Source organism: Triturus cristatus, chromosome 8, assembly GCF_964204655.1.
Source record: "Triturus cristatus chromosome 8, aTriCri1.1, whole genome shotgun sequence".
NCBI classification, from domain to species: Eukaryota; Metazoa; Chordata; class Amphibia; order Caudata; family Salamandridae; genus Triturus; species Triturus cristatus.
Window position 1 is genome coordinate 1,412,355,579 of NC_140591.1, and position 72,089 is coordinate 1,412,427,667.

At 42.3% G+C, this 72,089-nt stretch overlaps 1 protein-coding gene across 1 annotated transcript; it reads right to left on the minus strand.

The window, feature by feature from the left end:
- Positions 1-41,231: 41,231 nt before the first annotated feature.
- LOC146805842 (uncharacterized protein F54H12.2-like) lies at positions 41,232-42,538 on the minus strand. Its single transcript, XM_085623826.1, has 2 exons — positions 41,778-42,538; positions 41,232-41,610 (listed from the first exon to the last, which is right to left on the minus strand). Exons 1-2 carry the CDS (start codon positions 42,536-42,538, stop codon positions 41,232-41,234), a joined length of 1,140 nt encoding a protein of 379 aa, XP_085479952.1.
- Positions 42,539-72,089: the final 29,551 nt, after the last annotated feature.

A 72,089-nucleotide genomic window follows, 5' to 3' on the forward strand; every position in this document is an offset into this window, starting at 1 on the left:
AAAAAAATTTAAGTATTTTGCAAGGGAACAGAATTTTATTTTTATTTTTTCTTTCCAGTTCTGCAAAAAAAGAAAAAAGTATTAATATTCAATCATACATTACAAAAAGCATTACATGTTTTTACATATTTTACAAAGCAATTTTTTGCCCTTTTTTTGCTGTTTTCAGAATTTTTTATTTTTCACTTAAAATAGTGAAAACAATTGTATTCATCATTTAACAGCGGGCAAAAAAAAACAATCTGAAAGATTGTTTAAAAAAAGCCCTAAAACTTTCCTCACTAAAATATACCTTGTTAGAAATATTACATATATATTACAAGTACTTCTCTAGATGAATAAAAAATTTCTAGACAAACCGTCTTTAAACCTTGTCGCAAAAGCACACATGCCAAAATAATTTCTGTCAAAGGAGTCCACAATTGTTTTTATTACTTTTCCTTTAGGCCAAATAGTAATTTCAAAATCCTTTTTAAGTGATATCTTCAATTATAATCCTTTAAAATTACAAAAAATGCTTTCTTCAGATGCAGTTTTTAGTTTTCAAAATTTAGGTTTCAGAAAAATTAAGTAAGAATTGGGTAAATCATAAGGCAAACGTTGCTTGAAAATCAATTGGGAATCATTACACAGTGTCCAGCCTTTTTCACATTTAAGATAAACTGTGTAATGCCCAGAAGTTACAGTAGGTCCTTCATGAAAAATTATTGCAACTGTAACAAAAGTTTTTCCAGAAATTGATAATTGCTGTCCTGTAAACTTCTTTATTAAAGTGTCCAATTTTGAACCATCAGCTCTACATCGTTGCATCATTAAAATTACATACTGACCATATTTCTGTAAAAATAATGTGGAAAACATGTCTGATTTACATCCAGAACATTCCATGTTGTGATTGGCATCTTTAACTAATTTACTAAAAGTCACTGATTTACTTTCTGGTAATGGTAAAAATATGAACCTTTCTGAATCAACATTACTACTGCATGTGTTCATACAGTTTTCACAGCAATGTTCCCATTTGTAAGAGACACCAAATAAGTTTTCTACTTCTACTCCTTCATCTTCTAGTACACTCAAAATATATATTAAGAATAGGGGTGGGCGGAATTTGCGTAATCGCGTTACGCAAATCTCCGCGAAACGGTAAAAATCTCCGCGAACACGCAGAAATTCCGCGAACACGCGGAATTGCTTGTTCGCGATGCTTTTTTCCTGTTCACAATTGCTGTGTGCGTGCTCGGGGAGAAATATCTCGCAAACACGCATTTTGAGAACGCAAACAAGCAAATAATTTCGCGAAGTCGCGGAAAGCAGAATTTTGGGCAATTTTGCGTTCTCCGCGGAACGCGAAATTACCCAAATTCCGCAAATTCCACGAGCGGAACGGAATTTACCGCCCAGGCCTAATTAAGAATTCCTGAGCATCTTGCTGGACATTTTCTTTAAACTGTGTAGAACCAGAACATACATCTAAAAGATTTCTAACATCAGTAGCACTTTCTATTTCAGTTTTATCATTACTCAGCTTCTCATAAAGGAGACTCAGCAGAGAACACAATCTTTTTCCATGATTTACTATTATCTGTTCTAGCAACTTTTCAAGATAAAATACAACATTCAGCACTACATTTGCATAGCAGTTGACACCAGAGCTATTTTCAAAATGGCAACCAACAACCTCTTCAACACTGTCCTTTTTCTTTTTCCTTGCTATCACATCACTGTCCTTTTTTTTTTGTTCTGTTCATCCACATTACAGATATTCTCAAATCTCCTTTTCCGACAAACAACATGTTTTTCAATCACAGGATACTGACCTAAATGAGGAGCATAGGTTCTTCTTAATCTATTATACTCCTTTACACAGTTTGTATCAGCACTAACTTTTGAGTCATCAAAGTCTATCATAAATAAACCAGATAATGTTTTCACTCGTGACAAAGCAACATATGCCATACCTTCTTTGAACACAGTAGAACCAATGTTTACAAAAGCACTATCTACAGTCAATCCTTGAGACTTGTGAATAGTTACAGCATATGCTAGAGAAAATGGAAACTGCTTCCTACGCACATATAAGTCTTTCACAAGCATGAAACGAACTGAACAACGACAAATGTCTTTAACTTCTTCTATCTGATCAAATTTTATTTTTAAACATTCAATTCCTTCTTTTTTCTGATAATTAATAAAACCCACAACTCTTCCCATAGCTCCATTCACTAAACCTTTTTCTACATCCAAATTTCTCCTTAAAATCACTCGACAATTCATGCAAACATATAGATTTTTTTCTAATCCAGCTGTTTTGGAAATGTTCTTCTCTAGTGAATCCAATTTATTTTTCAGTTTGCCTGTTAATGTAAAAGTAATTCTTTCATGCTGAATTTTGTCCTCTGCTTCAATTTTCTTAATCTCTTCCTTTTCCAATATCAAAAGTTCCTCATTGAATATTGAGCACTCACGTAGTGTTGGCATTAAGCAGATTACAGTATTTTTTTCTGCAATGTTCTGGTATATTTTCTCTGCAACTATTTCTTCATTTGGAAAATGTATTTATGTAGCAACCGACTCTGTAATGCTTTTTTGCCAACTTCTGTGAGTAGTCCAATTCTAATATCTTTCAGAATATTTGCATAATCTTCGTCGTTTGCTTGTCTCATATTGGTAGTGAGTTCTTTGTACTCAAAGAATGACCAAATATTCGCATTACCAATGCTTCCTAATGACTTCTTCGTGTCTTCGTGTGTCACAGTATTAAACACTGGTTGTCCTTTAACTGGAGTGAGCTGTAAAAGATCTCCAAAAACTATGACGTGTTTACCTGCAAATAACACGTCATAGTCTCTCTTAAGAATTTGTTGCATTCTTAAATGCACAAAGGCAAGCGTTAAATTTGAAACCATGCTCACCTCATCAATAATGAGAACTTGCATCTTCTTCAACACTCTTGAAACTTCGAGGCATGCTTCGCCAGTTAGCTTGTGGTATTCTATTTTGTTCTCATGCTCCACTGGTAACATTAGCAAGCGATGTAAGGTAATTCCTTTTATGTTATAGGCTGCTAACCCAGTTGGAGCAGTTACCACACAAGACAAATTTGAAGCTGTTTTTTGCTGTAGGTAGCTTCTGATGACTTTTATTAAGAAACTTTTACCAGTTCCAGCTTGTCCACTCACATACATCCTGATTGGTTCAAATGATGTGCATGAGCACTCTTTCTTTTCATGTAGTAATCCATGATCAATTTTTTTGATGACTTCTTCATAAATTTCTTTTTGTTCTTCATTCAGTTGTTGTTCCAGATTTAGTAAGTCGATTGAATCTTCCTGTGCTTGATTCATAGCCGTTTCTACTTCAGTCATGGCTACTGCAGCTTCATTTTCTATGATTGGTTGTCCTAGGGGATCTTGACTAAGTGTTCCTGAACTTTGGCTGTCTTGAGAACTGTCTCTAGCTACTTCAGCTGCAATTTTTGCTTCCTGTTCATTTTCTTCATTTAACATTTGGACATAAGTTGTGAAAGTACTGCATTCTATACTGTCTTTGCTAGCATTAAAAGAATCTTCATAGCTTTGAAATTCTCCCAGTAGTTCGTCCTCTGAATGCCATGGTTTAAACAGCTGTAAAAGAGCCAAATAGTAAAATTCCTTTTTGTCAGGAGTGTCGCAACTCAGCTTCCTGTGATTTATCAAACTTCCTTTTGTTTGCTTCACCAAACATCCTTCCTCACCAATGACTTTATATTTTCCATTGTTGATGTCTTCTGTGGCTTTCCGTCAAAAAATGTAGTTCTGCAGCACTTCATAGAGACACATGTTCTCAAGATGATGACTTCTCTTTGGGTAATATGTGTCCAACATGTTTGATTTCAAAATATCTGTACTTTCTGGGTCATTCTCGGCCAAATATTCAATTTCTCCAACAGATTTCAGTACCCGATTTCTCACTCCTGCAAGGCCTAAGCTTACCCAAATTATTCTTCTGGATTTCGGGTAAAGACTTGCAGATGATAACCTATCTGAGCATTCGTAGGATCCAATTTCTCGATGCGATAACATCTTTAAACTGAAACTGTACAGCTTCTTATTGACAGTCTTCTCGTGAGAAATCTCTTCCCACATTTCCTTCAATTCTGTTTTCTCAGATTTAGTGATGTAAGATGTCACATACCGAGCAACAGCAATAGAATTATCTGCCACATACTGAATATCCATGTTAGCATTCCACATGGATAAAATGACTGGGTTGTAGTCATTTATTAATTTTGACTCTTCATTTCTTTTTAGGTTGTAGGTATTTTTGGGAGATTTTCTGGTTATAGTATGTCGCACAGCTGACATAAAACTGTTGACTCTTCCTTTTGAAAGAACAGGTCTAGGAAATCCAAATCGACACTTTGTGTAGAATTTATCTTTCGTCTTGTACTTCCGTCGACAGTATTTTCCACACCGATGACTTTGGAAACGTAAAACTTGTTCTTTTAACTTTTTCTCTTCTGTGCTTTTAGGTATAGCACATGTTGCATATTCATCAATGAAAGATAACACTGCTTCATCAGTATCTGTTCCAAACTTTGGGGCATCCTTGATCCACAACAGCATATGACTATGAGGAGCACCTCTTGCCTGGTACTCTTTTCTCCAAAAGAAATCCACTACTTCTCCAAGAGGTGGATTTTTTTTATTGCAGATGAAGGACATCATAGCCTCAAATCTATGATTGAAATATCTGCAAACATTAACTGGATCCAATGAGCACAGTTCTCCAGCTGTCTTGTATTCAATGTTTTTAATGTTTGAATTTGCCTCTCGTAGAAAATCCAGTAAATCATCCCAAGCGTACTCGGCACAGCTTAGGGTTAGAAACCATGTAGGAGTTCCTAAATTCCGTAACATGCATTTTAATTCACCATGGCGTCGGTACCAATATTTATTTGTCCCACGCTGACAAGCCATCAGATTGATCAGTTGTGTTTCCAAATGATCATCTCGGTGCTGCACTTTCTCCATAAAATCCTTAGCAGACACATTTTGTAAATGTACTCCACTTTTTAAAATGTGATTTACTGCACAAGATAATGCAGAAAAGTCGCTTTCAAATAAAAGATGGAACAAATAAGGAATACTTTGACGAAATCTTGGATCTTCTGCATATAGTCTTGTAGTCCGATACTCAGAAGCTGGAATCTGTTCTGGACGTTCATCGTATCGTCCTCCTTTTCCTGTAGGAAACAGCTGGGGAAAACATCGAGCTTCCAAGCTCTCCTCCCATACACTCACGGGAGTTGCTTTTGCTTTCTTCATCTGAAACAGATCAATAGTGTCTCCCATAACTTCTTTTGAATGAAGAGGATGTATGCTAAAATGTTCATAAATTTCTTCTTCCTTTGACTTGTCCACTTTTTCAATTTGACCAGTTGGTGTTTCTGTGTCTTCTTGTAAATCTTCTTCTTCTTTCTATATAAATTGATTCATACCATTTATTATTTTTTTTCAAATACAAATTTGCTCTTTGTACTTTTCGTACATCCACCAGCTCCTGCCAAATCTTCTTATTCTTTGTAGGTACACCATTAACCAGAATTACTAATGGTTCAGTTTCCAAAGTATCTGCATCAATAGTTTCCATATTTTTTTTCAAATCCAAGGGCAAATACACCACTCTTCCTTTTAAACCTCTCAGTAAATCAGAAGGAGGTAATTTACTAGTTTTGGGCTCCATACGTACTATGGTCTGGAACGGATGAACACATTGAATGAGTATAGACTCATATGTATTTAATTCAGAAAGTTCGGCAGGAATAGCATCCAATTCTAAATTATTATGTACAGCTCTGGTCGGCATTCTATTTTCTTCTAACTTATTATAACAGTATTCACAAATACGCTGATCTTCACCCAATTCAAAACAATTTTCAAGAAATATATATGTTGCAAAATCCTTCCACTTATAATTATCTTCATTTTCACTTTTTTTATACAGATCAACATTCCTTGTTTGAATTTTATAATGACTTCTGCGGCAACAAATACAAGTAATATTTGGTCTTTCATTAGAGGTGATAGTAAATTGTGTCATTTCATCCTCAAAATTTTTAGTAATAATGAGTTCTACATTCTGTTCCTCATTTTCCTCATTTACTGTGTCTTTTTCTGCACTTTCTTGTTCTGGACCAAAGTAACAAAACTGAATCTCATCAGTAACCTTCACTACATCTGATACAGATCCACGGAACAGAGCATTATTCAACCCATTCAACTTTACTGCTGGACTTTTAGCAAAATACAATGTTCTCACAAACTTTCTGATTTCAGTATGATGAACAGCCAGCATCCTAAAATGATGAAAAACACTTTTACACACTTTTCTAGATAGACAAGCCAGAGAATGTCCCTGCAAACCAGTATTTTCTCTCACTCTGCATGGATCTAGTGTTTGAAGCACCTTCATCTTCTGTTTTACACTCTTTTTACTATATTCTCTTAGAAAGTCACGTAATTTATCAATAGATTCCTGACGCACAGTACAAATACTACTACAGTTCCAAGTGTACACTGGGGCTTTTGGACGTCTCCCCATAGCCTCAGCAGCCATTACTTCTTCCTCATTGCTTGGGACCATTTTCTCTTTTTGCATCACACAACCATCCTTAACTTCATATGCTCTACCTTTGGTGTCAACTGCATGCAACAAACTATTACTTTGAAGATAACTCTCTTCATTAAAAAATGGTTCAGTACTTGAACTGTGTTTCCATTCTCCCAAGAACACTTTACAAAAGTTACTTTTTTTCACTTCTCTTTTCCTTTTGCTTTGTGACTTCATTGCATTCACTAATTTATCTAATCTACGCATCCTATTCAAAATTAGAATAAAAAGTTTTCTTTTTATTTCCAAAGCCTTACTTACAATATTTTCTATAAAAAAAAATTTCTTAATAAATTTTGTTTTTTTCTTATATTTTTTCACATCCATTAGCAAATTTAACATCACTCTTCTATGAAACATTTTTCGACTAATGTTTTTAAAATCTAATTTTCGTGTTAAATCAGTTTGACATACTTCTGATCGTACATTAGCTTTTTTTTTTGCTGTTGACTGTGTTGTTGCTTTGTACATAAAACTCTGTTTGTTTTACAGTTATTTTTGTCATTTTTTTGTTTTTTGAAAATCTTTTTAAAGAAATCTCTGCTCTGCTTACCAGTAGACTTTTTCTTTCTACCATCACCAGCTTCTCCTGCTATTTTTTTTTCCCAGTTTTGTCCAGATATACTTGTTGTTGCTTTTCTTTCCTCTTTCTTGTCCTTAAAGGCATTTTTTTTTTCACTGTTGCTCAGCAATACCTGCAAGGAACTAAAAAAAAATCCTTTTTGTAATTATAATTCATTAAAATATTTTTTTTTACTTTTCATTTATTTCAAATGTTTTTCCATTTGTCTCTCATTTGTGATTTACTAATTTGTGCCCAGTGCTAACCACCACAGTTGAAAAAAAACAAGCTGCCCCTTTCCTGCAAGTGCATTTTTTAACAGAACAACTGCAACACAAATTATATCTGTGGCCACAATTCCTGTGCGCACACAGCCTCATGGTGTGCTTCTAAGCAGAAAACAGAATTTGATTTGCAAATTCAAAGCACATTTACTACTCTGATAGATCAAGTGATAATTGCTGTTACAGCCTTACACATTTTACCTGGAAAATCACAGAGGCAGAAAAGAGCACATTTCCTAACAGCTACTTCATACCATAAGTATCTGCAACCTGGGTGAGTGTTTAGAGTAGAGCAAAGAAAATGAGGCCTTGATGACGTTGAATGTGTTTGCATTACACACAGTCCTGAGTAGTACGCATGGGAGTGTTGGAGAAGCTGCTGCGTGTGTCCCAAGAGTGTGTTTCTGCAGACTATGTATTGTCAGCTGCAAGAGACATGAGCAAGGAGATTTCCACAACTGCATGAACACTGCAGGGATGTACGGAACAGTGCATGTGTGCTAAGGGATAATTTGTGTAAACACAACAGGCTGCCCCTTTCCTGGGACTGCATTTCTTACTGAACAACAACTTCACAAACTAAATCTCTGCCCACAATTCCTGTGCGCACACAGACTCATGCTATGTTTTTTGGAACAAAACAGTGTCCCTGAATAGTACCAAATTACTGTTACAGCCTGACACATTTCCCTTATCATTTACAGAAGCAAAAAACAGCACATGTCCTAACAGCTCCTTAAGACCATGACCATGTGTTACAGGGTGAGTGATTAGACTAGATCAATTTAAATGAGGCCTTGGTGACGTTGAATGTGTTTGCATTACACAGTGCTATCTGAAACAGCACACAGAGCTGAATACTACACATGAGAGTGTTGGAGAAGCTGCTGCGTGTGTGCCAAGAGTGTGTTTCTGAAGACTGTGTATTGTCTTGTGCAAGACAGATGAGCAAAGAGACTTCCAGAACTGCATGAAGACTGCAGGGATATATGTAACAGTGCATGTTTGCTAAGGCATCATTTGTGTAAACACAACAGGCTGCCCCTTTCCTTGGACTGCATTTCTTACTGAACAACATCTTCACAAATTAAATCTCTGCCCACAATTCCTGTGCGCACACAGACTCATGCCATCATTTTACACACATAACACAGGCTGCCCCTTTCCTGGGACTGCATTTCTTACTGAACAACAAATTCATAAATTAAATCTCTGCCCACAATTCCTGTGCGCACACAGACTCATGCCATCATTTTACGGACATAACACAGGCTGCCCCTTTCCTGGGACTGCATTTCTTACTGAACAACATCTTCACAAATTAAATCTCTGCCCACAATTCCTGTGCGCACACAGACTCATGCTATGTTTTTTGGAACAAAACAGTGTCCCTGAATAGTACCAAATTACTGTTACTGCCTGACACATTTCCCATATCATTTACAGAAGCAGAAAACAGCACATGTCCTAACAGCTCCTTAAGACCATGACCATGTGTTACAGGGTGAGTGATTAGACTAGATCAATTTAAATGAGGCCTTGGTGACGTTGAATGTGTTTGCATTACACATTGCTATCTGAAACAGCACACAGAGCTGAGTACTACACATGAGAGTGTTGGAGAAGCTGCTGCGTGTGTGCCAAGAGTGTGTTTCTGAAGACCGTGTATTGTCTGGTGCAAGACAGATGAGCAAAGAGACTTCCAGAACTGCATGAAGACTGCAGGGATGTATGTAACAGTGCATGTGTGCTAAGGGATAATTTGTGTAAACACAACAGGCTGCCCCTTTCCTGGGACTGCATTTCTTACTGAACAACATCTTCACAAATTAAATCTCTGCCCACAATTCCTGTGCGCACACAGACTCATGCCATCATTTTACACACATAACACAGGCTGCCCCTTTCCTGGGACTGCATTTCTTACTGAACAACAACTTCATATATTAAATCTCTGCCCACATGTCCTGTGTGCACACAGAGTCATGCCATCATTTTAGGCACATAACACAGGCTGCCCCTTTCCTGGGACTGCATTTCTTACTGAACAACATCTTCACAAATTTAATCTCTGCCCACAATTCCTGTGCGCACACAGACTCATGCCATCATTTTAAGCACATAACACAGGCTGCCCCTTTCCTGGGACTGCATTTCTTACTGAACAACATCTTCACAAATTAAATCTCTGCCCACAATTCCTACATACACAGAGTCTCATGCTGTGTTGGTAGGCACAAAACACAGGCTGCCCCTTTCCTGGGTTATCAATTCTAACAGAACTAATGCTTTTTTCAAATGTGCTGCCATTTTCCTCTCTTTTCTTTCAAAGTGATTTCTGCTAAATGCTAACCATCACAATTAAAAAGAAGCTGTCCTTTTCTTTCAACTGCAAGTCTTACTTTTCAACAGCAACACAAATTAAATCTCTGTCAACAATTCTTCTCTGCACACAGACTCATGGTTTGATGGTAGGCACAAAACAGTATTCCTCATTGTTACCAGTACACATTAACTTATGGTGAAAACATACTCCATAATATTTTACATATTCAAAACAGTTAAATATCTCCCAAAACAGAAAATGTAAATCACAACTTTAAACAAATAATCACAATTCTTTTTTTTATATCTAAATTAACCACAAACACCCCCTCTCAAACTCATAACTCACCTTTAAAATTAGTTAGTTGTGAAAGAAATGTGGCAGTCACACAGCAGTTTATCAGACCAGAATCTCTGAGCTGAACACCTCTCTCCTCTCAGCAGAACCAGTTAATGGCACAGTTTCCCTCTCTTTTTTCACACATATACATGTTAATTTCAAATCTCAGTGCTTCCCACATTTTTTCAAATGAAATCACACATTTCTTTTGGTTGAAAACTTCAACCCCTTTCCAAATGTACCCTTCCCCCAACTTGACTTCTGCCTGCTACCATAGCAACAGGTCATGGAACACAGGTGTGAGCAGAGAGGTCAGAAGTTCAGCAGACAATGTTTCATTTCCAAAGAGCAAGAGTGCTTGACTTTTCAAACCTAACAGCAAATCCAAACTAATGTTCTTTGTTCACACATTTTTCTGAACCAATACAATACATGCTTTTTAAAATTTAAACATACAGCCTAGTTTTTAGTGTAGAATGGTTTGAAACAGCCAATGAGTTCTTTTTAAAAAAAAAAAGTATGTGTACCCCCATTTTTCAACTGTCTTTCATTTCTTTCTGCCTTTCTACTGAAAGACACCTCCTGAGTGCATCCAGATCTCCTTTGAAGATGTTCACAGTGTGGATTGTAGGTCACAGCTATGTCTTCTGGAGTGAAAAATTTGCAGAAAAAAGAGGTATGGTGAGAGACCTTGCTTTGCCAAATGTAGACATTAAATGGATTGGTCAGAGAGGGTTAAAGTGGCACCAATTAATGCCTTTGGTGAAAACCTTTCTACATCTCCCACAGCCTAACCTTATTATTGTGCACTGTGGTGGAAATGACCTAGGCACTTTAACTGGGGTAGGTCTGGAAATGCTTATTAAGGACACCTTTGTGCAATTGATGTCACTTTTTCCACAAACTGCCTTTGTATACTCTAACATATGCCAAAGGCAAAAGTGGAACTGGTCCAACCAATTTTGTCCGCAGATTGACAAAGCAAGGAAGCACGTCAACAACTCTATTTCTGCTTTCCTCAGAGACTATGGTATGGGTTCTATATACCACAACAACTTGCGTTACAACATGCAAGACATTTATAGAGGAGATGGTGTACACTTCACTGATGAAGGCAACAGAGTCTTCCTCATGAACTTTAGACTCTGCATCGGTACTTACTTGTAGGTCCAAAAAACACACAATAAACACAAGGGCTCTTTTTAGAGCCACCTTATATCTAAACACTTAAATGCGATTTTTTATTATTTTTTTTAAAAAGTTTTTTTTCGGGTGTGCGCTGGGTGCGTGCACTCGGCGATATTTTTTTTCCCTACAAGGTCCTACTGTGACCCCCTTACAATGCCTAGTGGGTCAATATCTCCCCACTCTGCCCCCTTTTCAAGTTCTCCCCCTTTGTTTATCACCCCCTCTTTATGCGAGAGACAAAATGGCGGCCGCCGCTTCCTGATTTCCACCGATTCGAATGTTTACTGACATCTAACAACCAATCAGAAGTGCGCTCGCGATCGGCAAGGTGCGCGCACAGGACTTGCTCAGTGCGCGCACGGTACGCGCGTACATATATATATATTGATTTAAATGCTAATTTCTCAGGAAATACTGAACAGATTTACACCAAACCTGCAAAAGGCACTTCATGGACCTTATGGCTACCTCTCTGCCAAATTTCACATAATTCTGGTTAGCCGTTCGGGCTGTAGCTGCGACTAAAGTCCCTATGGAAAAATGCATGGGGAAAACGCGTTTTGGGACCCCCCTTTTTTCTCGGCCCCCGCTTGACGAATCACCCCGAAACTTTCAGGGTAGGAGCGGAGCAGAGCGCCCCATTAGTTTTGAAAATTTCGCGAGGATTCGTCAACCGGCGCCAAAGTTATTCAAAATAGAATTTTGAGATTTCCTATGGAAACACGGTCCTAACTATAACTACCTGCTGGCGACCGCCAGTAGGTAATATATATATATATATATATTTATATATATGTTCCAAGAAAAGCTCCATTTTACCGGGGGCCCCCGACCCTGCAGGGCGGGCTCTGTAAACTGGAACGGAGAATCCTGTTGCTGAAGATTGTACCAAGAAAAATGTAGAGCCCAACTCCGACTTCTTTTCAAGCCTGACATTTATTTGTCTGCATAACAGCATTAAAAACCACTCATTTACCTTACGCGTTTCAGCGCTTGCCGCCTTGCTCACAGGTGAGTGTCATTAAGTCCCAGTGGTCACATGGCCTTGAGAACAACTACAGGCCCCATGATGCACCAACATCAAGCTTCATGGTATGACAAGGTAATAGCATTTTCATTTAAGGTGCATACGTGAATTAGTTTCTTTAGCAAAGTGCATATTGCTGCTGTCATGCTCTTGATACTTGCTTGAATTGCGGTGTTTCCAAAGAAAGGCATCTCCTCTTGATACTTGCTTAATATGCGGTTTTTCAAAAGAGAGGGATCTCCTTTCTCATCTCCCTTTCTCACTCACGTTTACCCAATAGCTGTGGTAATCCGATGGCAGGTACACTCGTACAGCGGGTCATGCCCCCTCCATTTAATGTTCCAAGAAAAGCTCCATTTTACCGGGGGCCCCCGACCCTGCAGGGCGGGCTCTGTAAACAGGAACGGAGAATCCTGTTGCTGCAGATTGTGCCAAGAAAAATGTAGAGCCCAACTCCGACTTCTTTTCAAGCCTGACATTTATTTGTCTGTATAACAGCATTAAAAACCACTCATTTTCCTTACGCGTTTCAGCGTTTGCCGCCTTACTCACAGGTGAGTGTCATTAAGTCCCAGTGGTCACATGGCCTTGAGAACAACTACAGGCCCCATGATGCACCAACATCCAGCTTCATGGTATGACAAGGTAAAGTAATTTCATTTTGCTGAATAGCGTTTTTTACTTGCCAAATGTCATGAAATATAATGTCATCATTTCATTATGCTTAATAGCATTTTCATTTAAGGTGCATACGTGAATTAGTTTCTTTAGCAAAGTGCATATTGCTGCTGACATGCTCTTGATACTTGCTTGAATTGCGGTGTTTCCAAAGAAAGGCATCTCCTCTTGATACTTGCTTAAAATGCGGTTTTTCAAAAGAGAGGGATCTCCTTTCTCATCTCCCTTTCTCACTCACGTTTACCCAATAGCCGTGGTAATCCGATGGCAGGTACGCTCGTATATATATTATATATATATATATATATATATATATATATATATATATATATATATATATCCAAGTACCACTCCAAAGCGCTTCTCGGCACCATGAACAGAGAGACGGACACCTTCTTCCTTGTAGAAAACTGCAGCCGCAGTATCGTCTTTATTTAAATCATATAATCAGTGCAAATGAAACGGGAAGACGCGTTTCGGCCAACTGTGTGGCCTTGCTCACATGATTGCGTTGCAAATAGGTAACGTTTTTATACATAACAGAAAGAAAGGGGAGGTAACATAGCTTTCCTCGCTATTGGTTAACTACCAACTGCACAATCATAAACATAGAAAAAATACATAAATGCCTCATAAATCAAGAGGTGGTCATTGGCTTATTACGTAAACAGAAATGTTAACTACAATCCAAATTAATGTGTTAACAAATACGTAACATCAATGAATTCATGAATAATACATCTATTTCGGTTTTTAAGGTCGGAAGAACAAAAAAAGTGCCGTAACCGATTGAAAGCACTGTAGAGCCATAGGGTTCATATTAGAAAAATACATCCTAAGACAATGCTCGACAGGTATCACTGAGAATATATAACGAAAATTACCACATTGTCAATTAACAGTGTGCATATGTGTGTTATGTTCTCTAATGTGATATTAGTGTTTTATAAAAGGTACAAATACTTGGAGGCAACAGGTAGTAATCTACGACCATTGAATAAAATTCATGTAATTCATAGGTAGCTCGCTAATAGCCAAACACAACAAAATATGTGTGTAAAATAAGAGGTCTAGTCTATGTTGTGTGATGCGTGGGGATACCAAACAAAATTTAATAAAACTAGCCATATAAAGTGCAAAGTGTTAAATTAAATCCTAAGTCAAAAATAGGGCATGTATTAATCCCAATCCCCTAACTTGGTAATGTGACCCGTGAATAGGTATTAATTAGGTAGTTAATGAGAAAAAGTGAGTTGATTAATCTATTGCAAAAAAACCCTAAAAATGCAATCACTATGTTTAAGGTTATTTGAATAAATACAAGAAGGAAGAAACAACGAATGCCTGGTATGAACCTAGATACTCAAACAAACCACAAAAAAACCACAAAAACATAGTACTCGCTAATATTTACAGGTCATTGTCCTCAGACGAACTACATCCAAATATAGAGAATATTAACAGTCAAAGTTTTCAGTTGAGACATAACAATTATAGATAGTAGAACAGATCTTCACATAAATTTAACCCTCTCGGAGCCTTAGAATCTAGTTCCATTATATATTTTGTTTCCAATTGTCTGAGTTGTTTTTCACGGTTGCCCCCCCGTTTGTTAAGTGGGACATTGTCTATCACAAAGTATTGCAAGACATTGAGATTGTTACCATGTTCTGTTTTTATATGACGGGCCACCGGGTAGGAAGGGTCGGAGTTAACTATGGCTCGTAAGTGCTGCAATATGCGCACATAAACCTGTAACTTCGTGCTGCCGACGTAGCGGAGGCCGCAAACACATTGCAGAATGTATACCGCGTGATCTGTCCGGCATGTAAAGTGTCCTCTGATATTGATGGATTCATCAGAAAATGGAGTGCAATAGGATTTGGTGTTAATCCCAAATTTGCATGCCCTACATGTGCTGCATTTAAAAAAAACCTTTTTGGGAGATAACCAAATGCTCTTAGGGTCTAGTTCCGGACTAGTTTTAACCAGATCACTTCTCATGGAATGTGCCCTGCGGTAGGTGAAATTAGGCTGTGTGGGCAGAGTTTGAGAAAGCACCATGTCAGTTAAGACAATAGGCCATTGGGTTTTGATGATAGAGCGAATAGTGTTGGCCTGTCTGCTATAGGTTGAAACAAAACGACAGACTGTTTTGTCTTGATTGACATTGCTGTTGTTGTTGCAATTGTCAATAGGGGGATCCGAGATGTTAGTATTATGTCTAGGTGTGGTAACTAGTAGAGTTTGTCTATCTTTACTGTTTGCTTTGCTCAGGGCTTTTTGTAGTTTATTGGCTTGATACCCTCTCTGTAGAAACCTGATTTTTGCTGCTTCCTGAGCTATGCGAAGTTGTTCTTCATTACTACAGGCTCTACGTATTCTCAAAAATTCCCCGTAGGGGAGACTGGATATAGTATGTTGCGGGTGAAAACTACTGGCGTGAAGTAGGGTGTTGCCTGCTGTGGGCTTCCTGTATAGGCAAGTCTGAATGGTGTTATTTTGAATGTAAACAGAAACATCCAAAAAATTAATAGATGTAGAATCAATATGGGAGGTGAAGTTAAGGTTTAACTTGTTGCAGTTAATAGCTCTTACAAAATCTTCAGCTTGTTGTACTGTGCCATCCCAAATGATGAATATATCATCTATATATCTCCACATTGTGATGATATGTTGATCACACAGATCCCTGTGTTCGCCCATGAGGACATGCTCCTCCCACCAGCCCACATGTAAACATGCGTAGCTGGGAGAGAAGCATGCCCCCATAGCCACTCCTTGTTTTTGTCTGTATATAAGCCCATCAAACATAAACATGTTATTGTGTAAACACCAATGTATCATTTTTAGAAGGATTTCATTGTGTCTGTACATGGAAATATTACGTTTCTTCAAGAAATAATCTACAGCAAACAGTCCATCATGATGCCTAATGCTGGTATACAGAGATGAGATGTCTAAGGTCATCAACAAATAATATATATATATATATATATATATATATATATATATATATATATATATTCACTGAAAAAACCATAGGTTTCACACATGTTATAGTTAGCTGGACATTTTACTGATAAAAAACCAATGAAATTCCCCCGTTATAGTTACTGCAGGCAACTATAACTCACGCGACCGCAATCCTCTGCTGATGCTAATACTGTATTTAGACACTTATTTGCCCATGTCTTCTTCCATTAAATTTTAGCTTTACATATATTACAAATATTTTTTTTTCATAAAGACACATATGTCATCAGCAGAAGATTGCGGTCGCGTGAGTTATAGTTGCCTGCAGTAACTATAACGGGGGAATTTCATTGGTTTTTTATCAGTAAAATGTCCAGCTAACTATAACATGTGTGAAACCTATGGTTTTTTCAGTGAATTTGCAAGGTTTTTTAAATGCTAAGTTACTTTACGCCATTCGTGGCGTGCGCGCCCAGTTAACGCAGTTCGTTCCGTGCGCGCACGGTGCGCTTCGCGCACCGCGCGCCCACTTTACGCATTTAGTGCCGTGCACGCACAGTGGTCACGCGCGCGCACCGCGTGCCCACGTTAAGCGGGATGGGCCGCGGAGCTTGCACCACCCCGCAATGTTACGGGGGCCACCTGACATGGTAACCATCATGTCAGTAATGTGGGCCAGCAGCGGCAAACAGGATTGAGGACGAGTCCACTTGCAGGGTCCATACAGGACAAGATTTGTGTGCTATCCGGACCATATTTCCCACAATGCACAGTCTCATTTGAGCTTCCCATTGGTGGGAGTGCAATATGAAAATGGCGAAGTAGGTTCAGCGCTTGCACACACCGTCTCCGTTAAAGCCTCTGAAGAGAAGCATATGGAGATTCGAAACGCGTCAGGCAATTCCACTACGGAGCGGCTCCTACAAGCGGATCCTCGTCCATGCCTATCATAAACAAAGCTGCGGATCGAGTGCTGCTCACCTGGTGGACAACCTTTGGAGCAGAATGTAACACGCGGCCGTCCTGCCGCGGAGCTTGCACCACCCCGCAATGTTACGGGGGCCACCTGACATGGTAACCATCATGTCAGTAATGTGGGCCAGCAGCGGCAAACAGGATTGAGGACGAGTCCACTTGCAGGGTCCATACAGGACAAGATTTGTGTGCTATCCGGACCATATTTCCCACAATGCACAGTCTCATTTGAGCTTCCCATTGGTGGGAGTGCAATATGAAAATGGCGAAGTAGGTTCAGCGCTTGCACACACCGTCTCCGTTAAAGCCTCTGAAGAGAAGCATATGGAGCTTCGAAACGCGTCAGGCAATTCCACTACGGAGCGGCTCCTACAAGCGGATCCTCGTCCATGCCTATCATAAACAAAGCTGCGGATCGAGTGCTGCTCACCTGGTGGACAACCTTTGGAGCAGAATATATATATATATATATATATATATATATATATATATATATATATATATATATATAGATATATATATATTACCTACCGGCGGTCGCCAGTAGGTAGATATAGTTAGGACCTATTTTCCATAGGAAATCCGCAACATTCTATTTGGTATAACGTTGGCGCCGATTGACGAATCTTCACTAAATTATCCAAACTTTTGGCCAGCTCCGGTTCGCTCCCATTCTGAAAATTTCACAGTGATTCGTGAAGCGGGGGCCGAGAAAAAAGGGGGGTCCCAAAACACGTTTTCCCCATGCATTTTCCCATATGACCTTTTGACGCAGCTACAGCCCGAACTGCTGAACGGAATTACACCAAATTTGGCAAAGAGGTAGTCCTCAGATCAGACTCGTGCCTTTTGCTTAAAGGGTGTAAATCTGTTCAGTAGTTCCTGAGAAAATTACAGGTAAAAGAACGTATATAGCTATGGCCTCGGAGGATCCGCGCACCCTCCCCGCACCCTCCCGAGCACGAGCTGTATGCTAATTGGCTGCCAACACTCTGAATCAGGAAGTGTTGGCAGCCATCTTGTGAGAACCGAGGCACAAGAAACTTAAAAAACAAATGCGAAAAATGCAAAAAGGGGGCAGGGTAGAAACACCCTGACCCCATAGGCCTGCTCAGGGGGTCCCACATGGACCCCCAGGGCCAAAAAAAGTATTTAAATCTGGCACTCTGTATTTTACAGTCAATGATGAAAGGGTATACTAGTGTATGATGAGGTGTATTTGATTGTCACGTGGATGATGTCATCAGTGATGTCATCAGTGATGTAATTTGAGATGTCGTAAGTGATGTCACTGACCATGTCATGAATGATGTAATATGTGACATCATCAGCAGTGGATTGCGGGCGTGCGAGATGTAGTTAGTACAACTAACTATATCGGAGGAATTTCAATGGTTTTGTTCGAGTGAAATGTCCAGCTAACTATAGCACCCCTAAAACCTATTGTTTTTTCAGTGAATTTCTAAGGTTTATTAAATGCTAATTCCTAACTATATCAGGCCTGAAACCTATGGTTTTTTCAGTGAATATGTATATATATATATACGTATATATCCATGCCCCGTTACACCTCAGCTTCCGCACTCGGGGCGGGTGCCAGGTCCTGCAAGGGTTTACTCGCGCTTCTATTCTCGCTCCAAAAGAATTTACAACAGGAACTCACGGAAAATGGATAACCTTTTATGAGATAACTCGTGCACTTTCTCACAACAGACGCGTTTCGGCAGAATCCCTTTCTCGATGTTGGCGGCCGCTATTTTTCACTTTTTTTTATATATATATCCAGCTTGATTATGTTATATTAACGGCGGTGAAAATGGACTTTGTCATCAAAAACAAACATCAGCACCATCTTATCACATGCAAATTCATATATGTTACATCAGAATGAGAGAATATTTTCATTTCATATTCTATTTAATGACCTAACCACTTTCTTTCCTTCACATTGTATTTTCTTTAAATTCTTATTCACAAATAGTCCCTTCCTTTATGGACTTTTTTTTGCTTCCCACATTAGCAAGTAGTCTGGAGATCTATCTGGTAAACTGATCACACCCTAAAGGGGTAATCCTTCCAATAACTCATATATTTAAGATCCCGCAGATACCAACTCCCCCTGTCCGAAGGGAAGTCTCTGATATATATATTTATATATATATATGCTCACACTCCAAAAGGAAGCAAAGGGCACTGCTGGGGCCCCTCCAATGGGAATTCTTCGTAAGAGCTTTAAAAGAAATTGCTGAATCATGTTTATTTCACCCAGTACAAGCATTGATAAAGGCATGTGCCTGAAATGTGCAGTGCAAGAATCGTCTTGCTAGAGCTGAAACGCATAGGTCCATGGCGGCCTGCCATTTGCTCTTATGTATAAATAAAAACTTTGATGCTGCATCGGATTGGGAATATGCCGTCTTCTTCTTTCATGGAGTAGGATAGTGTAGTAATTGCAGTGTCAGCTGGTGACCTTTGAAAGTGGTGAGGCGTAAAAGTTGTTAATGTGTGTTGCATTGTGAGTGAGTGAAGCATGTCAGCGAGACTGTCATCACTTATCAGGGGGTTCAAAGGGGTTCTTCCCCCGAAAAGATTTTTAAAAAGCAGTGTAGACTTGAAATATTTAAACACATGAAAAATACTCCATATTTTACAGAATTAAAATTGTTTAGTTACTGTAGTATTCAAATGGGACAGTGCAGCAAGCAAGGTTTGTAATTATTTTACCTGCACACACGGTTGTCTGGTCTTTCTACCTGGTCTTTCTACCGTATGCAGTGCAGCTGTCTGTCTGACAGGTTCTTCTTACAGTCTTGTTATGACTTTAATAAAGGCATTTAATGATAATGACAGAGCTGTCCCATTCTTTAACTAGATAACTGTATAATGGACATGAGCTAACAGTGCAAGTAGATTCTCACAGATTTCTTCATTTAAGCAACTTTAGAAATCTACTAAGAAGATATGAGCTACTGTGATTTGTCAGACTAGATGCAATGAGGAAGACATAAACCTTGAAGGGCACCCTCCAAGACGTTTTACCTAAGCAGAATCCTCAGGATACTATAAATTGGCTGTAAACGTACCCCACACATTATACAGACATGGTCTTCGATATCTGATTGTGTGCTGCAGATCAAGCTGCCCATCTGAATTGTTAACCCCCTGGTCACACAACAACAGTAGCCGACTGACTAGGGTGCCTTCACTCCATTTGTTCTCTGCCAGAGCTCGGACTCAGGGCTGTAAATTACTTTGATCAAAGAAATCCCAGGCTAGAAGCACCCAAATGGTGCCAACATCAAAGCAGGAAACTAAAGATCCCCTCTTGTTTACATTTGAAAACAACATGTTTTGGAGGAATCTTCAACCCCTCCTATTGGTGAAACAGCAGTGCTAACATTGTGTGACTAGTATTCTGTGACTGCTGACGCAGTAGGTGCGAATTTGAATGAACACAGATCACGACGTCATCAAGAGAAGTTTCAATGGTGCATATCACACAGACAAGAGAAACAACGTAGTTTAGCCCACTTAACTACAAAAAATCAATGTTAACTTAAAGACTGTCTTAAGGGAAGGCACTGTGTGGTTTTCTTTTGAACACAACAATAAACATGCCACATTCCACCTGCAATGCATGCCATTCCATCTTCAAAACAAACAACTTCACAGTTTCCAATTTTAATTGAGTTAAGAGAGGTCTTTCAGAATTAGTGCTCTGTGCTATAACTAAACAAGCCCTTTGAATGGCCCCGATTAGGAGAGCAAGAGAGGCCAGCCACCACACTCACATATTGATTCAGAGGCACTACTAGTCTAGTCTGAGGCACATCACGCCAGTGGATGCCCGTGGAAACAGGACAGCAGTAAATAACAACGTAGCCAGCGGCACAGCGCTGAACACAAAATACATTTGAAGTGAGTGTCACCGGCAAACAATATTCTCAGCTGTCAACAGTGCTGAGCACAATACTTGTGAAAAGGGGGCGGGCCTCTTAGAAAGTGGTGCCCTGGGCAACTACACACTTTTCCCACAAGCTTTAAAACTACCCTGTGTTTCATACAGTGCTTTAAGTGCAGGTACTCATTGAGCTAGGGGCATGGTAGTGGGCAGGGTTAGAAGTGGGGTAAGACATGATACAAAAACACTTCTGTTGAGTATTCATTTTGCCCTTGATAGTTGTCTCAACTTTTTCATATGTACAGAGAAGGGCATTTACACCAGTTGCAGGACATACCAAAACATGTGAGAAATGTATCAATCTAAACAAAATGTACTAACTTGTTAAACAAAATGAATGTCAAACACCACTTGTAGATTTTTCCTTGTTTTGTAATATTTGCATCTTCTTAATGTCATACTGTTCCTACTTACTTGCATTTGGCGCAATCCTTTTATATTCAAGAGTGCACACACATACACACAAACAAGTATTCCACGCATTTCTTTTCAAATACCTCCTGAGTGTCTCAATTTTCTCTGCTCTGATTTTGTTTCACTCTCACACACAAACATACACACAAACAAGCAGACAAACACTCTCTATCAATCTTCACATCTCTAACCTCTTGATCCCCTCTCACTTCTCTCCCATTTGTATCTAACTCTGTCCCTCTCTCCTTACCCCAATTGTATCCTATCATTCTCTACCATCATTCTCTCTTTTTTCTGTACCTCTCTTAGGGGCATATGTATCAAACTCCCGTTTAGCGAATCCTAATTTGCGATATTTTGCGATTCGCAAATTGAGATTCGCTAAGCGGGATGTAAAAAATTAATCGCAAATATATTGCGATTTCTTAAAAATCGCAAATTATTCTCAGACACCCGTTTTGCGATTTCTTAAAAGCGAAATTCGCTAATTAAGAAATCGCAAAAACGGGAATCTGCAATCTAGGTGCAGCCTGATGACATCACAAACAGGAAACTGGAGTGATTTCCTGCACCTTCTCACCTGAGCCACACCCAGAGGCTGCTTGGGGAGTGTGAGGAGGCATCCCAGGAGAGTGCAACCAGCAATGGATTCCACCAAACAACAGCAGGGCAAGGATGCAGAGAAAAGGAAGAGAAAGCATAAGTTCTCTGAAAAGGAGCAGGAGGTCCTCATTGAGGAGATGGTCTGCAGTCATGAGCTCCTCTTCGACAAGAAGGCACTGCGTGTCCCAGAGGCGAGGATGAGGAAAATCTGGCTAGAAGTACAGAATAAGGTGAATGCAGTGGGAGTCACCACACGTACCATCGAAGAGCTGCGCAAGCGGTGGTACGACATGGGCCAGAGGTCCAAGGAGAGGGTGGCAGCCAGACTGAAGGACGCAAATCAGACTGGAGGAAGACCATCCACTGCAGAGCAGCCAACCCCCCATGAGGAGCTCGTGGAGTCTACTCTCCTGCCTGAGAGCGTTGGTGGTGTGGCTGACATAGACAGCTCCGACCCTGCATTCAGCAGTCAAGGTAAGATGCATGCAAAATCAATCTGCACTCCTCCCCATCCCATGCACACTTTCCCAAATGCGCATAGTAAACTCCCAAAATGTCAATCCAGCCCAGGTCTTACAGCACACCCAGCAATGCATCATGGGACTCATAGTACTGTGTCTGACTGTGTGTCCATGAGACAAAGGAAATTAAATGCAACATGTGGGTTGGGGATAAGTGAATGATACAGTGTCAGAGGTTAGCCAAAAAAAACTGTAGGAACTTTATTGATTGCCACATGCAGACAATAACACAAGCTCATGTAGTCCCCTTTACATCCACAGCACATGCCAGGGCACAAGAAGACAGCGCAGAGGGAGAGGAGCCTGCACACCCTGCGGACTCCAGCGATGACACTGAGCAGCAGCCAATGCAGTGCAGGAAGCGCGCACATGTGCCCCCACTGCCTCCATTTGAGGACGAATTACCTGCCACAGGGGATGACACCGACAGGAGAGAGGGGAGTCAGGGTGTGTCACACATGCCCATTCATGACACACAAACGCCAAGGAGTAGACCACAGGAGGCACGCAGATCAAGGCCCAGGAGCAGCACTGCGACTGAAGCCGAAGGATCCGTGTTCTCAGTCCTGGAACAGAGCATGCTGCAGGAACAGCGCCTGCAAAGCAAAGCACTGCGGTCAATTAATCGGCAGCTATGCCGCATACACAAGGACCAGAAGAACATGGGGGAGGGCTTCGTGGCCATGGCACGGGTGATCCATGAGCCCTGTGACACTTTGAGGCACAACCAAGCCACCAATGACAGGGCTGGCCGACGTGCCAATGCACGCCTACACAATTACACAAAGGCCGCAAACCGCCTCTGCATCACCACCAGCACCCTCACACGCAGAAGCGTAACTATGCAGGTCGAGATGGCACACTGCTGCCAGGATATTGCCCGAGTGCTTGCGCAGGTAACCACTGCTGTGGAGCAGCTGCAGACAGCCAATGCTGGTGGCAGCGCACTCATGGCCTCTGCTGAGAGTGAGGACACCTCAAGTCAGAGCAGCATCACTCCCACCTTGCCAGGGGAAAGACGCCGCAGTGCCAGACAGGGTGCAGGCCAAGGGAACACTATGGGGGACACTCAGCCTGGACGTCACCGAAGGAGGTGAACATGTGCGGTGACACTCACTGCAACACGGGTGCATAAACCCGAAAATGCTGTTTGCACAATTACTTGTGCCTTACCTGCACTGTGTGCACAACATGTGCTGGGGACAGCTAGAATTTCTTCAATGTGAAGTGTGAATAAACACTTAACACATTATCAAGCTTTCTTGTCTCTTTTCATCATTACTCACCTAGAAGTAGTTTTGTGTGATCTCAGTCCGTCTCTGGCGTCCAGCAGCTGCACCGACTCCTGATGCTGGTCTGGCAGGGGGAGCAGGGCGCTCGTCATCCGATGTGTCTGTATCGGTCACATCAATTGTGGTGCCTTTCCTCATTGCCATGTTATGTAGCATTGCACAGCTTGCCACGATTTTAGAGCAGGTCTCAGGGCAGTATTGCAGTGCACCTCCGCTCTTATGCAGGCACCTGAAGCGGCTCTTCAGGATTCCAAAGGTACGCTCAATGATGCAGCATGTAGATCTGTGTGCCCTGTTGTAGCTCCTCTCACTTGCATTTGCAGGATCCAGATATGGGGTCAGGATGAAGTCGCGCACTGCATTGGCATGTCACCTGCATGGACAAACACAATAGGTAAGTCAATGTCCCCCCCCTCAAGTGATGTAGTGTATGTATTGATGTGTGCCATGTATTTAACTAGCAGGTACCCCTCCCCAAACTCTCCAGCACTCAGACGTCTGTGTATTCCGCTGTCTCTAAAGATAAAGGATTCATGTGTACTGCCGGGGTATTTGGGTACGATGTCAGTGATGATATATTTTGCGTTGCACACAATCTGTATGTTGAGGGAATGGTAGCATTTCCGATTTCTGTAGACATATTCAGTTGCTGATGGGGGTGTGATGGCCACATGGGTCCCATCGATGCAGCCAATGACGTGGGGGAAACGTGCAATCTGGTAGAAGTCCAGTTTTGTTTGCTGTAATGCCTGTTGGGTGGTGGGGAAGTAAATGTGATGTGAGAGCCTCTGTAGCATTGCATCTAGGAAGGCATGGAAGAAGCGCGAAAGTGCACTCTGTGACACCCCACCAACCTCCGCTATTACCCGTTGAAAACTCCCTGACGCCAGGAGGTGCAGGGAGCACAGGACCTGCACATGTGAGGGAATTGTTTGTGTCCTGCGTGTAGGGTGTTCCAAGTACGGTTTCAGCTCCTCAATCAGGTCCATTATGGTATGTGGGTGCAGTCTGTACTTGTCATAGATGTCCTCTTCAGTGTGCTGGAACAGAGTGATGCGCAGCCTGAATATACGCTCCTGTCTCATTCTCCTCTGTGCAAGAGCCCGAATATGCAGCCTCCTGGCTATCACGAACATTCCTGCCATTGTGGGTGGGTCTGTTGCATTGTGGGGTGGTTTAAGTACCTTGCACCAGTTTACCACCTGCATGCAATTGGTGTTAATAGCGATTTCTTAATTTGCGAATTTCGTGAAATCGCAATTAGCGAATTTTTCATACATGTGTCAGCGATTTCTTAATTTGCGATATCCTTCTTGCGAATTTTGCAATGTTAAGAAATCGCAATTTAAGAATTCGCAAGGATATTCGCAGATGTCTCGTTTCGCAGACTAAGAAATCGCTAATTTAGCGATTTCTTATTTTTCTCTTGAGATGTGTGTCATACATATGGATTTGCGAAAAATCAGTCGCAAACGCTGCTTTTTGCGATTCGCAGCGTTTGCGAATAATTTTTGCTTTCATACATATGGGCCTGTCTCTTTCCAGAGCTGTCTCGACCGCTTCCCCATCTCTATCTGCCCTTCCCCTTTAAACTCTTCTCTGCTTCTTCTATCTCTGTCCCTTCGCTCTTCACCTTCTCTCACCCCATTCTCCATCCTCTCCCCTCAGCAGAAGACCCCACAGCTGGTAAGCTTTCAGTGGCAGACAGTGAGCACTGCAGGCTTGTGAGCATGTTCAGTGTCCAGCAGGGTAGAGGTTAGGGGCAGACCAATACTGGCCTCTGATGGGAAGGTCAGTAGACCGCCTCTCACCTCACCTGGACACAAGGGAGTACGCCTAGGTAATCCCCACCACCTCATCCCCGCCCATCATGTACTCAATGTCACAGTAGGCGGGTGGGGTGGGGGTTGATTTGCAGGGGCAAGTGAGACAGGGGAAAGATAGTCAGACCCCAGTGAGAGGCCAAGGGGTGAAAATGGCCCTTGTTACCTGGGTTCCTGAGTGGCCACTCCTGGGCAGGCTCTCCCCCCTCCCACTCATGCAGTCTGCACACATCACTGTGGCCCAGCCAGCCAATGCCCCATACACTATCTAACAAGACGACCCAACATGGAGGCTCAGCAGGGGGCTGTTGAGGACAATGAATGCTTCAATCTGGATGGGGAGGGAGCAGAGGTCCACTTTCTGCAGCAGCAGGTCTCCAGCAGGCCGTTCAGGTCCCACCGTGCCGCTTGCCACAGCTGGATGACACAGACAAGCAGCAAAACAGCAAACACGCAGCTAAAAACAGGAACACAGCTGGCCCTCGGCTCCCGCCCAATACCCACCTTATCAATACGACCCTTAGAACCGGTACTCTCCTTGGCAGTGGAGAAGCGCCGGTACTCAGCTTGGTAAAAAATAAGAAGTGCCGGTACTCAGTACCTGTGAGTACCGGCCCATTTAAAGCACTGTTTTCATTTGATCAATTGCAAGCATATTAGCGAGGCTATAGTAGTTTAAGCAATGGCAAGCAGACAAGCATGTTTTACTAATGTCTATTGTATTTTTATTTCAAATGGTATTTTAGAGATGGCAATTGCTTGTGGGACTTTAAAGTCCAACTGGATAACTGCTTTGATGGGTTTGTCTTGAGCAGGGTACTACGCTACATTCGGTGTTTCATGTGACCCTGTGAAAAATAATAAAGACATATTTATCCCCAAGCTTCACCCTCCTCCTACTCCATTTTCACTCCGCTGCACTTGAGTCAATCGGGTCGAAAGAATGTGGGAGAAAATTGAAAGTTGCCGTACTAGTACCATGTAGACATCATGAGGCCATGACTTTCGGCAAATGACTGGGCCAGGAACAATGCATTCTTCAAAGAGCCAGCTTTGCCTTTTCTAATTAAATTCAATTTGTTAGTGGTTGTGTTAACCTGTAATTTGTTAGGCATGAGCAAAATAAATCGGTCTGGCATTCACTCTCAGTTGGGCCTCGTGTAAAATGAAAGAAAGGAAAAGCTATTACCTTAGTGACTGAGTGACCGACTCCGCGACTCAGAGTGCCAGAGCCTGAGTCACTGCTGCTGGTTTCGGTCAGGGGTCCCTGCACCGAGATCACCGCATCACTCACCGTCATGCTTTCAGGTCAGGAAGCAGGAGCTGCTGAGTTGAACGAGGAAGGCTGCTCTCCACGTGCACAGTGCTGTTTCTGGTGGTGTGGCTGGCGCCGCATACGAAGAGGTAGCAGGAGGGAACAGAAATGGCAGCAGTAGTATAAGCAGATACCATTCATCACCATGCATGTCCTTAAAAGTGACAGGTCCCCCCGTAGGTCCCCCGCCCTTTCGGTGTGTCCTTAAAAGTGACAGGTCTGGCCACAAAAGTGACATGTCTGTGTGTTCTTAAAAGTGCACAGAAAAAATGTGGACATGCTGTATGGGTGACAGCCCTATACGGAACTGGCCTGATGCAGGGGGGTGGCATAGGGTTTGGGTCAGAGGGTGAGCATGTGTTGAAGGTGGTGTTAGGTTTAATAGCAGCATATGGTTAGGGTAGTGTAAATTTGGTGACATGACAGTACGCTAAACTGACTGTGTCTAAGAGGGGCATGCCAGGGTCTGTTCAAGCCATGACAAAAAAAAAAAAAACGAGCTGGGCCAGAAATGTCACTGCACGGGGATTTGTGAAAACGCGCAGGCAGACAGCCCCCAGCCCTTTGTTGACACGGTTAAATGTTAAAAAGAAGAGTTTGTGAAAAGTAATTAAGCACAGATGGAACTGCAAAAGGGTCAAACAAGGAAGCATCTTAAAGTCCTGAAATGTAATTAAGCACAGATGCATAGGCAAACCTTCCCCCCAAAAAGAGGTGAACGGAGGGATTAGTAGATGTCCCCAGGATACCTTACACTGTAGCAGGAGGCGCCCTAGGGCCTGCGAACCGAACTTAAGCACAGAGGCAGCTGCAGCAAACTTCAACAAATGGGTTGTCAATCTTGCTTATCAGAAGACGGGGTAAAGTACAAGGTGATCACGCAAGGAAGCATCTTAAAGTCCTGAAATGTAAATAGCCACAGATGCCGGGTCAAGGGTCAAGCAACCCTAAAAAGGTGACAGTCCTCATTAGCAGATGGTTCGGGATTAGATGAATGCAAAAGGATGACCCTTAGGACCAGCGAAACGACCTGTGCAGATGCTGCTACATCCTAACCCAAAAAAAAGAAAGAGATGTCGTGCATGACAGTAGAGGCCGGTGTACAAGATGGTCCCAAAGGTAAGCCCTCAGGGCAGGGGTTGGGAAATGAAACTGCAAATCAATGCACTATCACCCATTAGGAGCCCACCTCCACAAAGGACGACATGTATAATTAGCATACCATTCAAAGTATAAAACCCCCACAAGTACATGACTCAAACACAAAGCACATACAGAGGCCACACTTCTGGAACGGTGTATTGGGGATTTGCAGTGGTACAGACCCAGCCCAGGACTTTAAAGGGAATAATGGATCAGAGCAACTTGTCACAGATTGACGCTGCATGCTACAAATTAATGGAGACAAATAAATAAGGGAATCGTTCAATGTTGCCGGCTTATGGGTTATTTAATGTATGGGGTATTGCATTTAAGTGAACAGAGTTACATTTTAAAAGGGATTTAGAGCTATATAGGACGGTGCTCATTGTGTTTTAAACAGTGTTTAAGGCATTGTGATATGGTGTTTAATGTGAATAATGCTGGCAGTGAAAAGTGGTTGTAATTTTAAGTTTTTAAAAGGCGCAAAGCGCAATGGGGAATGCATCTAATGTGACCACTGTTGTATTTTTAAAGGGTGCTTAACGCAAGGTATGAGGGTGTTTACGCTGTTTTAATTAATGTTTAATGAGGGTGTGTGTAGGCTGTTTAATATGAATAATGAGGTATTTAAAATGTGGCTGTAATTTTAAGGTTTAACATTGTCTAGAAAAATTTTTACATAGTTACCTACTGCTTTAGAGTCCCCAGAAACCGCAAAATTAACCCCCAAACAATTTAACAATAAATAAAAACTGTTTAAGTACTCACCCATGGGTCGATCCCTGTGGTGCTGATGGTGAACTGACTGTCGATAGCTGTCCAAAGCCGTTATGCGCGAGGCCCAAACTGCAGCAAGTCCACGCAGGGGTCCTGGCCCCTAATGGCTGGAGTGATGGTGAGGGCTGGGGCTGTGGTGTGGATGTCGATTAAAAAAAGAAAAAAATATCCCCGAGCCCACTAAAGGTAGGCGCTGCAAGGGGTTCTGGCAGGGTCAGGCGCTGCTGAAGCCCCAGAGCCCTCGGTGGGCCGTGAGGGAGTTGCGGGCTTTGTGAGGGGCTCGCAGCCCCCTGTATATATAAAAAATTAAAAGAAAGTCCCAGAGCCAGCGTGTGGAAGGCACTGCTCGGGGTTCTGGCAGGGGCCTATGTATTACGGCAGCCCCAGAGCCCTCGACGGTCCGGGAGGGCTCTGGGATGCGGGGTCGGCATGGGGCTCGCGGCCCACGAGTTTAATAAAAATAAAAGCACCCCCCGAGCCCGCTTACCAAGGGCGCTGCTCGGGGTCGTGAGGCCGTTGTGTGGGGCTCCAGGCCCCGTAACATTTTAATAATCCCCCAATCCCGCTTTCCAAGGGCGCTGCTCGGGGTCGTGAGGCCGTTGTGTGGGGCTCCAGACCCCGTAACATTTTAATAATCCCCCGAGCCCGCTTGTTGAAGGCGCTGCTCGGGGTCGAGAGACAGGGGCCGAAGTATTGCGGCAAACCCCCCTGGGGCTCTGGGGTTAGTGGCGGGCCGTTGTGCGGGGCTCGCGGTCCCCTGATATTTATAAAAAGTAAATGCCCCAGAGCCTGCTTACCAGGGGCGCTGCTCTGGGTCTGGTGAGGGCGCTTCTGGATCCCCCACCACGTGTGTCCTGATGGCGGCGGCGGATGCGTCATGGCCCTCGTGCGCTTCATCATCATGGCTGCGGTGGTAGGACCCACCCCTTCCGTGATGTCACCGGGGACTCCCCTGACATCACTGCAGGGGCGTGTCCTTCTACCTTTGCCACGGAGGGGGAAGCTACCAGCTGGGGATTCCTCCACCGTTACTGTGCCCTGGGGGACCTATAAATAAAATAAAAATAAAAACGTATTCAAGGCCACAGGGACCGCATAGCAGCGTCCCTGTGGGTTTTCTTTTTTTTTTATTCGAATGGAATCATATTTATTCAGTGTGATATCGCCCCTCAGTGTGGGTAATAAATAAATTAAAAAAATAAAAACTGTATTTACAGCCGCAGGGAATGTATAGCAGCGTCCCTGTGGCTTTTATTCATTAAAAAAAAAAATCATCGGTGTCATTTTAAATAGCGCAAACTCGACCTGAATGTCTTGGTGCGCTTTGTACGGGTGCAATGATTATGTTACACACGGGCACATTTATTTCAGGTCAGTGTGTGTTAGTACATTAAGTGATTTACCCAGAATCCCAGGATATGTAGCAGGGTTTTTCTAATGCTTTTTCTCCCTACCGGTAACCCTTTTAAAATGCCTGCTTTTGCGCCCCAACAGTTGGCCTCTTTTAAAATGTATCCTTTTGCTCTCCCCCCACCAAGGTAGCGATTTTAAAATGCGTGCTTTTTGCTCCCTCCAGACAGCCCATTTAAATGCCGCCCAGAGTGTATATAACGTAAGTGCGGCGCAAAGCATTCTGTATTAGAACTATATCCGTTTGTTACTTGCAGTTTATAAGTTAAAAGCCTAATATAAAGCCTGATTAGTGAAGGGTTCCCAAGAGTAGCTTGTACAATCCATTATATAAATACGTGTATAGTTTATGTTTGTACATGCGATGGGGCTTGTGGGTAGGAATCATGATTGGGTTTGTATTAAAAAGTAAACGTAAATGCACATGTGTTGTTTTTCAATTTTCAATTTATGATTTGTGTTTTCTAAGATGTATGTAACTGTAATATCATGTTTATGAGGTGTGGTTTTAAAGCAGCCGTTTTTTTATTTAACCCAGACGCAGGACATGCCGGAATTAATCCTCACAAACGATGAAATGCGCGCCCTACAGACCGGTATATGTATTTAGAGGCATATAGTTCTGAGTAGTTTTGTACACCTGTATCTTAGAAGCTCTGATTTTCTAATGGGGTTCTCATGTATGTGTGATTTTATAGATATGGATTCCGAACTACAAAGGTTTCTTGATGGTCTACAATGCGACACGGGGGCTCAAGACGCGTCGCTGAGTGTACAGGATAACACTGTTCTTGCAGGTAAATCAAAAAGCCCCTGGTTCTTTAAACGGTCTAAGACTTGGGAGTGTCTAGGCCCAAAAACCACCGCTGTGAACTATAGGAACGCTCCTCAGAGGGACCTGCTAACGCCTGGTTTATACTACAAATGTGATTATTTTTTTTCTTTACAGGGTCCTCCGAGTCACACCCGGAAGCCGTGATTGTGCAAGAGCTGACGCAGCGACCAAAAGAAAGGCCTATGAAAAGGAAATCTTCAGCATCTAACGATGGACCTGTGACAAAGAAAGCATCTGGGAAAAGGCCGTTAACAGGTGTGTTTTTACAAAAGGGTGTGAAAAACTAACTCTCTGGGTTGTATTCTGTCGAACAAATGGGGCCACAGCCATGTAGTACCAGGTGTACTACTGGGGGTAGTGTAAACATCTTATACAGGTTCCTTATTGTTTCTAATATACATTTTTTATGTTACATTCTAGGAGCCGTTCAAAAGAGCCTCGTCGAAGATACGCATAAGGCTAAGAGGGCTACGAAACCGCTGAGGGATATAACAAAGACAGTCCTGAACATCGGGCCTGCGGCAAAAGGTGTGTGTAGGCTTGTACACCAGAATAAGATCTACACATACTATACCCACATACAACAGAGAACCGACGCATCCGAGGCGTATCTGAGCCCTCTCCAGGCCTCAAAAGGGATTCTCATCTCAAACAACCCCACCCTTAAGAAGTAGCAACTGAACTCAGAACCCCAAACAGGTCTTTTAAACCTCAAGAAGAAGTTGTTGGTCCTGGAGTCCCAAGCAGCCCCTTTAGACCTCCACAAGAATCTAGGGGTCCCTGAACCTCAACTACTCCTTTAGATCTCTCATTAAAAAATGTTGCTAAGCAGGGGAATGAACCCTCTACCCCCACGCTCTCTAAAGACCCACCGGCTGTGACGCCGGTTGCGGAAGCTCTGTTACAACCCCAAACCCCTAAAGTCAACAGGCTTTCAAGAAAATATCTTAAGAATAAGCTAGGGGTACAGACGTTACAAGTAGAAACATTGGAAGGGATCTTAATCAAACCCGCCACACCGCAGGACCCTTCCTATCCTCTGAAGACCTCTATAGTTTCAAATAAACTAGCGACGTCGGTAGAGGAATGCCCCATAGACCAACCCCCAAAACCTTCTATAGTCGCTCCTGACGGGTTTAGGGACATCGTGTCTGAAAATGGGCAACCCTTAGGAGGAGCTTATACCAACAGCAAAGGGTGTCTCGAGACAGTGACAGGTTCTGTAGACAAACTTGATAGACCCTCAGAAGCAGCGACCGGGGGGCCTTCTAACACATGCAATAGTGTTTTGCAGACGGCTGTTACACTTTCACCAGACCCCCGCCCTGACAATGCAATAGCCGCTAGGACCCTCGATTATTTCGACAGCCACTTACACTCTCTGTGCCTTATGTCCCCTATCACCCCTCAGGAAGCGTATGACCCAACCAGCCCGCGCACAGTGTAATCACCGCAACACCCCAGACAATATACACCAATAACAGTACGTGCTGGGACGACTGTTCAAATCATAGTATGGAGGTGTCATTTAGTGAGCACCCTTCCCCAACCGTCCCGGGGTGTTCGCACTGGGATCCTGTTTCTATGATCCCCCCAGGCCCTCAGTTACAGAGTGGTGTTGGGGATGAAGGACCGAGAGAGGCTCCAGGGTGCTAAAGGTTGTTATACAACCAAGCACGGTATTCATCCCTACCCCTCCACAATATGACTGTGTAAACCCAAAAGAGGTACTAGGGACTCATGTAAAGGATATACAATTGGCGGTCAGAAAGCTAAAACGCCAAGCGAACACCGCAACCTTAAAATTGGGGCTGGGGGGTAGCGGTAACAGGGTCATGGTGGAGGCACAGCAGAAGATACTGCAAAGGGTTGACCTGTGTAAAAGGGTGATCTTCCAAACATGTCAGGAAGCGGGATCGGACACATGGCATATACAGGCGTGACTAGGGCAGCAAAGAAACCCTATGCCCATGGTGTTAATAAAAGAGCACCCACATCAAAATATAGCAGTAAGGTCCAAACAGTACTGACAAAGTCCCTGCGCTTCTTACGCTTACTCAGGCCTAAAAAGTACATAGAACCACGCAAACAGAGTCATACCGTTTCACAAGCTACGTCTAAACCACATTCAACAGTACCAGCCACCCACCAATACACAAGTTCAGGAGAGAACATCCTGGGGGGCTGGCAATTGAAGGGCGTCAGTGGTAGAGCGCCAACACTACACCAACCGGAATACATAGAGGGGTTGCGGGGTGGGTCTGTAGCAGAGGCCTCCATGAGTCCGGCGCACATAGGCACAGACCATACTGTTCAGATAGGTTGGGGCGGTTACCTAGAAAAGCCTGGTCCCATAAAAAACAAAAGTGGGCTAATAGTGCTAAACAGCGTCGGCTTTTAATAAGTAAACTAAAGAAAGCCAGAATATGCGCTACACGGATGCTTAAAAGACACCCAGAGCCCTTACTAAACCGAAATCCCCAAAATGATACAGCAGCAAGCTCCCCATCAAGTCAAATCCCTCAAGATGAGGATTCAGAGGTCGTCTTTTAAGAGAGCGTTAGAAGCTACAGGCGTGATGCAGAGAGATTTAGCGCCACAGAGCACTACAAGGAGTTTAGGTTTGCTAACCTTCACCAGATAAGGTCCTCCGATCATGGTGTTTTAGCTATACATCAGGCGGTGCAAACGCTCATAGAAAGGTTGTTATGCGATGTGGGTCCTAATGATTTTTTCCAACTACGCTTCCAGGGGCAGGGTTTTGACAGTCCTTTGTTCACCAAACGGAGGTCCCGAGATATGTTTGATGCCGTGGCATTTTTAGAAAACCTTTCGAGGCTTATACAGAGCAAGGCTGAACTAGTCGCCTATGGCACTTTCCGAGTCATAGCCCTCATTGTACGGGGCCGTGAGGGGGGCGTTTCCAGACCTTTAAAGAGCGTGCTATATAGCAAGATAATTGGTAAGAAACAACGTTGGCTGCTCGACTTTAACAACAACACAACCAACACATGTCTGGCGGCCAGCATTGTAGGGTTGCTGATGGGGAGCAACACCACCGACGCGGCCATCATGTTTAGAGCGGCTGAAGCCCATGAGGTTCTTGAAATACCTCCAGACCGCATGGTCGGCTTTGGCGACATAGGTCTTTTGGAGAACTATTTCTCTGTGACGGGGAAAGTTCTTTATCACAACGGTTCTTTGAAGTACTTTACAACCGGGGACCATTTGAGAAAAAAGACAGTATAGGTCCTTCACCACAAAAATCACTTTTACGGTATCTTGAACCTAAAAAGTTTTCTGGGAGTCAAGTACGTGTGCACACATTGTGACCACATATATAGCAGTAAGGAACGTCATCAGTGTGAAATGCATTGTAAGATATGCCAGAGGGATGGTTGCATCGTAGATGCCACCCTGAAGGTGCGGTGTCGCACCTGTAAGATGTTTTGTCGCTCTCAAGACTGTTTGAGCATCCATAACAAAGCTGTTAAATGCAGCCCTAAAATGGATTGCTTTGAGTGTGGTCGGTATGTGGCAGATGATCACAAATGCAAAGGCATGAAATGCCCACGGTGCCAGACGCCTTTTGAGGCGGGTGCCAACCACCGGTGCTACATGGTTAAAGGCAGACCCCAGACCAAAACCGAAGCCTACATGGTGTTTGATATAGAGTGCACACAAGAGACGGGAGTACATCAACCTAACTATATTTACGCACACCATCTAACTTCCGACGACAGCTGGGAGTTTGAAGGCCGGACGTGCATTGGTGATTTCCTTAACACTTTCATTCAAACCAAATTCAAAGGGTATACCATGCTGGCCCACAACTCAAAAGCCTACGACTCATTCTTTATTTTACAAAATATGATTCGTGAAAAGGTACAAGTAGAACTCATCACTCAGGGTTCCAAGCTGATGTTGTTAACAGCTGGCCAGTTACAAATAAGGTTTATAGACACCCTGAATTTCCTACCCATGAAATTGAGCAAGCTGCCAACAGCCTTTGGTTTCCCCGGGTGTAAAGGTTATTTTCCACACTTTTTTAACATCTGGGCAAACCAGAATTATGTGGGCCCCATGCCACCTCCTGACAGTTATGGGGTTGAATATATGATGCCAGCTGAGAAAGAGAGCTTTCCACAATGGTACTCTGAAAACCGTGAAAATTAGTTTCATTTTCAAACAGAGTTGAAAGCTTATTGTCAGGCTGGTGTAATGATCCTGCGACAAGCGTGCAACCTCTTCAGAGATGTTGTGGTGGAGATGACTAAGAAAGCCGGGATCTTGAAACCCAAGATGCCTCAAATGACAAAGAAAGTCAGGGTCTTGAAACCCAAGACGCCTCAAATGACAAAGACGGTTGAATACATAGACCCTTTTCAAAACATCACATTGGCCTCCATGTGTATGTCCATTTACAAACACATGTTTTTAAGACCAAAAAGTATCGCTCTAGTGCCGCCAGACCTCTATAACGGCAAACAGAAATGTTATTCAACCCCCTCGATCCGGTGGCTCATGTACGTCTCTGAGAAGGAAGACATACATATTCAGCATGCCTTACAGGCTGGCGAATACCGCGTGGGTCCCTATTACCTGGATGGGTACGCTGTAATTAAGGGAGTGCCGACGGCCTTTGAATACAATGGCTGTTTTTACCACGGTTGCCCTCAGTGTTACAAGCCCCACGAGTTTAACAGACTGCTGGGTGCCAAATTTGAACACTTACACAGATGTACTCTGTTGAAGGCCCAGTATGTTGAAAAATGTGGCTTTGCTATGAGGGTTCTTTGGTAGCATGAGTGGTTAGAGATGCTAACAACCAACACCGAACTCTGCTCTTTCCTTCAGTCGTGATTTACCAGAACCCCTGGAACCCCACGAGGCCTTATTCGGAGGTCGTAAAAATTCCATACAACTGTACCCGGCCGCGGGTGAGGGTGAGAAAATACACTACTATGATTTCACCAGCCTGTACCCATTTATGAACAAAATGAAGGTATACCCCTTAGGGCACCCCACCATTATATATAGAGATTTTAAGCCCATATCCGAATACTTTGGGCTAGTCAGATGTGAAATCTATCCTGCAAGGCAGCTTTACTTTCCTGTGTTACCATACAGAGTTGATGGTAAACTGATGTTCCCTCTCTGTCGAACATGTACTGTGTTTAAAGAGGTTGGCGGGTGTAGACACACCAAAGAACAAAGGATGCTCAAGGGGCCTGGTGCAGCATCGAGGTAGAAGCTGCCTTAGAGAAAGGTTACAGGCTCGGGAGGATACACGCGGTGTGGTATTTTAAGAGGACCACGGCACAGCTCTTTGCCCCATACATTAATCTGTTTCTCAGAGACAAGCAGGAGGCCTCAGGGTATCCCGAATGGTGTACTAGTCAAGATGCAAAGCAGAAATACATCGATGACTACTACGCTCATGAGGGTATCCATTTACGCCCCCATTTGATAGAGGTCAACCCAGCCCGTCGACAGTTAGCCAAACTCTGCCTCAACTCCTTATGGGGAAATTCGCACAGCGTACAAACCTGTCAAATACAACCTTAATAACAGATCCTGATGAGCTGTTTAAGTACCTATTTGCCCCTTGTTACGAGGTGTTCAACTGCGAGTTTATCGATGACGAGACCACGGCTGTGTGTTGGAAATACACAAAATCATACCCCACAACGTGTAACAACATAAACATCTTCATAACATGCTTCACGATCGCCCACGCTCGTCTAGAGCTTTACAGGGTTATGGATAAACTCCAGGACCGCTGCTTGTATCATGATACTGACTCTGTGATTTTTCTGAGTAAACCAGGGGATGAAGACCCTCCTCTTGGGGATTATCTGGGTAATTTGACCAGCGAACTCGATAAGGATGAGCATATAATAGAATATACCTCATCCGGACCTAAGACACTCCTACCGCACAAACAAGAACAAAGTGTGTATGAAGGTCAAAGGCATAACATTAAATGTCAGCAACACCCTAAAAATCAATTTTGACAGTCTGAAGAATCTGGTGCACGAATACGCTGCATCAAACGATTGTGAAAATGCTAAAACCATAGGGCCCGGTTCACAGAACTAACTTATGACAAAATCCTAAACTTACTACCATTTTCGTATTCACAGAAGGCACTTACTCATTTTGATATTCACAGAAGTCACTTACTCATTTCGGTATTCACAGAAGTTAGGAGTCCTAAAATTAGGACTCCTAACTTTACTACTACTAAACTGAGAAAATTCCTAATTTTAAGGCTTTCGGTATTCACAGAAGGCATTTAGGAGTTCTAAAGTTAGGAGTCCTAACTTTACTACTACTAAATTGAGAAAAATCCTAATTTTAAGACTTTCGGTATTCACAGAAGGCATTTAGGAGTCCTAAAGTTAGGAGTCCTAACTATACTACTACTAAACTGAGAAAAATCCTAATTTTAAGGCTTTCGGTATTCACAGAAGGCATTTAGGAGTCCTAAAGTTAGGAGTCCTAACTTTACTACTACTAAATTGAGAAAAATCCGAATTTTAAGAATTTTGGTATTCACAGAAGGCATTTAGGAGTCCTAAAGTTAGGAGTCCTAACTATACTACTACTACACTGAGAAAAATCCTAATTTTAAGACTTTCGGTATTCACAGAAAGCATTTAGGAAACCTAAAGTTAGGACTCCTAACTTCTGTGAATACCGAAATGAGTAAGTGCGTTCTGTGAATACCAAAATGAGTAAGTGCCTTCTGTGAATACCAAAATGGTAGTAAGTTTAGGATTTTGTCTTATGTTAGTTCTGTGAATCGGGCCCATAGTTTTGAACCAACCCTGCATAATCAGGTCCAAAAAGAAGTGGGAAATTACAACCCAACCCTTACATAAAGCCTTACGCGTTGTTTTTGATAAAAGGGTCCTGACTGCTGACTATAAAACACAGCCGTATGGTTATTGGCCACATTAGAGAGACAGCCCCCGCACCATGGACATCAGATTACAACATGCATTTTCCTGTGTGTTAGCAGGGCCCTCAAACTGTGGTAAGAGCTACTTGATAAAAAAAACTCTTAGAAAAGGCTGCCGTTGTTTTATCCCAAACCCCTAATAACATTGTGTGGCTTTATTCATGCTGGCAAGCTCTTTATAACGACCTGGCCCATAGTTTCCCCCATATCAGATTTATAGAAGGTATACCCGATAATCTCAACGATGATGAGTTACTACCACCGACCCTTGTAAACATGATAATTGTCGATGACCTTATGCGTGAAGGTGGTGATGATCCTGAGTTAGAGAGAGCTTTTACTCAATATTCACACCACCGCAATCTAAGCATATGCTACATTGTGCAGAACTTGTTTTACAAGGGTGAGAACAGTCGTTCTATAGCTCTCAGCGCCTCATACCTTGTTTTATTTAAAAACCCCCATGACAAGCAACAAATATCCGTCATAACTAAACAGATGTACCCTGGAAACACTCACTTCTTCATGGAGGCCTTTAACGACGCTACAGCAAAACCCCACGGTTACCTGCTGGTCGACTTAAAAAATAATACTCTAGAAGACTACAGACTGAAGGCTGATATTTTTCCCCCTGAGCTCCCAGTCGCTTACACCCCAAAAATAAAGTCCCGCGCCTATAAAAAGCGGAGTTGAAGACCTTTAGAGACATTTGTGGGGTCATCCTTATAACACACACAGTGCTGACCATGTCTGAACGCTTACGCCGTAATTTAGATCTCCTGAAAATGTTGGTTACAGCCAGTACCCAGCACCGAAAGGCCATCCTCTGCGCTGCTTCTGACGATTTAGTGGCGGCCATTTCAGAAATAGCCCTAAACACCCTAAAAGAGAAAGTCCCTATATCAAAGAGGCAGTTACAGGTTTTGAAGAAGAAGCGTCATCTTATCAAGACGCTCAGTAATAAAAGGACCTCACTCATTACTAGGGGTGGGCGGAATTTGAGAAATTCACTTTCACAAATTATCACGAAAATGTTAAAAATCTCCGCAAACAGGTGGAAATATCGCGAAGATGCAGAAGTTTTTTTCCCGCCGTTTGCGGTATTTTCTGCGTGGTCGCGGCTCGCCAACTTACCCATGCGGTTGCTCGCGGGTGCGTCCATCTTGTTTTCACTTGTCTCACGGTGCATGATCGCGAGAAGAAAGATGTGATCGCGTGACGAATTACGTTACTGCGGGCGCAAATTGTCGCGAGACAGCGCAAACGGCTACCAACAATACAACATCTCGTGGAGAACACGACCGGACCGGGAAAACTTGTCGGCGAACGCGGGGATTCAGGTAAGGCGATCGGGAATATATTATTTTACAGTGCGAGCAAGCAAAAAATTTCCGGTAAAATGCGGGTTGCGGAAATTTTGACATTTTCGCGCTCTCCGCGGAACGCGGAAATGTCAAATTATCGCAATTTACGCGAGCGGAACGGAATTTTAGCCCAGGCCTACTCAATACCAAGAAGAAACTGGTGAAACAGTCTGGGGGTTTTATAGGTTCATTGCTGGGCATAGCTATACCCCTAATGACAAGCCTCCTCACGGGCCGGTGATGGAGCATACCTCAAAGATGTATTTGGTTCCTAGACAGCAGCTGCAACATTTGGGCTCTTCTACGGACAACGCCTGGGATATACGGCGAAATGAGACTCTACGATTGGATGCTGAAATGAAAGACATTTTGAACCGGACAGATCTAATCCGTACGACAAAGCTAACCTTTACACCAACACCCTTAAAAAATGTATAAGCTATTACAAGCAGTGGGATGCCGAAAAAAACCAAGCTGACTCTGTATACCCCGGACTCTAAACAGCAACCCGCACCACCGACTGCTCCGCAACCCCAGCAGCCTCAACCGGCCCCTGCAACATCCTCAGATATCTTTGTTGATGACCTCGTAAAAAATATAAGTCAGAGGCACCGGGGGGCAGCGCAAATGGGGCTGAGTAAAATAGCCGCTTCTAAAGACCTTACAGCGTGGAATGAATGAGGCGAATTTCTCTACAAGGGGCAGCCTGTTGTTGGGTTACACATGTACGATCTAGTCAAAGGTCTCACGCATCCCAAAATCCTAACACCGCAAAATGCTCCTAGAGGTTGGGAGCATTTTCTGCGCACAAGTGCCGAGCTTAACATTCCTTCCACACTCGAGCACCGCCGCCTGCTTGAAAGTTTGAAGGTACCCCTTCCGTCTTCGCCACTCTCCAATGACGTTTCACAGCTATCACCCTCTTGGAGCACCACGCCTGCTCCGGATGTGCAGAGAAAAAGGCCACGGACCAAACCCCTTACATGGATTAATCCTTAAAGTTTCTACAGACTTTTTTTTTAATAACTGTACCTATCACGTGTATAACCGTTTATGGTTTTTCTACATATATTTCTACAGTAGAGGTTATCCTTGTAATGCCCAATCTACATAATTGTTTGTAATAAACACTATTATAACTTTTCACCCGTCTCAGCCGTCTTTTAAAAACATTTTTTAATTATGGTGCATGTGTAAGCATTGAAATACAGAGTCTGAATGCCTGTTTTAACAAAATGCCTTTATTTTAGACGTTCATGATTAAACAAGCCCTTACAATTTTGGCAAACAACATATTCTGTTTTCACAGGTCTGACCGATGCCCTTGTGTTTTCTTTTACATATTTCACAACTAGACTATCATTGCTAACAAGATCCCTCGAATATAGATTTAAGAGATTTCTAAATGGCACACCCTCCGACATTTTACTGATAAAATAAATACAGTGTTCCCCGCATGTCATGGCTACCGAATCCTGAACCCTCACCTTATTATACACTACCCGGTCTGTGTCTTTTTTCACAAACTTGAATATGGGTTGTGTATAGATACTGTGCTCAGCGAACTCTGCTGTACTGTAAAACACTGTAACCTTGTCACTATCTATAAACACTGCTGTCCAGTGTGTTCCACCCCTGTAATGCGGATCTGTGTTAAAGACTAGGGTGCGTGGTCTTTCTGACCCTTTTTCAGGTGGTAGCCCATCGCTAGGGAAAATACCCAAAAAAGTATTTCCTAGCGTAATTATGCCAGCTTAAGAAGTCATGTATCTGCACAGTGTCCATTTCACAAATGTTTTAAAGGTAGTCAAAGAAAATCTGTCTGGCGTGGTTGATCTGTATGATGCTGTCGAATACTGAAAATAAGACCATGTTCACATTTGTAGTCAGCGGATTACTGAATCGTATTTCAGGTTTTAGATTTCCGTTTTTGACCAGGTTGTAGTGATCGCCGTCTTCCATATCGGGTGTCAGGTCGAATGCGAACACCGTGTATCCGGCCCCATAGACTTCTCTTGACACGGCTACACCACAGCCCCTTTGATGCTTCCCTGTTATCGAAACCAGCCCCTGATATTCCCTGATGTAGTTGGAGGTTATAAAACTGGGGGTGTAGGGTTTTGCAGGAATCACATTGCCCTCGTGGACCAGCACCACGTAGTTGATGTTGTAGTGTCTAAAATTGAAGGGGTTTGAGGTATAGGTGCCGCTAAAAGCTGTATTGTCCACAAAACCAATGAGGATGAGTTTGGGTAGCTGTCCCAGAAATAAATTCTGCTGCTGGGTTAATCGGGTACCTGCGGGATGCTGAATACATTCAGATCTACTCTTTCCACTGCGTACTTGGCGTTTGATATTTGTAAAACATCGGCGTGCGCTAATCTGACGCTCGGGGACACTTTCACTCTCTTTACAAACAGGCTCGCCGACAGGATGTCCAGTTTGTACTGGTCTGCATCCCCGCTGAGGAGACAGAATGAGTACTTGTTGCGAGTGAGTTTGATCTTCAGATCAATCCCATTGATGAGCAGTTTATCTTGGAAGAAGAGGTCTGAATGTATGAGGCCCAGAAGGTCAAAGTTGCGACTGCCTGCTGCAAACCATGCTCTTTTTACAAAACCATGATTGGGACCGTCCAACGCTGTGACTTCAAAGTTGCTGTATTTATCCTTGTAGAAGAGCCCCGTTGAAAGCTGCGTGTCAAGGGCGTCGCTGCTGTAGTTTAGAATGCTCTCGAGGTAGGCTCTGTAGGCGTACATGTTATCGCTCTGTTTGATGAGACGATCGCCCAGGGTGATGTCCACCTGATTAAACATGGTCGCTAGGGGATAAGCGATCGTCGCCACTCTAGCGGCTGCCGCTATGTCGGACCCATCTGCTTTTACGATTTTACACATAAGATACAGCAGCATGTTGTTGAGATCCAAATACATCTCCGTAGACCCTGGCACACAAAACTCTATAGGGGCCAGCGGTATCAATGCGGCTAAAGTCGATACCTCCATGAAGAAGCTGTTTTCGATGCTCGTCTGCGTGGGTTTTAGAGTAAACAGGTCTGACTCTGCTTTGGCGCATTCGCCAGATGCGCAATGTACGAAGACCATGGTTTAGTTTACGATGCTTTAAAAAATATTTATTTTAGAGCCGTTTCTCTTCTTCGCAGCTCTCTTCCGTCTTGGAGCTCTTCTTTTCTGAGGATGTTTTGAAGAACTCCTCCTTTTTTTATAGGGGGCCGGTGGTCCCCTGCGTCTCGAAGCACGGTGCTTCCTTTTAACACTCGCGCGCGGCTTGTACACCAGCCCCGATCCTTCTTGCGATTGTTTGTTCATGCGTTCTGCAACCGCCAAAGTAACAGACCCCACCATGTCTTGGGCAATATTCATAGCAGCCGCCTTAACATGTGGTTTTGCAATTTCATAGACCCTTCTCAAGAACGGCATAGCTCTTCTAAACAGACTATGGAAGAAACCCCCTAAACCAGCCCGAACATAACAGGTGACCCTTGAAAGTACGGAGGACCTCCATATCCGGCTTGGCTACTGTAATAGTCCCTGTACATAGCAGGGTCCCCGTATGTTTTCACGACCACCATGATGCCTGCTTAATAACTACTGTCGCGTCTCAGCCTTAAATGAAGCTTAACAATAACTTTCCCATATTTAAAGGACACAGGCTCCGACTGATCATCGTAGATCATAATTGAAATATTGTCAAAATGGTTTTTAGAAACTGCAACGTAGTCGGGTTTGTAAAATTGAATATTGAACATCGCATTATTTTCGCCCTATACATGGACCCATCTTAACAACGGCGCGTAACTATCGCCGATCCTCTGGGCTTCTACAATATCGCTATACACATAGAGCGTACAGAACCCACCGTTAATATCCGGGCACGTGTGATCCTGCTCAGCCGTACTTCTCACATGCTGCACTGTGCCTAAAACCCTTCTTAATTTACCAGACCAGTTAAACACGGTATTGCGGCTCGGTGCTTTAAGAAACACCTTCCTTCTGACTAGCGACAGGTGCATATTCGTATATGTCTCGTTGCTGGCTATGGATTTGTTGATGGCGTCGACAACACTTGAAACGTTTGGGTAGTAGCCGTATGGGAAGCCAGCGTGTATGCTCAGGGGGTCCTGCTCCCGTTTTTTGTTAAACCGGGCTTCACTCTGTGTAAATGTATTCCATGTTCTCGGGTATTGGATTTCTGTTAGGGCTACCTCCCAATCCCCTTTCAGGTCCACTGGCTTAGCCAGTTTAACTGTATAATTAGAAACCTGGTTGTCGGGGAACATGCCCTTAGAAGCGGTGGATGGTAAGGTAATATAAAAGGGAGTTGTCTCCATCTTATCAGCGGCTTTTAGATGGTCCTTAACTCACACACCCTTCAGGGAGCTGGCCAACACCCAACTGTTAAATTTCTCCGGCCAACCCCTCCATTTAACATATGCCTGGCTGTTAGCCCCTCTACCTTTCCTTTTCAGAAACTTTTCAACCTTATACACTCGGTTCGGATCATCAGGTACCATTTGTAACTCTTCCTTGTGAAAGATCCCAGACACCGCTTCCCCATCGTAGTCCTTTAACCTGTAAATATACAGCCCTTCTTTAAGCTCCCCACTTTCCACTATAAATATTTCGTTGCTAAAAGTCCGTTGGTAGCCCTTCGTAAAGACCCCTTTCAATTTTGAAATCCTAACGTGATCACCTTTTTTAAAAATGGGTTTCTTCACCTTTGTAGTGAACTTAACGCCCGAAACAGCTAAAGAATTACTAGGAGTCACCTTTACGGGGGATGTTTTGATGGTCCGGTGATAACTGGCATTATATACATCTAAAAAAAGCCTGTAGAACATCCACGTATCTGTAGGTGTTGTTGGCCGTAAAATACCGCCACATCTTAGACTTTAAAGTTCTGTTAAACCGTTCTACAACCGCTGCTTTTACCAAAATGTTGATAATAATAATTTCTGAAATGACTTGTTTAAGAATTCTTTACCGGTGTCTGTTTGTAGTTTTTGAGGAATTCGACCCTTCTCGAAGATGGCTTTAAAAGCGGCTGTGACGCTAGCCCCACTTTTATCGCGTAGCGCTTCTGCGTAGGCATACTTGGACAACACGTCTATGACGGTTAATATTTAACAAGCACCGTTGTTATGTTATGCTATATCTTGAAGGCTGATTATGTCCGCCTGCCACTGATAATCTATTTGCACATTAACGATTGTAGGACGTCTCTTAAAACGTCTTCTGGCTAGGTTAAGGAGTGAATACGCCTCCTCTTCTGATAGCCATGTCTTGACCAGGTCTCTGCTTACCGCCTCATTTTCATCTGCAGCCATTCTATATAGAGCTTCGACGCTTCCAAAGCTGCCAACCCTGCTTGTATCATAATAAAGTTTTCTTAACCTGGCCCCCGACATGATATCATCCGTTACAGCAAATGAAATGAAAGACGGTTGTTTTGTGTAAGGTCATTTTACTAAAAAATAAACAATACTATCAAGAGCTCAGCAAAAGATGCTTTACATTTTCACAGTAAGTGTCATAAGTACGGTTTAACACATAGCCACCTTGCGGTGTAACATTCCACTTGTTTGTTCTAAATACACGCTATCATGTAACGTTACATAAGACCTTAGTTAAATAGTCTTCGGGGAGCCAAAGCCCCTATTTTTCTATTTTTTGTATACAGATTACACATACGTCTTTCTACGAGTCTTTCTATCATCTTTCTATCAAAATCGTGCACATCCCCTGCATACCAGGAAGTTTTAAGCTCGGGTCATAGGCGTATCGGATCGCATTGAGTGTAGCTGTCAAGATCCTCAACATGTCTGGGTGGACATATTTCTTTTCACTGTACAGCCCGTGGACCACCCTTAGCAGTTTATACACCTTGTAAGGGTCTAACAAACCACAAATATAGCCTATTGTTCTTGTTCTGTATGATTCGCACAAATATTCGCGAGCCGCCTGCTGTGGATCGTTCATTTGGTGTCCGTGACAAAGGCTGTAATAGTCACGCTTGACACAATTTAGTACCACCGCCGCGGCGAAACCCTTAACTTCTTGTCTGTCATAGTAGGACAATCCAGGATCTTCTTCTTTTTCACACGCGCCGCTCTTAGAGCCGCATACACACTTGTCACAGCCATCCCTGTTTTGGCATGTGGAGCTTTCAGCCTGTTTTGAACACCACAGACAAATGAAGATTACATTGCTCGCTTTTGAAGGCCGCCACTCTGCCTCTGGCCTTTTTGGGACTTCTCTCTAGGGTTCAAAAGAAGAAAGATTGACAGGCCATTAGTTGAAGAAATAAAACACATCATTATGTAGCTGACTGCGCAGAACATTTTCCTACTAATCTCTGCATTTTCACCACCCTCTGCGGCGGCTCTGAAATCTTGAGAGTCACTAATGTCCTGCGATGCCCCATCATCTTCGATGCTTGTACCCGGCTGTTGCGGAACGACTTTCTCAAAAGCTGTATCCTCCTGAAGGTCCATGTCTTCATCCACGGGTGTGTTAGGAGGTGTTACAGCCTCTTTACCATAGTGCATTATGAAGTAGGTGCATCCAGCTGTGGTTGATCTCTAGGGGTCAAAAAGAAGAAAGATTGACATGCCATTAGTTGAAGAAATAAAATACATAATTTTGTAACTGTCTGCGCATAACATTTTTACTAACCTCCGCATTTTCACCGCCCTCTGCGGCGGCTCTGAAATCTTGAGAGTCGCTAATGTCTTGCGATGACCCATCATCTTCGACGCTTGACCCGGCTGTTGCACAGCGACTTTCTCAGGCGCCATATCCGCCTGCAGATCCATGTCTTCATAGACGGGTGTGTTAGGAGGTTCTACAGCTTCTTCATCTTCCTCCATGTCCACAAAACTGAGGCCAGCAAACACACTGCCACTACACGAGCCCTCACTTTCGCTGCTGTCGCCCTTAATCGGGGACATGGGGCATTCGCAATCCTTGAAACTGAGTTCTTCCAGCCTTCGACAAATGTTATTGCCAAAACCAGTAACGTCGCAGCCCATGTCCTTAGATGTTTCTTGTTGAGCATTCTCGTCCATTACCAGAGGTGTTAAGCGGCTTAATATCTATTGATAGTTGGCTGAGAGCCACCCAACATGGTTCTTTTCACAAGCGGCTGTATCTCTTCTTTTTTCTTTGGGAACCTTTTTGTATTCAGATGGCTGCTTGCTGTACAAGGCTCTTAAGGATGCCTTATATGTATCCTAAACAGATCCTAAAAGGGGCGTGCCCCTCTACACCACAACAAGAACATACAGGCGTCATAGGACTCTGGTTCGCTGATGTCTCCAGAAGCAGCCCCGCCCTTTGGACGGCCCTTGGGACAGATGGTCGCCTACATCCACCCTGAGGGTTTGGGACCTGCCACTTTTAAGGACACACAGACATGTCACTTTTGCGGCCAGACCTGTCACTTTTAAGGACACACCGAAGGGGCGGGGGGACCTACGGGGGGACCTGTCAATTTTAAAGACATGCATGGTGATGAATGGTATCTGCTTATACTACTGGCAGCCAATCACTGCATGGGTTTAAACTAAAACCATGCAGCGATTGACCACTGACTGTTCCGGTGTGGACCGGGATTCTCCTTACCCCCTCATGGCCTGTAGGAGACTAAGAACTACACAGTAACCGCCTGTCTAAGCCAATCCAGGAGCTGCTCTTAAAACATGAGAGCACTGCCAGGATTGGCTTGGTCAGGCGAAGTCAGCGCTCATTAGGAGTCTTGGGGGCCGCAGCTGTGACTCCCCCTGACCCACCGGCTCTCTAATTCCACAGGGTGAGAAACCTCTGAGCTCCAGTGAGCATGTCAGGCTGGCAGCCAAAAGGCAGCCAGAAAACTTGTCATGCTCATTTGTGAGTGCAATTAGCAATTCACATTTATGGCTGGCTACTATCAGCCTGTGTAGTGCTGACAGCTGAGTTGACGTCAGGGTTCACCCCCCCCCCAGCACCCCCCCCACCCCCAGCAGGCCACGTAACAGTCAATCCTGGCTACCGTCTGCAATCTGGCCCGGCAGAGACTGAAAAAAATTTCGGCATTATTTAAATTTTTATTCAAGGGCACTTCGGAAGCAACGGGGCAAAATAAATAAGGGGGCAACGCCCCGGCATCCCAATAGAGAAACCGCTGCTCAGTAATTGTTGATTCCCGAAGGTATCAGAGCACTTTACATGAGCACCAGATGCGTTACAGATTGACACATTAATTTTTGTTAGTCACAGGGAGATTAAGTGAATTGCCCAGAATCACAGGATGTTGAGCATCCCTGCCAAGGCTCGAGCCTGGTCCCCCTGCTTCGAGGTGGACCGCTCTAGCTGTTAGAATACATCCTGTCCCCTTCGGAGGTGTCCATTCCTGCATGCTGGGGCCCTCCTGTGAGGGTCAGCAATCTCCTTGAAAGGAGCCACATGGTGCAGAAATGTATCCACATTTAGATATACATGTACTTATCATTCTTATATATGCCTGGTAAGGGTGAAAGACTGTGAAGTAAGGCATTGTGGGATAAAGACATCGTTGTAAAGGTTGTTTCCCTACCTAGACTATTGTCATTATCTGTTCTGTTGCAGTGCAGCAGAGCCAGAAACCAGTGCTCCTGCCTAGCGGCGCTCGCTCCAGTAGACCACAAGTGGCATCGGACGAGCGCCCTTTTGTGTATTGGATTCCTGAGATCTCATACCCTGTAAGCCCTCTGATGTAACCTCGTAATTGAAACATGTCATTTGACCAACTCGTATCAACATGTTACTGGGATAAAAGACCTTAGGACGTTTCCTTGACTTTATTTGTCACCCTCTGGAAAACATTTTTATTCCTTTGGCTGTTGAAATACCCAAATCCGGCAAAAGCTGTGCAAATTAATGGGAATTATTCAATATGGTATCTAAACAATATAATGTATTCAGCTACCACATGGAATTCCTAAACTCTGTAGGAAAAACCTGCTTAAATACGGTACAGTAGCAGCCATGTTTCCTGAGAGGTTTCTAACTCCTTGTGCGGCTCAATACCTTGTCACATATGATTTTTCCTACTGTACATTTGCCGGAGGGCACGAGCTAATCAGGTGCTGCCAGTTACAGCGCTGCAAGCATACTGCCGTCCACAGAAAACGTGTTCTTGTTCACAACATTCAGGATAGGTTTGGCATATCGCTAGCATGAGGTCACTTACACATGACCTACATTGTAGCAGACATCCACCACTGTTGAGAAGCAAATCAATCTCACCGCAGACCTTAGCTTTTTACATTTGCATGTGTTCAGTACAGTCATTTTAACGTGTGTTTGAAGCACAAAAACATAGACGTTAGCCCAACAAGCTGGAAATATATGTGCTATGGTTAATCCCTGATGATTTATTGATGCAGTTAAAGATGCATATTATCGTTTTAGTTCATCCCAAAATAAATAAAAGTTTATTCGTTTGGAAATGAATCTCCTGGAAATATTTGGTGAATGCCTATTTTTTTTGCAGTGGCATTTTCATATTACTGTACTTGGGGCCAGATGTACGATGTTTTTTTGTTTGAGCTAATGGATTTTAGACCCCAGTAGGCCACCATCCCTGGGAGTGCCAGCCATTGCCAATGGGGTCACAAATTGCGACAGCCCCATTAATATGCATGAGGCATGCAATTTGCGACCCCATTGGGAATCGCAGACAATGTTGTGCATCCCAATTAGCAAGTCGCAAATTGCGAAATGTGACGCAATTTGCACTTCGCTAATTGGCTCGTACATCTGGCTCATAGTGTACAATTGTGTATGTAAAAATAACTTTGCTTTAGTACAATTGTTATTATATGTGTATTCGTAAAGTGCACTCTCGCCCTTTGGTGTGTCCTGGTGCTGAGTAGGTGTGTGTGTTTAGCCTGCCTATGGTAGGTTTTTAATTGAAAAGCAAAGTCTTCAGCTTCTTGCGAAATTCAGTAAGAGAGGAGGAGGCTCTAATGTGGCGTGTGAGGTTGTTCCACTGTTTACGAGCAATGCCTGTCCTCCTGATCTTAGTCAGTTTATATGTAGGCCCTGTGCAAGTAGGAGTCCCTAATCGTGCCATAAGGCAACTATAACTTGCGCCCCTGCCATGCACAGTTTTCTCATCAATACTTTCACGGTAAATGATACAATTATATTTTCAATGATGTCACAGAAGATGTCATCAGTATTGTAATATATGGGTTAACTAGCAGTGCATGGCGAAGGAGCAAGTTATGGTAACCTTAGTGCACAAGTTATAGTTACTTGAGTTAACTAAAACTGTTGAATTTTAGTGGTTTTTGGAGTTTGAAACATTACATTGTTACTGAACTTTTCACCCAACTATAACTTTACTTTAACCTTTATTTTTTTCTGAGAATTTCTAGTTTTTTTTTAACGTAAAGTAATATTCAATTACCAAACATAATACAAACCCCTGCCGTGGACGACCTTCGTCATTTCCCAGCTGGAGTTTGGCTGCAGGGCCTTCGGCCAACACTCGCCGCATGCAGCCAACCCCATGCCAGGCATGGTCTTTGGCCTTCGGCCAGGTTCTGTGCCCAACCCCCCTAATGGCAGCCACACCTACTCTGCGCAGGCTCTTTGGTCATGCAGGGCAGGGTTGTTAGCCACAGGACCTGGCCTGTGACCAGGCCCTGTGGCCAAACCCCTGTATTCAGCCAGCCCCACACTGCGGATGGCCTTTGGCCATGTGCAGTGGGATTTGTCCACAAGGCCTGACCTGCAACCAAGCCCTGTGGCCAACCATCTCAAAGGCAGCCAATCCCATGCTGCACATGGCCCTAGGCAATGCATGGCGGGAAGTTGGCCACAGGGCCAGGCCCAGGTGGCCTCATACCCCAGGACCTTCTTTTTCTTAAACGGAGGATCCCTGTGGCCCTCCTTCCCAAGCCTCATTAGGTCCCCGAGACCCCATCCCCCAGGGTCTTATTTATTTTAATGCAGAGGGTGGCCCCCTCCCAGAGCCTTATTCAGCCCCAGGAATCCCATCCCCTAGGGCCCTTTATTTTATTAAAGGGGAGGAGGGTCGCTTGATCCTCCTCTCCAAGCCTAATATGGCCCTGGGGACCCCATTCCCAGGGGCCTTATTTATTTTAAAGGGCAAGGACCTGTAAAACTAGAGTGCACATGTGTCAAGGTTGCTTCCTTGCCCCCTATTATCTATTCTTTTATTTACAACCTTAACTCATGTTTTATCATTTGTGGGCAGGATGTGCCAAAGATAGCTTCCAAATCAATTCTGGCGCTCTTATATGTGGATGACACTGTTATAATGGCCTATACCCAAACGAGTTTTAAAACTTAGGCTGATACTTTTCTTACTTTTATGGAGTCCCTTGGGCTAAAGACTAATCTTACCAAATCATATGTTATGTCTTTGGGACCGAATATTTCTAGGATTTGCCTATAAACAATAAAATGCTTGAAAGTTTTCAACAATTTCCCTATCTGCATTATATTTGATACACACTCTACTTGTATTTAGACAACACAAACATGATGAACTAATCTCAACCATTGGCAATTACCCAGCAAATAATTTAATTCCTTCTTTCCATCAAAGTTGGCTCATCTGTTCGATTACAAACAAGGACCAAAAATATGCAAAGCACCTCAAGGGATGGTCTAGGTTGAAGTTCCAGGCCTTGTTCCCTCTTAGCGGAAACCCAAGTAATCCTAAAACAGTACAGGTTTTGTTAGAACTCATCATTAAAGTACAACTTAAGACATGTGGCACGGCAAGCTCTGGCGATGTACTAAACTATAATCTGAAATCTCATCCCTTATTTGCTAGTTTTTGAGTCATTGAAAGCAAGAATCTGTCTTCCTATTGAAGGCACATAAAATGACTTGATTTAAGACAGACTTCCTATTGTAGTGCTTGAAGGGCAAGTGGTCTGCTTGCAGAATGACTTGCACAGTTCCATGCTGGAGGAATTTGAAAGATACAAGAGCTGTTAATTGTGTCCTTCTTCCTGAGTAGAATGCAGGAGATTCAAATAAAGACGCAGCGAATATTATCCACTAATATATGCTAACACAAGGCAAGTAGGGGTTTTATACTAATAGGTTAGGGCTGTTTGATAAACAATATTTGAGGTGCATCTACTATTCACTCATCTGATTTTTAATCACTGAGCTATTCCTTAATATGCTGATGATTTATACTCATTCCATTGCAGAAGAATACCACATACTACATTCAAATCATTATAAAATACCAATGTTTGTGTGGGCCCTCATTTTTGGTGGTTCAGGGTGGGGTTCTTTCATAGCAAGGGTTGGTTTGTCTAATTTTAAGCACCCTTAACACACATAAGCAAATACCTAAGAGTAGGGTCACTACACCTCCTAGTCTCTATAATGATACTATGCATACATTCACCATGCATGGCTTTACAACGCGGTTGTTACAACGACCACGTTGTTACCACGCGTGCCATTACATCGCAAGTCATAACAACGACTTGCTGTAGGGGGCGTGCTCGACCTGGGAATAGTATTAATTACTATTCCTACTCTAGTTTGTGCAACAGCAGGGAAGCTGTTGGATTTAAAATCCAACACATCCCCTGGTGTCACTGATAGAGATCAGGGTGTGTATAATATTCCCACTACCACGGATAAAGTAATCTCACAGTTACACGCACATGCATACATCATACGCTACGGCCCATTTCACTAACATACGTTCAAATACTCTACCAGCAATAAACCTGTGGAAGGAAAACTCCTAAACACCCTGCATCTATACCGAGGTCGATAAGACCTGGTTTTTGTGACTGTCCTTAAACATAATCTATACAACATATACAGCAATAATCAAAAATGTAAACCCAATAATTGACAAGAAAGAATATCCAACACCATGTTTAAAATTATATTGCTTTATCTAAAATTAGTCAAAGGAAATCAATCAGAGTAAATCATTTCTCATAGTTACCTATTCTAGCTAAATGTCAGAACGGGTCAGGACAAGTCTCTCGGTAAATGTCTCTCAAGACGAAGTCCCTTCAGCATCAATCCTCAGCAACGCAGATTCGGTACGCGGCAAAGGCAAAATGGCAAGTGGCAAAAACCCTCTCTAGGCTAACATTTCTTATAGTTTCTTATAGTTTCTTATAGTTTCTTATAGTTTCTAAACAATAGAAAAAACTGTAATGTCCGCCGGACTTGCTGAGCAGAGCGAGAAGGAAAGGATGTAACATCGCTACATTTGAGAATCTCCGCTCAGGAAAAGTACACATAATGAAAACTACGGAACAGGAACCAAGAAAATAAAACATGTATCATGTTAGTTCTACTTTTCCTCGGCAATCGAGCTACAGTTCAGAGCTTTTCTCTAAGGCTCCTTTGTTTCCCAAGGCTGCCAAGGACATTTTCATTTCACTTGGAGATCTCCCAAAAACTGCTGCTGTCCTCATGGAAAGTTTTTCAAACAAGCAAGCAAGGACCATGGCCAGTTAACTTCAGGACCATTTCCAGCAGGGGTCTCCCTCGTCACAGTTTTCATATTATAAATCACAGCCAGGCTCACAAGTCGGCCATCTTTTCTAGGCCATCATAGGCCTCAATAGACCATCTTAATTAAAAGAGACAAAAACAACGTTACCACAGCATAGTGATTAAACAGTGTTAACCCCACTAATACCCTTATGTGTATGCATTTATCTAGCACTTGCAACATAGAAAAGCATTAATTCGGAAAGCATTTTGTGCTCAAAAATAAACAGCACATAGCAACGTTTAAACATGAAAACACGCACGTTATTTTTTAAACAGCACATTTATGCACACCCGCGTGTAACTCTCTCTTGTTAGGACAAACGGATTGATTAATATAAACACACTTGCACAAGACAAATAATTAATTATTAATTATTAATAAATTAGTACAATGAATAGACATGCCAGAGCTTCAAAAGCCACTGAATTTTCAAACTGAAAACTCTGCTCCAGCAATCCCCCCTTTGGTGATTTTATCACCAAATAAACCCAAAAAAAAAAAAAATTAGTGAAAATTTAGTCCCATTTTAGGAGAAATCGGAAATGTCTTTTCCCCTTTACACAACATTAGACTCCAGTCACTCTTTCATCATCCCCTTTTTGTCTCTAAGTAAACACTCTCCCTCAATTCTTCTAGTTCAATTTCTTGCGGTTCTCTTTTCAACCTCTTGTTTTTCTCTTCTTTATTCAATTTCTTCCTCCCTACCCTGTTTTTACAACACACACACACCAATCTTATTATCAATAAAGCAACAATTATACAAGTTAAGGGAAACAATATTCTACCTATAATAGTACTACCTATTTTTGCAATAAAATCCTTAACAGCTATCATTTTATTAGCTATTTTAGTCCATAAATTCTCAGCTTCAAGTGGTACTAATTCTTCATGCAAATCAGTAATATTTTTGATATAGACCTTCAGGTCTTTGCTTTCATCTGGAATGTAAGTGCAACAATGTTGAACTTTCAGCATTCCACAGACTCCACCCTCCTTGGCCAATAGAATATCAAGGGCAAGTCGATTTTGCATAGACATGGCACGTACGGCACTTAATTCCGTATTCACCAAAAGAAACCCTCCAGCGGTATTTGTCGATAAGCGATCAACCACTGTGGACAGTTTCCGAATTCCATAAGCATTCAAAGAAATTCCCACTGCTGGAATCAAAACCCCAAAAATATCACCCACTATTTCAGACCAAGTTTCTCTTTTAAAACGCATTAGTAAGTTAATATGGTCTACATCTGTTATTTTATCTATATGAAAAATCTTTGGAAAAACCAGGCCCACATAACACGTGCCATACCAATGGTCAGGCAACTTGTAATAAGCCTTATTCCCACAAACATAATATACTCCTGGAAAAATTGTATCTTCTCCACCTCTGAAACCCCAACCTGTTGCAATGAAGTATGTATCATGGCACTCACTAGTCCCGACAAAATATGTATCATATTGGGATTTCCTTCTGTGGTGCATCTAGAGCTAAAGTTGGACTAGCCCCATTCTTCAACTCTTTTCCCATCTCAATGTCCCAAATTGTCTCACTCACTTTATATTTTCCTGCTTTCTCATGCATGTTCAATCTCCTTTCTTCTACCATATCCAGGAAAGCTTTCTCCTCTCCTTTCAAACTGCAAGTTAAATTATTCTTAAAAATGTAATCTAATGTTAATCCTTTTTCTTCAATAAAAATTTCACCAAAAGTGTTAGCTTCTTTAGCTGGATTCAGCTCTTTGTTCATTGGCAAATGCCCAAAAATACTATCTCTGTTAGACATCTTATAATCTACTTTCCCTAACAAATAAAAAACACTACTTAAAATACTACAGGAAATACCATATGTAGCTGGTAAATGATGATAAGTAACACCCTCTGAAATGGATGCAGGTAATTGCATACAGACGTAGCAATCCCTTACTTCCATTGTTTTCACATATTCATATAACAGTTTTGAAAAAACATTACTAGAAAAGTTATTAATTGACCTATCTTTGTGTATGTAAGTATTACTAATTCTAATTGGAACTACTTTTTGCGAATTCTTCTCTACATTTGTCACATTCTCTGTATGCATCTCAAACTCTACTTTAAAAGTAACTAATAAAACTAAAACACCCCATAGAAGCATTAATAATCCAGTACAGCAGCAGCACATCCTACACCACCTTTTAAAGAAGGCACATCTATTTCTATTATCTTCTATGTTAGCCATTTTAGTTTAGCCTCTACTACTCCACTACTGTTTGAACTACTTCAATTCTTCAGCAATTCTTCAGCTTTCAGTTTATCCAAATGATCTCTTCGTTCACTTAATCCAAGTGAATCCTTCCTTTATTCAGTTTGGATACTTGTCATTCTTCACTTCAATTTCTTCAACATCAAATTGTATTAGATCTCCAACATCAAAATCCTCAGTACTCCACTCTTCTCCAATGTCAGTCAAGAGTACTTTCAGAATTTCACCAGTATCTTCCTCAACCACTTCTCTCAAGATCTCTTCCGGATTATCTCGAGTCACTGTTTCTTCTTTTCCTCCTTCAGACAGTGCCACATAAGACCATTCCGGTGATCTGTACTTTTGGTTGGGTCTTCTTACTCTTTTTATTTCCACTGGTTCGTTTGACTCCTTTGATTCTTCTCCTTCAGCTTTTGAACTTTGACTCGAAACTTCATTCACTTGTTCAGCTTTCGATGTACTTGCTCTTATTATTTTGTATCTCAGCCTCTTAACTCTGTTGTTAGGCCAACGATCTCCTCTTAACACCTTTTTTGGCTTTATTTCTTTATTACTTCTTTCTCCAATCCAAGTTCTCTTTCTCAGAACTCGACCCTCTGTTTGTTCATCCTCATCATCTGTTTCAAGTGCCTCTTGTTTCCGTTTTCCAGCAGCTCTCTTCTTTTCCACAGATTTTTTCACCACTGTTTGAGACTTCCCTACTCCTGTCCCTCCTCGGATCTCTGACACGCAATCTTCTTGCTGTCTACTTGTCCCTTCACCTGGCTTATCAAGAATGTTCCCTACACCTCCTCGGGGGTCTTCCGCAATCTGTCCCTCTCTATCTTCTTCTGACCCTACTTCTTCAAGTATAATCTCAAGTGGTTCTTCAATCTCCTCCTCTTCTGATTCAGGAGTAGTCTCTGTGTGATTTCTCTTTTCTTTTCTTTTCCCTTCACTGCTGTTTGAAACTTCAGGCTCTCTTACAGAATCTGATCTCTTCTCTGATACTCGCAGTGGTTCATTCGAAGCTCTTCCTACTTCTTTCCCCACTGATTCTGTATCTTCATCATCACTGGAATCTGACTCTTCAAAATACTCTTTACCAGTCCCTTCTTTTGGGTTTGGAACTCTCAGAGTATGACTTGCATGTACCCAGTGCTTCACTCCAGCACACTTTACTGCAGTCGTCGTAGTCAGAATAACTTGTCTCGGCCTTCCCCACCTTGGAATCAAGCAATTTCTTCTTCTGTGAACTTTTATCCTCACCCAGTCTCCTGGACTCAGATCATGGGCTTGCTTCTTCTCAAGTGTGGTAGCTTCTTCTACAACCTGGTGAAACACAGAATGAACTGCGTCAGCCAGGCCTTTACAGTAATCCAAAATCATGTCATCAGTTATTGTCACCAACTTATTGACAGGCACGAATGCATGGCGCATTGCACGTCCCATTATTATTTCGTGCGGACTCAAACCAGTAGTTCTATCTGGAGTAGATCTCATAGTCATCAGAACTAGAGGTAAAACATCTGGCCATTTCATGCCAGTGGCTAAGCACATTTTTCCAATCCTATTCTTGATTGTGCCATTAATCTGCTCAACCACACCAGAAGCCTCTGGTCGGTATGCACAATGTAGCTTCTGCTGTATTTTCAATGCTTCACAAATCAAACCCATAAGCTCATTTTGAAAGTGTCCACCTCTATCAGACTCAACTGTTACTGGAAACCCGTATCTAGGAATCAACTCCCTTAACAGTAATTTTGCCACTGTTAATCCATCATTTCTTCTAGTCGGGTAAGCTTCCACCCACCTTGAAAACAAACAGACTACTACTAGAACATACCTCAGTCTGTTTACTTGGGGCATTTCAATGAAATCAATCTGCATTCTTGTAAAAGGACCTCCTTCTCTGCCTATTGTCCCCAGACTCACCACTGTCTTTTTCCCAGTGTTAAATTGCTGACAAACTAAACACCTCTGACAGATGCTTTCTGCAATTGTCCTGAACTTTGCATTGTACCAGGTTTGCTTGAACGACCTAACCATCGCGTCCCTCCCCAAATGTCCCTGGCCATGATACATCCTTGCCATTGACGACAAGATGGAGTTGGGCATTACTGGTCTGCCATCTCTGTAGACCCAAACATGGTCTGTTTCTCTTGGAGCACATCCTGCCTTAATCCAATCTTTTTTCTCTTCCTCTCCTGCCTCATCTTGCAACTGTTTCACTTCATCCCAGGTTTCTAAGACATTAGTAAACATCACAGAGAGTAAAGACATTTCCCCTTCTCTGTCCCTGTTGATGGACTGATTTGTTTTGGCACAGTATTGCGCAACATCGTTTGCATAACGGTTTCCGACCGTTATAAAATCCTCCCCTAGTCCATGGGCAGCACATTTTACAACTGCTAACTCCTTAGGCAGCTGTATCGCCTCAAGCAATTTACCAATCATTTCAGCAAGAGCCTTGCAAATAAGGCAAATGAATCGTCACTAAAAGTGACGTGCCTGTGGCATTAAACCCTTGTAAATGTGCTGCTGTGTTTTAAGGCAGGAACTGAAAATCTGCAACAAACAGACTTGCAAGGCTTCCTGGAATCAGGTTGTAGGCAATTGATTCGAACGCGCAGTTTAATCGCGTATCAAGGTGTAATTTCAGAGATGTTGAGAAGCATGAAATGGCTATGTGGGAAATGAACAGAGCGGTTCTGCGAACCCCTGCAATTGTCACCTGTATATTTGCGGCCCTTCCGGCATCTCTGGAGTATAGAAAACCACTCGACTGAAGGCGCTGAAGAGAAAAGAAACCCTTACAAGAATGGTTGCACCCTGCTAGCAGTGGATTGATTTTTTTATTCGTGTGAAGCTGTTTCCCTGCCGGAAAGTGGTTTAAAATTGCCAAACATTGGTATTACTGTAGTTATGTCTGTTTTCATCGGTGCTTTAAGCAGCTTAGGGAATTTGATGCTCTCCATAGAAAAAACAAATCCTTTTATTTTTATAGGTTCTTTTCACTGTTTGCAGAAACTTGAGAGCCTCGCCTTTTTAAATAGTACTTTTGACTGTCATACTTAATTTATTTGTAGCTAGGAGAGATGCAATCATAGAAAGATGATTTCAGATAAAAAATACTTGAGTTGTTTCATACAATAAAAAGCAATGGAAACAAAATATTTGCAAACAGAAATTTGAGTCATGGCTGCTGCCGAGCACACTGTAATGCTTTGAATAAAACAGGCATAAGGCCGCAGGACAAAGGCTCAATATATAAGATACCTTATATCGGTACAGTATAAGGGTATTGTTAGCTACTGCTGAATTCTGTGCTCTGTAATCGCGTGGAACTGGCGTCTTAGAATCGTTCTCAACATATAAAAATAGACTATCCCTTTCAAAATTACTTTACATTACCTGATTATGTGATTTGACATGGCCTATGATTTTTCGAATTCTGTTCAACATCTTTCTTCACGTTTTTCTTGCACATAGTTTCATTTTTTCATCCTGTCCTTCAAAAGCAGATTCTCTATAGCAAAACGGCTGAACGTGCAAATCATTTTTAACCTAAATACTCTGATCTCTCTGGACTTAGAATGTGAATGTGTGCAGCTTTTCGTTGTTTCCATCCTACCATTTCAAAGTAGATTCTCAGTCGTATAAAATGAACAAAAGCCTTCCAAGCCGAGCTGCCCTTCAGGTTAGACAGATCTTACAGGGCAGAGGGGGCCCAGCTACTACTGACGTTACAGAGACCGTAGTGTTTTATTCAGCAGACATTTTCCTTTGTTAACTGAAATCTCTCAGGAACACAGTAAACAGATATTGTTAGAGAGTAGACCAGTGATTTTTTTTTATATGTTTGAAATGCTTTATTAATCAACTTGTTAATACATAAAGATACCAGCAAATACAGGAAATAAATTCAAATATGATATTGAAACAAAGGCAAGGCTGATACTATATAGAAAAAGGTAAAAGCATTTCGTGGAGTTTTGTAGGGGAGGGGGGAGGGAGAAGAAAGGGAAACAGAAGAAGGAATAAATAAAGGGGAGGAGAGGGAATATTAACATTGCAATCTAAAAAGATAGGAAGTAAGGCATACTAGTAAATTACTGTAAGTAAAGCAATACATATTGTTCAGTATAGAAGATGATATAATATAAGAACCATGTAAAGAGAGAAAAGAAGGACAGAGTTGATATCCTTCAAAGAGGTTTAAAATTTTCCAAATTGATATGTGAAGTTTTCTTCAAGAAGACAAAGGAGGTACGGTGTTCCTGGGTGGCAAGTTGGCCACCTGGTGAGTACTCAGAGTGGTGGGGAAGTGGGAAATACCTCCTTTCAGAACTAGGACCCTCACACACCCAGCAAGCTAGGTGTCATGCTTCATCATATGCGTCTATTCCTCATCGAGCCGGTGCTGCAATGCTCGATGGGCACCCATAAAGGGGCTCTTTATCAGAGATCTTTTGTTCCTTGCCGTATAGGTGCTGTGGGTGTGAGGGGCCTGGTAAGATGTAGATGTGGTGTGTGGGTTAAAACAGGTAAGGGAATCCTCTATAATTATTTTTATTCTGGAGAGGTCACAACCTGATTAAAAAGTAAAAAGAAGAAGGAGGGTGACTATTTTATTTTAATCTGACAAAAATCACGCTCTACCTCTTAGTGGTCAACATGTTTCTCGCCGATAAAATGTCTCTAGTAGATCAGTTGACGATTCCTCAGGACCTAGTGACTAAATTAAAAATATCTACAGTGTGTGGTGTGGTTCTACATACCACTTCTTCTCTCTGTAGGATGTTCCCCCGGAGAAAAGCAGCCAACCTAGAGTACAAACAAAAAGGATCAAAAAACCAAATGGTGATATTGGTACATGGTCCTATTAATTCCAGTGGGTGTATTTCACCGTACACAACCTCTTTGAATCTATACAAGTGAGAAAAAACAACGTGATTTCATGCAGATCGCATTCTAAGTGTGCCTTCACTTGTATTTAGAATATAAAAACCTCTGTGTAACCAGTTAGAGTAATTGAACATCATGGTGAGTGTGTATCAGCTCACCTCTTAAGGATTCAAGTGCTGCTTCATCAGACAGCAGCGGAGTATATGGACACTCAACGTAGTGTCGCTGTTCATTAAAAGGAAAAAAACAAAGTATGCTGGGTGTGGGCTTGTAGGCACAACGTTTAGTTGCTAAAGCCATGACTCTAGAGCATTAAAAGTGAAAGTGGGCATGGTTCAGGTTAAAGTAAGCCCATAGTCGTGAAATAGGTATCATTGACAAGGTTATTCAACAGACTCAAAAGTGCCCCAGACCTGCCTGCGTAGCTGCTGGCGCCTTCACCATGCGCTCCGACATTCAACAGAAAAACCATCTGGTCCAGGTGATTTTCCTTTAGTGAGGGTGTTCAAAGCTTTGGAAAGTTCGGCTAGTGAAAGGTCGTTTACAAGATCAAGAAAATTAAGATGAGAAGTAGAGGGAGTAGGAAGTTTCTCAAGATAGGTTTGACTAAGAGAGGAAGTGGGAGGAGATTCTGGTGTGTAAAGATTTTGATAAAAAAATTGAAATTAATCAAGTATTTCCTGATCTTTGTGTAAAAGGGAGTTATCAGAAGAGTAGATAGAGTCTATAAAGGTACGCTTTTTACGCGATTTGAGGTAATTAGCCAAAAGCTTTCCTGTTTTGTTACGGTCGCCATAATAACGAGCGCAACTACGAAGGAGTATTGACAATGCATTATCAGTAGTAGATTTATTGAATTCAAGTTTGGCTCGAATGAGGTCTGGTGAAATGGAAGTAGTTGAGGAGGTGTAAAATTCATGCTCCAAAAACGTAATATGAGCCAACATAGTTTTCCGTTTTTGAAGAAAGTGCTTCTTTTTCTTAGAGACAAAATCAATAATGAACCCTCTTGCTGTAGCTTTAAAGGAGTGCCAAAGAAGATAGGGGGACGTATTGGGGTCGTAGTTGATCAAAAAGAATTAGTTAGCAAAGGAGCGAAAATAAGAAGAGAAAAGAGGATCAGTAAGAAGAGGATCAGTAAGAAAAGAAAGCACCATCGGAAGACTTAGGATGTGGGGGGAGTAGATCAAGGTCTGTTACAATTGGGGCATGGTCCGAGATGACTATGGGTTCGATAGAAGAGGATAATAGATTTTGGGGTAAAGATTGAGAGAGAAAGATGTAATCAAGATGAGAAAGAGATGCATGAGGGGGAGAGAAAAAGGAATAATCAAGAGTATCAGGATGTGAGAGTCTCCAAGAATCAATGAGATGCAATTGAAAAATAGTGTCAAGAAATTGTTTGTGGGTCTTATGAGGTGTAAAACGGACAGTTGACTTGCGATCAAGAAACGGGTCTACAATCTGGTTACAATCACCACCTAGAATAAACAGGTCATCTCGATATTGAATACATTTTTTCGTGATTAAAGGCCAAAAAGAACAATCAGGTTGTGTAGGACCATAAACATTAAGGACAGTTAAAGGTACAGAATTAATAGTTTAGTTAATACCCATCTACCTTCAGGATCATTTTCTTGTGACATAACTTAACATTTTAGTTTCTTGTGACATTTGATGGCAACGCCATTTTTTTTATTGATAAATGGTGAGAATAAAACCATACCCACCCAGCTTCTTTTCAACTGGAGCGATTCGGCTTCTGTAAGATGGGTTTCTTGTAAAAGAACTATGTCTGGGTTATAAGAATCCAGGTGGGAAAGGATTCTCTGTCGTTTAATTGGATGAATAAAACCTTTTACGTTCCAGGAGATAACTTTGAATGTAAAAACAGCAAAAATGTAAAAGAAACAAAAGCTACAGTGACGAAAAGAGAAAAGAGAGTGTCAATAAGTAAAAGAAAAAGAGGATGAAAAAAAGGGGAAGTTTAGAGAAGGAGTTGAAGAAGCATGAGGAAAAGAAACTTAAGACTGCATATGTAGAGAAGGAGGGGATAGGTATAGACAGAGGGAAAAAAAGTATAACCAGTAGGTAAGAGGGAAAGAGAAGGAAAAGAGGGCGAGGAAAAGAAAGAAGAGATACAAGAAGAGAGAGTGCATATCCAAAAAGGATGTCTGAGGGTAACATACCTGAGGTGGACAAGAAAAAATGGACAATGGGGCAATGGTGACACTCAACAAGATGAGCCTCCCGTAATTGGGAGTCCGGACCGCACCAGGACGGAAGGACGTAGGAAGGGAGCTACATGGGTTGAAGAGAAATAAACCAACCAATCTATATGGATAAACAAAAGAGACGATTAACATCAAAAAATACAAAAGGGTAGATACAACCAGCTAACATGCAACACGAAAAGATAATAAGTCTTAAGAACCTATGATGTCTAAGTAGAGCATATATAAAAAGAAGTAAACATTAAAAGGAACCAAACTAAAACTATTTAAGGAACATCAAAAAGACAAAACTGCATTGTAACAGGTGAAAAGAAGTGTGGATACAATAACACAAATCCTGTAAAGAAAAAAGAAGGTTAAATGATCAACCACTAGGAGAAGTGGAAGTATCCATGCCACTGGTAGTTTGAATATGAATAAAGTTTTTAAGTTCCTCAGGATCTTGAAAGGTCCATGTTTGGTTTTGGTATGGGACTTTGAAGATACATGGGTGAAATAAACCATATCTAGCACCAAGAGTTCGTAGAGGAGCACAAAGGTTCAGGAATTCTTTTCTTCTAGACGCAGTAGCAATGGAGACATCCTGCGAAAGAAACACCTTCTGACGCAGCCAGGAAAGTTGACATTTAGATCTAGCTGAAGAGAGAACTGAAAGAAGATCTGTACATTTCAGGAAGAGAATGATGACACCTTGTGGTTTAGCTGAAGCAGATGAGCAAGGATCGAGCCTGTGAGCTCTTTGGATGCTGAGAGAAGTAGTAGATGGCATATCTAGAAGTTTCGGAAGGAAGGAAAATAAGAATGATACAGGGTCGTCACCTTCCAGAGATTCCGGTAGTCCGTAGATGCGTAGGTTATTCCTCCTGTTCCTATTTTCTAAGTCTTCAGTATGTTGCTGAAGGGCGAGAACCGACTTTTCCAAAGAGGAAATTAGTTGTGAGTTAACTTGTATCTCTGAAACTTGCTGCTCCACTGACGCCACTCTGTTATCCATAGTAGACCACTTCTCCTCAAGAAATTGCATTTTGTTATTGGTTTCCTCTACAAACGGGCGCAAAGCGCGTATCTCCTCTAAAAGTAGTTACATAGAAATGGGAGCTGGTGCTTTATCAGGAGATGGAGAATCATGTTTCAGGCGTTTAGAGGATGCGGTAGGTGAAGAGGATTCGCTTGAAGAAGGTTGCGTCGAGGAAGAGCATTTAGAGGCAACTCCAGCCATTTGACCTGTGTTAGAAGATGAGTCTGATGCTGAGGAAAATGAAGATGTTGCCGAAGGAGCACGTTTGGAAGGAACAAAAACAAACTTCGGATTGCGCAGCTTTCCCATAAATATCTATCCTTCAGGGCGTAGAACGAACAATGTAATAATGAATAATGAAGGTTGGTAGGACAAAAATGTTCTAAGGAGATTAAGTTGAATTAGTTGATAGAGAACTGTTTTAACCTATATGAGGAAGTCGATGAAAAGAGTACATCCAGAGGGCAAATGGTCTTTGAAAAAAGGAAAGTTCAGGCAAATAAGGGAATGCACCACTCACAGGCAATGACGGACCTCCTATGTAGGATATATAAAAGAGGAAGGTAATCAAGTGTCCCGCAACAAATGCTCAAGGAATCCACAGCCTTAGAGAATAGAGCATACAGCAATAATGGCACTGAGGCACATGGAATTATCAAAGGGGTAGAAATGTAAACAGCAAACTTGTTAATATGCTAAAATTCTGAGGAGGCTCACACCTAAAATGGCAGGCAGCTTGAGGAGACAAACACAGCAATGAAGAAACATGGCGCGATGAGAGCCAAAAGTTATCCTCATTAGTTGTGGGATATACAACAATAATCCAGTGAAGAAACAAGGAATTATTGATGGAGCCAGCATATAGAAAGCATTCTCGTGAAAGATGGGGTTCCTGATGGTGAGACGCGCACATCTAAAATGGCGGGCGTCTTTAAGGAGCAGATGCGGTGATGAAAATGTCATTAAGAGCAACGCGCCTAAATTCGAAAATAGTCTCACGGAGTCTCCAAACATTCCGGAACATAATGCGGGCAGTTGTCAGCGAAGGGCTGAGTGGAAAATGCATCAGCAAGTCTCAAATACGTCCCGATGCGGTGGAACGGAATCCCTAGGCAGCCATATTGTTCGCCGCCTTAGCCTGACCAGTTATTCTTAACCTTGTGACTTCTGTGGACCCCCACTGAATCATTACTGTTATCCGGGGACCCCAACTGAGTCATTATTAGAAGCTGGTGTCCCCCGGCAAAAGCAAACAACACACAAAAATACAAAAACAAGTGTACACCAAGCAAATGCTGAAATATTGAAATATTTTGTTCATTTGTCAATCAAATATGACAAAACTTTCCACATTTTCAGTTGTGCGTCTTTATATGTATATAGTTTATGAACTTTAGTGTATTCATTTTAACATTATTTATTTTTTAAACAAACACAGTTGCGGGCCCAGTGAGTAGGCCTTGCAGACCCCCAAGGATCCTTGAACCACTATTATAGACAATACAAAAAAAATATAAAATAAGAGCCAGCCCCCTTCGGCAATGAGAAAATAGCATTGTAATTGTAGTATGTAAGTGAGGATGAGTTGTTATTCAAACACAGCATCTTAATGATTTTGGAAAATACTACAAATATTTGGGAAAGCAACTTTTATGAAGTTACATTTCATCTGTCTGAAACTCCAGTTGGCTAATTAGCATTAGCTTGCAGCTGGGCCCCCTCAGTGCTTCTCCCTAATGAAGTGTGAAAATGTTTCCTTATTTAGAATTTGGCATGTGGGTTATGTCGCCAAAAAGTAATGGGTATCCTGTCTAAGGTATTACAAGTGCCCTAGGTTATAATGCACTTGTAATATGGTGGGTGAAAGATCCGCCACTTTTGTGACAGAATATCCCATCCGCCGAACTCTAAATAAGGCCCTTAGTCCTTAACGCACAAGCTTTGTATTTTGGTAAATAGATTAATTTTGCACAATCATCAGTTTACCATTTTCCAAGAAGTATGCTTAGAAATTAGCTTTTTATTATAAGTAAAAAAAAAAAGTATTTTCATAATATTTTGGGATGCCCATGAATGAGAAGAAAAAAATTATACCTTACACCAGGAGTAAAACCAGACATATCTCTTAGCTTGTTATTAACAAGGCTTGTGACATAAGAGTTGTTCAATATGATGGTGAAATATCGCCAAATGAGTCAAAATATAAAAGTGAGGACAGTCTGGTGCCAAGAAAATAATATGAGAAATAGGTGATTTTAACTCAACATGAAAACTTCAAGCATCAGCATTGAATATATTTTTTAAATTAATGTATCTTGTCCTCAAATAGCAGCCTGTCCATCACATGCCCATTTTATGCCTGGGATATATGTTTTATGATAGGGTGGCCAATTGTATGTGGCGACTGGCCACAATTAACAAGCATTTGCAATGCAATAGGTCTCGCATTTACGCGGGTTTCAGCTACTGGCATTGTAAATGACAATGCCTTTTATTTATGTTTTAAAAACGAAAACAAAACTAAAAGGCATTGTCATTTGCAATGTCAATAGCTCAAACTCGCGTAAATGAGAGACCTATTGCATTGCAAATGCTTGTTTTTGTTTATTTGGGAGAACAGGCCACTTAACATGTATTTATTCCTAAACATTCTCTTGCTTGTCCTAAATCTCCACAAACGCTTGGAGACCCAACATTTTATCTGATATGCATAAACTTTCAAAGGCTAAACGAACTGGGTGGAGAAGATACAGCTTTGTATAAAATAACCACTGGAGCAAAACCCTGCTCTGCCATCAACACCAGATCACATGCCCTCTGAAACAGTAAACATGCCTGAGCAAATTTACCCAAAGAAGGCTCCTTGACTTTACAAAATTCTAGAACAAAAGCTCCTCCTCAACCCTCCTTCCCATTAAAAATAAAAGCTGGAGCAAATACAAATTTTCAGTATGAAACAAATCCCCTAAAATAGTTCTCATAAGGAAGCAAACTAACCCAAACGTAGTGTCTGAACTTAAACCCAACAAACAACCCATAGGACATGAACTGAGTTTTAAAGACTAAGCACCCAACATGGCCTTATTGAGCATAAATGCTCTGAGACAACACCTGCACTTCCTCAGCTACAGAACGCAAGCCCATTATGTTGCCTCCAAACAAGCCCCTCACGGTACGTTCTGGATCTTTAGAGGCTGCAGTGAATTTTACAGAAGGAAGGTAAAGGACCACAAACCATCAATATGACCCACATTGAAGCGAAGCCACATCCTGCAGAGAAGCGCAGAAATTTGCTACAAAGAGGCAAAAAACCCAGCAATATGGCGTTTAACTAAAAGTACATTGAAATGCAGAGCATTTTGTGTCATCCATAAACTCATCACATAAAAACCAGCTTTTACAAAAAAAACAACTACAGATTGCAACCCGATTACTGCTCATTTTAAAATACATAACAATATGTAGAACAGCTTAGCATGAGCTCCATAAAAACATACAGAAGAGAACGGCTACATAAAAAACATGACGTAAACGTGCCTTACTCAGTTCCGTGGGGCGCTGATAATACTATCATAGCTGCGACACCTCCTTCTACCGTCATGCACAGAGAGGTAAAAATAAAGAATTAACCTTTGAGGCAAAAGGAGAGACCAATGGATACCCTTTTGGTGGCTGTTTTCTACTAAGTGAAACCAGAAAACCTGCATTTATTGCTGCTTTTTGCTTAACCAAATTGTGTAATCTTAGGCAAATATTCTGTTTTACGAACCTCTTTTTTTAAGTATCCAATACGAAAGCAACTTCATATACGTGCAGGTTCAGAATACAAGCTGTACAAAGCCTATTGTTGCCCGATGTTTAAGAATCTGTGCTATATACAGGGTTAATGTGCCTTGTAAGTTCACTAATGGTGCTGTCGCCCAGAATGGGGCTGAGGACACAATGGTTCTATGTCCATGTATAACAAGCCTTGAAAATGCAATAGGTCTCGCCTTTGACCAAGTTAAAGCCATTTGCTTTGCTAATGGTATTGTATAGCAAAGCAAATGGCTTTAACTTAATTAAAGGCGAGACCTATTGCATTTTTAATGCTTGTTTTTAATCGCCTTGTGTGAATTAAGCCATCCACTCCCATGTAATTCAACGATTGATATGAAACGATCTGTGTAAAACCTCAGTTACCAAAAATCTGATGAGAACCCAAAGGAAAGCCAGATTCTCAGGGATGCTCAGAAGAACCCACACAATGAAGGAGCGTTTGCTTTAATAAGAGATGTGATACACTGAAATCACCTGGTGTTTAATAATGCTAAAAGGGGGATGGCTGTGAGAAAAGTTAATTTCCTGGCCAGTACCTGCTATTGTTCATTTTTGAGGGCCCTCCTATTGCATTCGAGTATAAGCGAGAGCAAGTTGTTCACATAAAAAAGCAGCTACATGTGCGTACAGACCACTCACTCCCACACAAAATAGTTACTGTTCAGAGTAGAAAGACAGAAACCTAAATGCAGGCTGCTGTAAATAGTTTAGAGACCGAAAACCATGATTATAGTGCTTTAAACAAAAATGTACAAGTACCAGCCTTAACTATGCAAGAGTACCTGTTTGTCACTGGAAAGTGTTGGTAATCTCCCACTAACAGTATTGCACCGCTGCTAAGAACGCTTCCTTTCATAATAAAGTTAAATGAAAATACTCACTAAGTACCTGCCCATTTAAAACTCTTCATGAACCATGTATGCCCTTTAAAATTGGGGTAAGTAAAGTTAAAGACTTGCTCAAATTCCTAGTGCACAACCCAGTGTCACATTGTGGCAGGACGTAATAGGGGCTAAACATCAGGTTTTCACATTGACAATTACGGTGGAACATTTTAAAAGTGGACGTTTTATTGATAATAAAGTATTTACTATCCAGAAATACTAATACTAATCTGTTCTGGACACAGTATAAATTCCAAGTAGAAACATTTATCACAACCAAGTGATGCTTTTCCAAACCAAATTAATTACGAATCAGACATGGTGTTTTTGTGGAGCTTCAGATAGGAACGGAGCAGAATGCTGGGAAATGCGACAATCCCTTAAGCAATATTTCATACTGAGGCCTTCACAGGACAGAAGATAAATTAGAAACGACCCCATTTTCTCTGACTTTTCTTTACACAAATGCTGAGCGTGGTCTCCAGCTTTGCCCATACAAACCAGGCATCTCAGCTTCAAAGTGAGCCGGTGTCACATCTGCACTGTGACTGCACGTTTATGACCAGGTTGGCACATATACCGCAGCCTCACCACTGCTGCTGTTAGGTCTCGCTGAGTCAGCGCGCATGCGCTGCTCGGAGAGACTTTAGTAGGCGAGTTTTCAAAGTGCTGCTGAAGGCTGGCGGTTCGCGCGTGAACGCAAGCTTGTCGCCAGCCAGCAGCACTTTGAAAACTCACCAACTAAAGTCTCTCCGAGCAGCGCATGCGTGCTGACTCAGCGAGACCTAAAAATGATCACTTTGCAGTGCTACAATGTGACGTATTAATATTGAAACTTCCACAAGTTAAATACACTTTATTGAATTTTTCATCACATTTTATGTTTGCTGTGCGATTTGTATGGCAAACTTTTTCACAGCTGAGCTCGGGCACGGGCTCTAAGAGCGGAGCCAGACCCATGGCTCGGCTCACCTTGTTACATTTGCTATCTCGCTCACCTCTGCTGGTCACATGTGCCACACATACATGGCTCCAGCAGTCTCACCACACATGGCCAGTACCTCTGTTGTTCCACTGCTGCCCTATTCCGGCTAGGATGAGAGACAACTTCTCTCCATGGAGGGCTCCTTTGTACCGGAACAGAACTGCCCACATTCTGCACCTGGCAGATGATGGTTGATTTTTTCATTTCCCCGACTTCCTGTGACTGTAGAGCCAAAAAGCGAGAGAGGCACGAGTAAGTTCTCACCTGTGAAAGAAGGGGAGTGTAGTGGAGTTGGGGGCGGTGACAAAAACAACTGCTGAGCTAACAAAGTGGGAAGGGTGAAATGTAGGCCTTGAAGCCCTTCAAGTGTGATCAAACTGCATCAGCCGCCTGCACAACCCGCGCTTTAATCCACTCAGCTGCAATCACCAAAGCCTGGATGGAGCACAATATTCGGCACGGTGTGGTTGGTGCCCGCTCGTCTCCCTCAGAACTGACAGTCAACCACCATGTGCGGGACATAACAATACATTCAGCATTAGACAGCTTTAAAATCCTGCTGTTGGTGTTTTAAAAATGCACGCAAACTAGTTCCACAATAAACCCATGGATTCTTGTATGCTTTACCTGTGGTAACTTGGCAGCACATGCTATGCTCGCTTCCTGGAGACTCGCAGCTTGTGTCCTCACCCACCCAGCACTGGCTGCAAGTTAAGCTCGTTTGTAAACCTGCCTCGTTGCGAGGTCTGCTTTATTTAGAGGCGTTATGTCTTGTTTAGAACAATCCCCCGCAATTCATAGTCACCTCAGAAGTCATTGTGCACAATGCCAGTGAAAGGATGAACGAGGGAAAGCTAGGGAACACCTGAGCGTGCCAGTTATTTATCTGTTGTGTACTGAGCGATGTCCAGCTATTAGAGAGAAAGTAACCGAAAGCATGCTTTAGAAATAATTATAGAAAAACAAGCACGAGCACCTAAGACTATTGACATGTGCTGGGTGGGAGGTGTATGGCAACGAAATGATCATACACGAAAAAAGAAACAAACAAAGGACTATAGAAGGATGTGCCCGGAGCTGGAAATCAGAAACAAGCATCGATCTCTTATCTTTATGGGGCCTTGTGTTTCTCATTAGCGTGGAGGTGCGCATTGCCCCCCACCACTCAAAGGCAAAAATCTTGACGAAACCAAGATTTTTTTCCTTTGAGAGGTCGGGGGCAGTGCGCTCCTCCACGCTGATTAGAAACACATGGCATCATAAAGATAAGAAAGTGCTTTGCGACAGCCGCAAAGCAGACGAGCCAGTCCGGATCGGCCGGTCGATAAGGTGTCACCAAAAAACCCTCATTTCCAATGGCAGGCCACCGTTTAGCATAAACGGTGATACCAGCCAATAAAAATGAGGGGCGGGGCTTCAAGTCCCCTTCTCAAATCTACTTTCCTACAAAATCTCTCACCCAGCGAGCAGCGCAAAGCGCTGCAACGCCAGGCGAGACCTAAAAAGGTTATGTCCCAAAATATGAGGAATGCCTACCATCAAGCATGGAAGGAAAACGTAAAACATACAATGACATCCATTTTTCGTCAAAAGGCATTCAACATGCCAGGGTTGTCATAAATTTGACAGGATTGGCCCCAATACTTAAGATATGTCTGCCAGTATACAGTGAAGACAACCATTTTGCTATTGGCCACAACTAGACCAGGGATAGTCACTGTCAAGAAGACCACTTTTATATCAGGGATGGCCATAATTGAGACAATTAACCCCACATTATGACAGACATTGACATCATCATGCAGGGAAGTCCATAATCATACAAGTTAGGGCCAATATTGTGTTTTGGAGTTGTAGTAGCGATTGCACAAATGGCACACCATCAAACTTATCACACAAATCGGCAATTAGAAATAATAAACAAAAGGCTCCGCTAACGGACCATTATGAACAAATGAAACATGAATGCAGTCAATTCACTTGGTTCATATTAGAGAAGATCAGAATAGACCGGAGAGGAGGTGATCTAGATGCTAGAAGAAAACAACGAGAACAATGGTTCATGTGCTATCTTAATACAGTTGACAGGGGCCTCAACTCAAAAGAAGATTGGATGAACATCATCACTAGATAGCGGCAACAGGACTTTTGGATCAGATGTAGTTATATGCAGGAAAGCTTGAGTAGGCTTGTGCACAAGATTACCCGCAACTCGGTATATATGAGGACTGTGGCCCTAACTGAAAAGAATATTGGATACACATCTTCATTGTGGAGTGGGAATATGACCACCAGATCACATGCAGGTACATGGAGGATAGCTCGAGCGGACTACTTAATTTTATCTGTAATTCTGCAATCATCACTATATAGCAGTTTTACGACGAGTAGATCACATGCAGATACATGACAGGAAAATTGGAGCAGGCTCCAGAATAAATTGACACGGAGCCCCACTACCATGCAATAGTCAGAAGAAGGAGCAATCGCATTCTATTCTTGGAATGCGATGTAAAAAGTGGTCATAGGCGTGATTTAATCACAGGGATTATAATAACGCTTCGTACATAACCGTATACTTATAAAAAAAAGATCGATAGGAAGACAATTATTCACAAGAGGTAGATAATATCACTGCCTGTTGTAAAATGGTACGCAATATATATATATTTGGGCTTTTTAGACATAAAGTTACATATGATAAAAAAAGAGAGTAAATACATGTTTAACCAATAGCAGGAGGTACTGTAGACAACCAATAGCACGGTTACTTGCATAAGGGCTCACATAGCAGCAGCAAGGTGTTAACTATAGCGATCCAGCATTGGCCGACAGCAGTCACATGGTATTAGGGACAAGAAATAAAGAAAGGCCAATAGGTAGAAGAACGTAAGCAGGACGTAGACATATCCCCGCACTCAGGAAATTATTGGCGTGCTCGAGGTAAGATCTAGGGTCGATAGATAATGGGGCGGAATATACTTGGTCCCGCAGTTGAAGGGATAATTAGAGAAATAGAAGGA

Excerpts from the sequence above, each read along its gene's own strand:
- LOC146805842 (XM_085623826.1), bottom strand. The coding sequence starts at position 42,538 with ATGGTCTTCGTACATTGCGCATCTGGCGAATGCGCCAAAGCAGAGTCA. Across the intron at positions 41,611-41,777 it reads TTACAAATATCAAACGCCAA|ACACTACAACATCAACTACG; the intron begins GTACGCAGTGGA and ends CTTCAATTTTAG.